Below are 71,184 nucleotides of genomic sequence, written 5' to 3'. Positions count from 1 at the left end.
GATCATACCGGAAATGCTTACTTACTGAGAGGGGGATCCGTCATTTGGTCCACCGGCACTGCTGATAAAGGGGTGTCCTCCATGCATTTACTAGATTCTGGGAATCTGATCTTCATTGGGAATGATGGGGCTGTTGTTTGGCAAAGTTTTACCCACCCCACTGATACCCTTCTCTCCAATCAAGAGTTCTCTGCAGGAATGAAACTTGTCAGTGATCCTGGCTCCAATAACTTGACCTATTATCTTGAGATTGAGTCTGGGGATATGATTCTTTCCGCAGGTTTTAGTCCTCCGCAGCCTTACTGGACCATGGGAAGCGACAGCCGAAGAACCATCAACCGAGATGGCAGTAATGTCACCTCTGCGATTCTCAGTGCTAATTCATGGAAATTTTATGATCCAGACAAGGTGTTGTTGTGGCAGTTCATTTTTTCTGCAGGTAACAATGCGAATGGAACTTGGGTGGCAGTGTTGGGGAATGACAGCTCCATCACTTTCTCCATGCTTCAAGGAAGTTCGACCAATCCCTCGTCTACAAGAATACCTCAAGATCAGTGTGACAGACCTGCAGCTTGTGACCCATATTATGTATGTTATCCTGGCAACGAATGCCAGTGTCCATCGTCCCTCCAGCCTTGCGAGTCGGCGATGTTTCCTTCGTGCGACACCTCAACCGAGCCAGTGGAGCTTGTAAGTGGCGGTGATGGCCTCAGTTATTTCGCTCTCGGATTTGTTCAACCGTTTTCAAAAACCACTTTGGATGGCTGCAAAGATTACTGCCTTGCAAATTGTACTTGTGGTGCTATGTTCTTCGAGGCCAGTTCAGGAAGTTGTTTTCTTTTCGATCAAATAGGAAGCATGGACGCAGCTACAAATGGGGCTGGCTTTACTTCCTACATCAAAATTTCAAGTAGTGGAGATAGAGGTGGAGATAACGGACACAGTGGTAACAAGCGCTTCCCTGTTGTCATTATCATCGTAATTGTCACTGTCATTATTATATTGGCTATGCTTTTTGCCGGTTACAAGTGCTTCCGTAAGAGCAAGAAAGTGCCCGAATCTCCAAAAGTGAGTTCGGAAGAGGATAATTTCTTGGAAGTCTTGTCGGGGATGCCAATCCGTTTCAGTTACAAGGATCTACAGACCGCGACAAATAACTTTGCTGTGAAACTTGGCCAAGGAGGGTTTGGCTCGGTTTACCGGGGAAATCTTCCCGATGGTATACAATTAGCTGTGAAGAAATTGGAAGGTATTGGCCAAGGAAAGAAAGAATTTCGAGCTGAGGTTAGCATCATAGGCAGCATACACCACCATCACCTGGTAAGGCTCAAAGGCTTCTGTGCTGAAGGAACTCACCGGCTACTGGTATACGAGTACATGGCAAATGGCTCTTTAGAAAAATGGCTTTTCAAGAAAGACAAAGGAGAATTCTTGTTGGACTGGGATACTAGATACAATATTGCATTGGGTACAGCTAAGGGGCTGGCTTATCTCCATGAAGACTGTGATCTAAAGATAGTTCACTGTGACATAAAACCTGAAAACGTGCTTCTTGACGATCACTTTATGGCTAAGGTTTCAGATTTTGGGCTTGCTAAGCTTATGACTAGAGAACAAAGTCATGTTTTTACCACATTAAGAGGCACTAGAGGGTATCTTGCACCAGAATGGATTACAAACTATGCTATATCAGAGAAGAGTGACGTGTATAGCTATGGTATGGTGTTGCTTGAGTTAATCGGAGGTAGAAAAAACTATGATCAGGCAGAAGGTTCAGAAAAATCCCACTTTCCTAGTTATGCTTTTAGGATGTTGGAAGAAGGGAAACATAAAGATATTGTTGATGCTAAACTGAAGATAGGGGAAGAGGATGAAAGGGTTGACATAGCAATAAAAGTTGCTTTGTGGTGCATTCAGGATGATATGTACCTTCGTCCGCCAATGACAAAAGTAGTGCAAATGCTCGAAGGGCTCAGCCCTGTCCCTTTGCCGCCTACAGCTTCTCAAATGGGCTCTCGTCTTTACTCGAGTTTCTTTAAGTCCATAAGCGAGGAGGGCACTTCATCGGGGCCATCGGATTGTAACAGCGACGCATATCTTTCTGCAGTTCGGCTTTCTGGTCCAAGGTAACAGCCATTAGAGATGAGGGATCGATTCTAGCCAAATTTTAGGCCTCCTCTGCAGATGAGTCAATCATACCCGTGATGGTGTGTTTTTTGTGATTTTTCTTGTTTGTAATTATTCGGAGCACAAATTTTGTGACATGATTGATTATGAAGCTATATATGATATTTGCCATTGTATTCACGATGGGTAAACGATTGTTGTAAACAATGAGAAATTAATTAAGTTGGATAACAAACATTCAATCAATGGCTTATTTCTCCACGGTGAATTCTTGTAGGTTCCACTCCAGAAATTTTAGTGCCCGATTTTGATGCGTTTTTGTGCTGCAATGTGAGGAATAAGTGATTTCTTGTAGTTTCAGTAGCCCAAGAGTAGGCAGTTAATCTGTATTATTAATTTCTACTACCAACCATATGGTTTCTTATAATAAATTTTTGATTGCACCAAAGAAATTTAAGTTACTTAGTCATATGGATTGATGGCAGAACATTCTCTCTTCTCTTGTGAAAAGGACTGAGTCAATTTTGTTGAAGCAGAATTTGGTGGTGAGTAAAAAGTAGTTGAAATTGATTTGGGTTTGGGAGTTGGGTTCGGGACACCAATCTTGACTAATTTGTTGGATGTAGCCTACCTTTTTCTTTCCTTTTCAAGTGAAATGCGAAATTTTCCTCTCGTGTCTTTTTCTCATATTTATTGTTTGAAACAAAAGGCTATTGCATTATTGTTGTTTTTATTTATTTATTTATTTTTTATGAACATGTTCTTCTATTATATCACATGCATTCTTTATATTATCTAGCACAGATATGACACTCTAGAAGACAAAGGGGCCACCAATCACCATCGTGCGCGCGTGGGTTTACACAAAATTCAAAGTTTTCCTGTACTAATTTCTTGATCTATCATTCATCCGTGAATCTATGTTATACCGGAAGTTGTGTTTGTGTATAAAACAAAAATCAGGAAATAGATTTCCTGGGTTTTGAATAATTTTCTTTAACGGGTTAAACACGACAGGGGTAATTTTGCAATGTCTATTTCTATATGGGTCCTATTTGGAAAAACTCGAAGGCATATTGATTTGTCTTCGCAAAAATGAAAAATAGGAAGTTTCATCTTGTTCCTTCTGTTCTGATTATATCTGTTTAGGATATCAATCTTAATATAATCACGTCTAATATTTATCACCAATTTTAAAATATTATTCAAACACCATGTTCAGTGTCCGTTACCCTGATTGCCTAAAATTGTTGCTAAATCTGTAAGGTACAGTAATTGTCCTAACTAAACGTTCTCTTATATCATATTGATTAAGATTTTATTAAAATGAAATCTGACGAAATTTGAAGAGGACACTTTTCTAGTTTGGGATTTAATTTGTTGTACACAATTAAACAAAGAAGATCAACCAAATCTCTGATTTTAATTTGTTAACTATACACGTGCAGGCGTACCTGTGAGACTACGAATTTGAAAGAAGTAAATATTTGTTTCAAGTGGGGAGAAATTTGTATAAACCCTGTGTGCTGCACAACAAAAGGGGGCATATCTGAATATCAAGCAAGAAAAACTTTGAACTCATCATAAATTATTACAATACTATTTTTTATTATTTTTTATTTATGTCCTAAATTACAATATATTTATTAATAAGTGTTTGTTTATATATTTTTTAAACATTTATTATTTTGATTGACTGATTATATATCACAATTGCATTGTCTTATACGTACATAATTTTTTATCATATGATTTAAGTTAAAGTCTACGACACACAATTATCTTAAACAGCAATCACCGTAATACCGTTGCACGTGCTACTTCCTAGTATTCACAAAAGTTTATAACTTCTTAATATACAAATACTTTTGAAACGATAATTTTAAACTTGTCACGCTGAATTATCTTGTAGTTCAGTGGGTGGTTTCCACAGCTTAATTTAGTTTTTTATCGATGGAAGAAACCTTCTTCCAATTTCAAAATCATCAGAACAAACAGTCATCTGAACTGATTCCATTTTTGCCTTGTCTGCCACCAAACCGTGTCTTATTATTAATAATCAAGTCACCAGCTTCACATGTTTTAAAGATTGTTAACTCCGGAATAAATGCACATTATATGGGCATCACGTAGGACCCACGCGTTTTACATATCCAGAGGTTTAAGCTATACATCTGGCCCGTGTTTCACACCATATATAGATGCCAAGACACCAACCAGTACGAGAATCTTTAGGATTTACAACATTAAAAGCAGGAAATATCAACGGGATAACAACCGAGGATTGGTGTGCGCATTCGAACAATGCCAGAAGCATGAAAAAAAGCTCCACACGCCTGCCTCTGATGGCTGACCGATATCTCTTTCACGCTTCTGCAAAACTCGCACAAACTCGTCTGAGCTCAAACTTCCATCACCATTTGCATCAAACACATGGAAAATTATCTCAATCACATTATCAGTAAGACAAATTCCACACACCTGTAAATCAGAATCACTAGTCAAACATGTGATGACCGTGTTGATCAGCCATTTTGCCAGTCAAAATTTACAAAAGGAACAGAAAACAAGTAGGCAGGAGGTTTTTAAAGAAACCTGATGAAACTCTTAATGTAGTAAGATGCTCATCAAGTGCAAAATAATCAGAAAAGGACGAACATAGACACCTACTTGCTCAGCAGCTCGATGTAAATCCTTCCTCGTCAACAAACCATTTATTTGTCCAAAACTAAAAAGTGCCACAGAAAATGGCTGCAACTTTCTTCGCAACTCCGAAAATTTCTTAAATTCCTCAGGTGTGATGCGGATATTACCAAGATGTGGTTCATTATCTAAATCATCGACGCGATCAAGCAATTTATTCAGGCTCTTCATATCGGCAGATGCAACCATGGACAATGCAAAATCTTTAGCAGAGATTGTTCCTCTTAACTTGAAGTCATAATGGGCAAACTCCAACTTCACCATCTGCAGAGTATAGACACAATTACCGTGGTATGAAATAATAACAACAACAACAACGATAATAATAATGTTCTCATCATGATATCAAGAGTGCACCAAAAGAAACTGAAAATGTTTATCTACATGATGAAATTACTTAAGATATCTAAAGTTCTACTAGTGCCAGTATTTTCCTCGGAGATGTAAGATTCCCATCTGATGCCTGCCGTGAAAGGGTATGAGAAAGTGTTGCAGGGAAGAATATGGGAGACCCACAAAAAGGCACATACAGGACAATCTCAGCAATTCACCAACTCCTTAATACCAAACTCAGTGCAGTTAAATGAAACATTTTAATTGGCGACAGTAGTCTCAAACAATAAATTATCTGGTTTTTGATTGTATCAGAATGATAAACTCTACAGCAGGATCATCCATGCTCACTAGGAGGGGACAAAGCCATGTAATTGCAAAAGCCTACACAGATATTCTACAAGATGCTGTTGCAATGATTAAGGTAGCAGGTGTATAGAGCACTTGAGCATTTTCTGAGAGAGAACAAAAGGCATATTCTTCCAAGAACACCCATGAAAACTCTGAGGGTAAACATTCACGGAAACTCTAGTCCAGATTTTGAAAATGTAGAAAAATACGGAGTCATGGACGCACTTCGTCGTGCAAATCTCTTAAGAATTGGACAAATTTATCATGTTTGAGACGTCCATTGCCATCTGGGCCGAAAAAATACTCCACCAAACCCCCATTTTCCACTGAACCGCCCAAGTTTTGCCCTGCTCGAATTCCATTGCTGTGGAGTGCTCCTTGCCTGTTATGAGCTCGCATCAAAATCATCACTCTCTTGAATTCTTCTCTGTCTATTTCCCTATTAGGATAAAAATAGTAATTCGTTTTGATCAGTTAATCAAGCAACTATCATTTCTCTGTGAGTAACAGTTTGCATGCATCAGCTGAGAAAACTTCTTCGAGCATAAATGTCGAAATTACACTCTCACCCCTCGCTCTATTTCTGTAGTTCTCATAAGCATTCATACAAACAAAAGGTATGAGTACAGGCATCAGCAGGATAAGCGCAAAATTCAAGTCAATATTAAACCATACGATTTTTCCACATTCATATAAAGTTTTCGGAAGTTGGGTTCTTGGAAAAACTCGTACACAAACATTGTTAGTGAACAGAGAGCTAAAATTGATAAAATCCACCGCTGATTGAAGAACAAAATAATCAACCCATTTGATTCAATTTAAGATACGTAACTTGAATATGTTCACAAACTATTCTCGGTACATATGATTAAAACATAAAGAGTACTCCATTTTCCACCCATCCAACTTCACCATCAAATTGGTACCTACCCACTGAAGTCAAGATCAAACATTTTGAATGCAACAGAGAAGCTTGATTCTGGGATACTGAGAAGCGTAACAAAGAATAAGTACCTATTGGAGATAATCGTGATAAAATTTTAGTCAATCTGGAGACATTTAGAGATAAATGCAAGGAAAAAGAGAGCAAGGGAAAATTAGAAAAGAAAAGTAAACAAGATGCAGGGGCAAAATTCAACTATGGGATGGAAAAATAATAAAACACAAGCTCTGAGTCACCGCTTACTCTTTAAATGATATTAGACCATCGTTATTAGTGTCAAAGAGCATAAAAAACTGAGATGGGGCACAGCGCAATTCACCAGGACTCTTCTCCCCTCTGAGATATCCATCTCTCACAAGGTGTGATTCAGATGGAGGGAAAACAGGAACAAGTGCTCGCATCAAATCTGCCGGGGTCATAAAAATTTCTCCATCACTGGCACGAACTGATGCAAAATATGCAAACACCTTTGAGAGGAACAGAATTATCTGGATGTTAATTCACAGGTTTTCTAAAATCAAGGGTTAACTTGAAAAATAAATTCAACAAGAATCTGAAGGTTCTGGATTTGATCAACAGCATTTTAGGTTAAAATACCTGTTACTCATATTATTTTGAACACAAAAACTGTAAAAATTAATAAATAAAGTTTTGGCCACCTTTAACCAACTGATATTTTCCCGTATCAAGGGCAGGGAAATGCTCACCTTGAAATGCCTACTGTAGGCATCACAGAATTGAGCAGTGGATATATAGAGGGTAATACAACTGGGCCCGAGGTTGGCATTAAACCTGTTGGCACTACTGTGCTTTTGGAAAGTGGTAACAAACCAGGTACTAATGCTAAGGAACCATCTCATGTTCAGTATTCTCGGAAGACTCCAAGGGTCCCCTTTGTCAATCTATTTAAAGATAATCGAATGGTGAATGAGTTTAGGAAACTTGAGTTCATTGCTCCTGGGACGAACAGACTGAAATTCACATATGACGATATTGACTCCGTCGAAAAGACGTACGGGTTCTGCTTGTTGGGTTATGTCATTAGTGGTAGACCCCCAACTAATGCCTTACTAGATTTGGTCAGAAGATGGGGGAAAGATGTTCACTTTCAAACTCATGAGAGCGGATGGATTGTTTTTACATTCCCTTCTGTGGAACTAAAGGACTCGATACTAAGTGAGGGACCATATATGGTTTATGGATACCATTTATTTATCAAAGAGATGCCACGATGCTTCCGATTCATGGAAGAAGATCTGAATGTTATACCGGCTTGGGTTCAAATCCATGGCTTACCCCGGACTGTTGGAACCACCTCATACTCAGTAATATAACCTCTGTATTGGGCTCACCGATACATATGGATCTACTGACCCATGGGCGCAAAAGAGTAAGGTATGCAAGAGTCTTAATAGAAATTAATGTTTCCAATCCTCGTGTGCATGAATTACAGGTGGAGCTACCCATAAGGATCGTGAATGTCAAGTTCGTGTTTGAGCAAGACATCAAATTCTAGTGAATGCCGTAAAGCTGGGCATGATAACACATGCTGCCCCAATTCGATTAGAGGTGAACATGCAGCGGGCACAAGTCGTAATCCACTCAATTCTACACGGTTTCGCTCACAAAGTGTGGCTTGGAGACGTGATAAATCACGAGGCCGATCGAGGATGGTTAGCAATCACAGACATGCTCCGCCTAGAATGGATAACCCGATTAATCCTAGCACAGAATTGAAAGGCCCATCTGAGCTACTTCCCACCGCTAAGGTAGGGAAAGTTGCGGAAATTGAGATAGTGGAATGTGTACAGCCAATAAATCATGACAGTGACTTACAGAAGCTAATTGATAAGGGAAAACAAGTTGTTGAAAGTGAATTCCCCATGTTAGGGGATACGCCTGCACAGCCTTATGACGAAGATGATGCATTTATAGAGGTAACAAGCAAGAAAAGTAAGAAGAAGAATAAGACTGAGAAGAAGAATAATAAGTATAAGAAGAAGAACAGTGGGTCGCAAGGGCAGAAGGACAAAAATTTGTCCAAATTCCTAGAGGATTTTGATGATACAAACTCATGTGATACAGAATACAGGGTAACGGGGAACGGAGACTTGGGAAAGAGATACTTTGGGAATAAAGAGACGGGGCGGCAACCCACAATTGTCTCTGGTTGTAGATGAAGATTGTTTGTTGGAATATTAGGGGACTCCACAAGCCCCTAAAACAACGGAGTGTTCGTGACAAGATGAACACTCATAAGATCGATGTTTTTGGTATTTTGGAGTCTAAGTTAGATGAGAAATCTTTGCATAGCAAGATGTGTATCCATCTCCCAGGTATGCAAGCATGTAATAATTTCTTGCTTTCTAATAAAGGTAGGATCGTTGTGTTGTGGAATCCAGACACAGTTGATATTAGTATTATTAGTGTGCATGCACAGGTTATCCATCTTCGGGTGACTTGTGTTAAGAGTAAACAATTGTTCTTTGTATCTTTTGTTTATGGTTTCAACACAATAATGCAACGTCGTGCCCTTTGCGAGGATTTGAAATACTTTGGGGATAATTGCCAAACTCCGTGGATGTTGCTTGGAGATTTTAACAGTGTGTTGACTCCTGATGAGAAAAAAAGCGGCTTACCGGTAAAAAAATTATGAGATTAATGATTTTGTGGACTGTGTTAACTCACTTGACTTGCAAGACCTTTGGTTCTTAGGTTGCTTTTACACATGGTTCAGTCCTAAATTGGATAGGGTGCTGGTTAACTCTGTTTGGATGCAGTCCAATCTTGATGGCATAGCAGATTTCTTGGCACCGGGTTGTATCTCGGATCACACATTGACAGTGGTAGCACTTCTGGATCAGCCTAGTATAACTAGGAAGCCATTCAAATTCTTCAACATGTGGACACTCAGTGCTGGTTTTGGGGATACTGTGGAGAGAAATTGGTACTTCAATGGTCATGGTACTTGGCAATACAGACTAAAACAATTATTTAAATTATTTAAAAGGTTGAAACACCCACTGCCGGCCCTGAACTCGATGAAATTCAGCAACATCTCATCACGTGCTAGGGCAGCAAAAGAGAGACTTGAAAGCTTACAGGTCTCGATGCTTGCGAGTGGTGTTATGGCTGATGAGTACAAAGAGATTAGAAGGGACACCGAAATGTTAAATGGAAGCGGAAAGATTGTTCATTGCTCAAAAGACAAAATATGATTATATCAAACAGGGGGATAGATGCACCAAATTCTTCCACAATCTTATCAAGAGAAACAACAAGAAACGATCAGTAATGGCAATACGAAAGCAGGATGGTACTACTACTACAAGTACAGCTGAAGTTGCTGAACAATTTCTTGACTTCTACAAAGGTTTGTTAGGTACTAAGGTGGAACAAACAAGTGTGCACCGAGACACCATAGAACAAGGGCCGTGTGTACAGAATATTCATTGGCCGCAACTTACTGCACCTGTCACCATGGATGAAGTCAGACGTGCATTGTTTGACATTGATAATGACAAAGCTCCTGGCCCGGATGGTTTTGGCTCGTTGTTTTTCAAGAAGGCATGGAATACGATTGGTAGAGACGTTTTCGAACCGGTAAAAGAGTTTTTTGTCAGTGGCACTTTTGAGACAGTGGAACCATTCAATTATAGCGATGGTCCCGAAATCTGCGGATGCTTCTTTTGTCCATTACTATCGACCGATTTCCTGCTGTACAGTGTTCTACAAGATCATTTCCAAAGTCCTAGTTGAGAGGTTGAGGAAGGTCATTGTTGGTATAGTTAATGAGGCGTGGTCAGCGTTTATAGAAGGTCGATCCATTGTTGATAATATTCACCTTGCTCAAGAACTGTTGAGGAAATACTCTCGTAAGCGAGGCTCTCCTCGGTGCATGTTGAAGGTTGACATTCGAATAACATATGATACAGTGGATTGGAACTTCTTACATGAGGTACTCACTTGCCTTAACTTTCCTAAAAAATTTGTTGATTGGATTTTAGAATTTGTCTCTACAGCGTCATACTCCATTACGCTGAATGGCCAATTCCATGGGCACTTTGATGGTAAAAGAGGACTTCGACAAGGTGACCCCCTTTCTCCATTCTTATTTACTCTTTGTGTGGAGGCACTTTCTAGGTCACTCAAGTGCATGTCAAGAGCAAGCTCGTTTGGTTTCCATCCGAAATGTAAGAACTTTCATGTAACACATTTAGCGTATGCGGATGATTTACTCTTGCTTTCTAGGGGTAATGTACAAAGTGTTTCCATGGTTATGAACTGCTTGAATGAGTTTGGGGATATGGCAGGGTTGCGAGTTAACCTATTGAAATCGAACATCTACATGGCCAGCATTGAACCGTATGTCCAACAGAGTATTTTGCAAATAACTGGTTTCTGCCAGGGTGAGCTCCCTTTCCGTTACCTTGGGATACCATTAGCTTCGAGGAAGCTGCGGTCCTCGGATTATAGCCTACTTGTAGATGCTGTCGGGAACAAGATAAAGGCATGGCCTAGTCATTCTTTGTCATATGCAGGGAAACTTGAACTCATTAGAATAGTGAGTCAGGGAGTGGACAGTTTTTGGCTATCTATTCTCCCTATCCCGACTAACATCTTAAATAATATTCATGCTATGTGCAGGAAGTTTGTGTGGCCGAGCAACCATCCTCCAATTGCTTGGGCACAACTTTGTCGTCCGATTGAGGATGGTGGATTGGGACTGAAAAATCTTAAAGCATGGAATGAAGCATTGATCTGCAAAACGTTATGGAAAATTCATATGAAGAAAGACAGCTTGTGGATTAGATGGGTGAATCACACGTACAGCACGTTTGGTGGCGTTTGGCAGTGGACATGGAGAGGGGAAGGGTTAAGCAGATTTTGTGTATCAGGGACAAGTTGGTGCATGCTTCGGGGTCGGTGCATGCGGCGGCGACGTGCTTAAATGGCTGGTTTAATGGCAAAACAGGGCTTCGTCATGCATATCGGTTCTTTGCTAATTCATTGGGAAGATGGCCTTGGAAGCCTCTCGTGGCGACATCTTTCATCCTCCCAAAACATCGAGTTGCCCTTTGGTTATTTGCTCATAACAAGTTCCTTACTCGGGATAGACTTGGACATATCACTGATACATCTTGTGCACTTTGTACTGTGAATGCTGAATCTTTTGATCATCTATTCTTCAGGTGCAGTGTCTCGACTCGTATCTGGGATGAAATTCGGAAGTGGCTTGGGATGAAGAAGTCCATGGGATCTTCAACAACTGTGCTTAAAGCATTTAGAGGAGTCTACCGAGGTAACTCGGTCCTTAATAAGATGAGGAGTGTTGCTCTTGCAGCTACAGTGTACACTGTTTGAAATGCAAGGAATCGTGTTGTGTTTGAGAGTGAGAAGCCAGATGTTGAAGCTATAGTTAAGAATATTAAAATTTTATGCTTTCGTTGTATTCCCGCTGCGATTTCAGTTATCGATGATTTGTAGTAGCATAGGCAGGGTTTCGAACCCATGGTAACTTTTTTCCTGGGGATGCCCAGGGTAGTTGTACATGTACTATCTTTTTACCTTATTTAATGTAAGTAATTTCATTACAAAAAAATTATCATAGTTCAGCTCCAAGAATCTAGTAGACGCGTAACATTCTGTAACAAAAAGTGGGCTGAAGCCTGAAGCCTCCTATATGTCAGACAAGGAGATGGTTCGAGAAAAGAAGTTATCCTGATCTCAGAAAATTTGACTGATCAACAGAGGAGTACATCAACATGAGTTCAAATTATAAGTTATTTAATCAATTAACTTATCTGTTTGGTGGAAATAAAAATTATATCACCTATAACTCTGCTATTTACTGTATAAACTCCACACGCGAGGAAATTGTTATGTTACCAATGGAAACAGGTAGTTCCTGTCCTTTATTGGCTTTTCCTTCAACCTCCAAATGAGAATTGAAGGTCCTTGTGCTTCCCTAAAAGGATAAGCAAATTAAAAGTAGCATTGCTACTCTCCTAGTTAGAGAGTCTACAAAATGAAAAACAATTCAGCCCAATCAAGTATTCTGCTGCAAGGTGGTATGGTTCATATAATTTATTGAGAAAAAAAATATAGTATTTTGTTTGGCCCCAAAACAAATTGTCTGGTGGTATTGATCGGACATGGAATTCACATTTTTTATGCTAAGAGACGTGTAATGCCAGTACAATCCCCAACTTTCTTCATTGAAGACTCCGGTTAAGACAGCATGACAAGACCAAAACAGTGGTCTTGAGAATGAGGGTGGCAATTTCTCCTAAAGAACTTCAACTGTAGAGGAAGTCCTAAAGTACCTGTTTAACATAAAAAGGAAATGTCTTTGTTGCTGCATTGATGTACTCTTTTTCTCTTACTTTGGTTGACAAATATACTATTTGAGTGAATGTTTAACCTACAATATATAAAGCTCCAAGTCGTATTAAGTGCATTGAGAATTTGAGATTTAGGTCATACTTGGATTGATACTTGTTTGGACTTGCAAAATTCGAATGAATTTCAAATCCACTTTATGTCAGTATAAGTCGTTGCAATGTAATTACTGTGGATTTTAATCATTTCATTTCTAATCAATCCATGTGTAACAACACCCTGGCCAAATGCGCAATTATTCAGTCCCATGTATTCTAAGCTAATCCAGGTATCAAAGCATACGGAGATCAGATTAGTAACTAATCAAAATATAAAATCTCTTGTGAAACATTCAAACTTCAGCTCTCACCAATAATCAATTCACACCCATTAGAGAGGGAGAATAAAGAGGGGACTGCGGAGGGGATTTATCCTTTAAAAACTGAAGACTGATATTTTGAAGTGTAACTCAACCAATGCCAGAAATAATACCTTCTCTGGAGGACTACGCATCCTGATACGCTTCTCGTAGTTAAAGAATACTTTTTTCCTATATGCATCTGCGTCACAAAACAAAATAAGAGCCGACGTAATAGCAAAATAACGAACAACATTTTATCAGTTTAAATGTAAAAAAAAAAACAGTAATAGGTGAAACTTTACCTGCAAAGAGAAATTTAGATTCCTCACTTGGTTTGGACGCGGATTGTGAAAGAGAAGCAGCAGGGGGTTGCGTTGACCAGTCGGAGAAGGATATCGATATGGGGGAATCAAGAGAAGAAGGTGAAAAAGAGTAAAACGAAACGGCCAGGGTAGAGCTGGTAATTATTCCGGCAGAAATCAATCTTAGTAGATTGCTTTTGACATTATCATCGCGATTACTTTGAAAATATGATGATTCCATGGGCGGCGTTTTGGCGGCGAATCGGCGGGAATGGAAGCGTTGGGCGGTTGGAAATCGGTGGATCGACGTCGATGATCGGCGAAGTACGGACCAACAGTACATATTACTCATTCGGACTATACGATGATTTGTGATGTAAAAATTGCCGTCAATCTGGAAAAACCCGCAACAACAACGTAAGTCTTATCCTGTGCTTTTATTACCCGTCAATTGAGTTGACATAATCATGATTGAATGATTAAATAAATTGATATTTTAATTTTAAATCAATGAATTAATTGATGTGCGAAAAATATTAATATTAAATGTACAAAATTGCAACTAAATATAACTAAATCTGGCAAAGCTCGTGTCCAGATATTTAGTTGAATTGTAGTCATATCCTATTTTGCTACCATTTTACATGATTAAAAAAAAGTAGAATAGTTTTAATTTTATTGAAATATCACAATGAAAATAGTAATGTGATAATAAAGCTCGAAATATTAGATATCTAATTATTATTCAATTTTAACATTAAATAATTATTTATGTCATATTGCAAAATCACCGGAGGACAGCATTCAAGTAATTCAAAATTACATCGGACATTAACACTTTCAAAACTTCTATCCGTAAGTGACCACACCGTATATACGTCCAGAACTTGTATTTGTGTGGCCCATTATGAATAGATTGTGTTCCCTTAATTTCTTATTTCACCCAATACATAATTTTGAGAAAATAAAATATAGTTATAATCTTATTTTAAAGTATGATAATAATAAAATAAAATAAAACAAGATAGATTCCAGCTGAACATTGAGATTGTGTAGACTAGATTGGAACTCGAAATTTTGTAGGAGGAGATAGGGCAGGAGTGGGAGGTGGAGAAGAATACATTACTTAGTTTAGGTGGTGTGGAAGCTAGCTAGGGGCCTCCGCCCATTTAGCTTTGGGAATATTTTTTAATTCATCATCAATTATAGAGTGCTAAACGTTTCGCGGTACAAGGAAGATTTTAAAACGTATGTTACTTTTACAAATCTTGTGTTCATCAAGCACTGCTAATTCACAGATCCTGCAGTCTATTAAAAAGCATCAACACAATATATAACCATGCACACCTCAGCTCGTGTGCTTAATATGATCACCTTCAAAATCATCCACCCCTCCTCTCATATGCTCTTTCGTATACACGCGGTGCCGCCTCTCTCTTCCATATATAACCCAAAATACTAGAGACAACATCACCGCAGATGCTACCATCACCAGACCAACATATATCCATTGGCTGTATTTTCTTAGTCCAGGACAGTACACCCCATCTATTTCAGAAAATGTTTGTCTCACAAAACTGCAATCTTCAAGATCAACCAGAAATGGACCGTACTGATACAAACCATAGCTCACATTAACACCAGCAGCCATCTGACCATAAATGGTTGGATTCAGACGTCCCGTCGTAACACAGATCCCATTTGGTGATGCTTCACATACGTATCCGCTCCATACCTGCATATCGTATTCACATATATATTTCAAAGCTGCATTTGACCATCTAAAACAATACATCCCCAAACTTACCTGTGTCGCATTGTTCAAATCAACTTCACCAGGTACACAAGTTCGAGGAGTCAGGTCAGGATTAAAAGGGTTACAAAGGTTTGGTACGAGTGGACCAGATTGATTGTAGTAGAGAGGAACAAAGCTGGGGGAAAAATTGATGTTCGAGACATTAGATATTACTGTGTTGATTAAAGTGACCAATTGGGATGTTACTTCCTTGCTTCTTGTCAAGGTTTCTTGTGCAGTGGCATTATCTACACATGGTAATATATCATCAAGTGCTGTATGAGCAGTCGGATTTTGGACCCACTCATTCATTGCGACGCATGTATCTCCAGTCACACTAAAATATATACCAAAGGAAGATGTCAATTACGATCACATAAATTATCCATCTTTGAATACTAAGAACAGTGACAGAATAAGTAAAAGCAATAGAATTTCTAACTTGTGGAGGAGAAGAAAAATTCCACACAGTATGAACGTCCCTGTCACAAGAATCCATCCAGTGATCACCAAGCTGCAACCAAAAGATTATGAACATTAATGCAACCACCTGTCAAGGCACAACTTGAATAATCAAATTACACGAGATACAGTCAAAGGTAAATAGCCAAATCACTCACATGTACACACAAAACTGCATGCCAAAAATTGAAAACACTGCAAAGAGGAAATTCCAAAGTTGAATAGACGCAAGTAAAAAACATCATGAACAGAAGTTCAAGTATCTTTCTTCCGACTTGAGGAATGGGATTAGTCATACCGAATCCAAGAAATGTTAAAAGAAGCATGACAGCAGAGAGTATGATAAGAGCCAATCTCCTGAAAGAACATTTTCATATCATTTTCAAACTAAATTCAAAAGACGAGAATTCTAACTGGGATTCAAACTCACACTGATCGAATTAAATCTTTTATGTCTTTTGAATTATCTTCTGTTTTGCTTGCAAGGGTATTAGCAGAAGAGTTTATCTTGGATTGAATCTGGTCAATGTCCGTTTGGACATTCGAAGGTAGAAAAACTTGCTCCACGTTAATTTGCTTGGCTGCAGAAAGATATTCTGACACATTTCTAAGACTCTCAGATGTGATATCTGCCTGATGAACGACATATTCCAAAGTATTCATCGTACTGCTATGAAATTTTCCCTGACCAGTGTATAATACAATACATCCAATGCTGAACAAGCATGACAGAAATTAGTTTCACTCCAAATGTGTGTGCATACATGTGTTTAAACAGAGAGAGAGAGAGAGAGTGTGTGTACATTGCAACAATGGTAAAGAAAACGAGGAAGATGAGAGAGAGTGCATAAGCGATTCGAGAATAGCCATAAGGTTCTCTCCGACAGCAACAGTAGCAGAGACAGATGAGAGACAAACAAAGCCCAAAAACCGCAAACCAGATTATTGCCACCACAAAAAATGGAATGGCAGTGTATGCCACTGACTGCAATTAAATATGAATTGATATCAATTAATGAAAACATGGCTAACAGTTCTCGTAGAGCAGCCTGTATGATCTGTTAAAAATTTATCACATATCAGATCAACCTGCGACGAGTTAAGAGGCTTTAATAAAAAGATAGAAATTTGGTTGTTTATCAAATGACTTGAAACTCTTCACCATGCCGTGATCAAAATTTTGGCATGTGTTTGGGGCATCACTGCATTGCAACAATATGCAGCGCTGATTCTAAACAAGCATTCCTCATCAACTCTTTCAGGTCAACATAAGATTGAAGTTCAAAGCAAAGAATAGATGTCTGATAATTTCTTTTTTTCAGAAATAGTTCAGCTGTCTCCTTTTGACCACTATGCACTCACAAGGAGCCTGAGCTTAAAACCAGCAGAATACATCCCAATATAAGGTCACAGAACCAAAAAAATGGAGACCTATAGTAATTTAGCATATAGTTCACATGCATTAGGCCATTTCGGCACAGGCACGCCTCTTTTCCTGAAAGATTATGCGCACTTTAGTGTCAACTACAAAAGTGAAACAACTTAAAATAAAATCTTGTTAACATTGAATCAGGCAATCATTGCGCACATTTAGTCATGCCTATATAGTTCTTAAAATCATACTTGGTTTCAATATCAGTACCTTCAAAATATTTTAGCATGGAAATTCATGTTCATCATCATCAACGAAAAAACCAAACTGCAGAAAGTGGGATCAAGGATATTATCGACTCATATAACTCTAACCGGTGGAGAAAAATCAAATATCCATAATATATGAGATGTGGTGGCCTGTACACATAGCTACATGGATACTCTTTTTTCCCTTTGCCCCAAGCGTAGCAACAAATCAGATAGTATCCTTGTTCATCCTACGATATATCAATGATCTCAATCCTGTAAGTCACGGTTTTCAAACCGCCATCTACTTCAAATTCAATAGAAACCAAACAATCAATTCTTCTGTTTGATACTGAAGTTATTTCAGTCTTTTTATGGCTAATTTCTATGGAATTATACTAAAATCTGTATTCACCCCATAACCACGGGAATAAATGGAAAACAATTTCTTCACACAGCCTAATGGATGAGCAATGCGTCTTCTCCACGGACCCATATGAGAGTAGTGATCTCTCTTAAACAAATAATTCTAGAAATACAGAAAATAAAGACTACTTTCAGAGAAAAAATTCGAAGAACATAAAAAAAATGTTTTCATGGTGGAGGAAGTAAAAAAGTGACTGATGTGAAGCCCAAAACGTGCATCAACTAACGAGCGTAAGAAAACAAGTTAAAATATTTAAAGACCTACAGCCCAGTAATGGCGATTGCTGATGTTCCAGCCTCCCGTGTATTTTTGAAAATCATTAAGAGGGTCTTTTCTGTAGGTTCTGTGCGCAGCAAGCGCAAGAGGCTCGCTTATATTATCAGCAAGCAATCTCTCCGGTCTAGCCCAAGACACAAGCACCCCGCCGTGACCCTTAACCTCATTGTGTTTCCCTGCATGAGTTTCAGGAAATCGGGAAGTAGCACTACATTAAATAAAGGAAAACAAATAGTGATTGAGGTGAGTTGCTGACCTGAAGCTGGGAATGTATGAAAAGAATCTGAAGAAGATGCAAATGGTAAACCTGATGAAAGAAGCAGAAAGATGGCAACAAGGTAAAGTAACAGAGACCCGGAACATAGCATGGTTTGGTATGACAAGATCGGGTTGGATTGATTCATGTATCTCTGGGAAACAAATTTGGCATGTAGATCTGTCTTGTGTCCTTTTTGAAATTTGCAGGTTGGTAAAAAAGGTGTATACGTTTCTTAAATCGGCGGTCGTTGGGTTATGGAAAAATGAATGAGTGGGATTAGTTGAAAAATAATGATAATACATATATAGAGTTTGACAGAGACAGACAAAAAGACAGACAGAGCATGGTGTTTAAAATAATGGTGTCGAATGCCAAATGGGCATCGGATTCGATACAATCCCACCAATATTTTTCCCACAATTGCGCGCTTTTTGACTTGTGTTGAGCCACGTCCCACACTCTACACCTTTTTCAAATTAAAAAAAGATATATATACATATATATATCACCATCTTTTGTTCTTTTTTGGCGTCGTGTGTATGTAGACTTTTCCTGAATCAGAAGAGGGTCAGGGATATGGTGAGTCAATATCAATAATTAATATCAATAATTAAGTAAGAAGTTGCTGAATATTATCGGTATTTAGTCAGAGTCGGATTGATCACCGAAAAGCACACATCTGCTCTAATCAACACCGCATTTTATTCCGCCTAAAGCTACGGCGAATATGTGCTGTGTATTTATGTAGATATATATAGCCTAAAGGTAAAAACTTGTGTGAGACGGTCTCATGGGTCGTATTTGTGAGACGGATCTCTTATTTGTGTGACTAAGATTTCCGGGTAAAAAATTATAACTTGTAATTTACCAACGGTGAACAGTTACAAATGACTAACCTACTTTTATTGCAATCAACAAAAACAACGATAACATTTATTATAAATTATCTATGAATCAACACATTTTATATAATATATAAAAATTCACTTGGCACCATCTATTTTACTTATATGCTTAATTACCTAATGATTAACATACTTGTTATGTTATACTTTCTCAATAACCATCTTTTGCTAACTACATATTCAATGTATAAATCAAATTCAATGGAAAACAATCTTACTGTATGTGTATCGACTGTGAACAATGTCAATACAACTATCTATTTCAGAAAAAAATTGAAGAACTAATAAGAAGACTTTACTCCTTCCCAGTATGGGACATCACCTTATGAAGAGTGCTTAACATGGAATCAAAGCACTTGCTCTTGCTAGACTATGTAACAAGCATTGAGACAACCCCAAATACTAACGAGTTCCAACCAAACAACCATGTACATTAAATTAATAATAAAATCTTTATCTTATGGTACCAAAAATGCTTAGTCGTTGTACATGTGTGTAAACGTATTATAAACTTTAGATTATGCTTGATCAAACCAACGTATATAAAAAACGATCTACACTTCGTTACTCTGTGTATTTACTTTTTATTTTCCTCATAGTACATCAACCACTTCCTTGTTAATTTATTTTGCTTACATGTTACCGACCTGTACTTTCTTCTTAATACGAGCTCCAAACAATTTTTATTCATATACTTTAATTTCTTTATTAGTCTATCGTTATAGTCATCTATTCAGCTGTCTTGTCAATTAAATTAATTCTCATGTTTAAATATAATAAAAACTCGAGGTTACAAAATTCATAAATATGTCAACTAAATTTTCAAAATTTTTTTTATGTATATTGAAATCATGTCTGCATTAACAAGTTTTCAAATTTTTTTAAGTACACTAAGATTTTTTTAAGGTAAAAACTCGTAACTTTATTGATTAAAATCATCCATTATAAGATTAACCAACCAAAAAGAAAATTTACCATTCATCCAAACAAAAGGTGAAGGCGAAGAAAAATCAAAACGAGCAATATTATGAGCAACATTATTCGACGATCGACAGAACTGAATGCATTCAGAAATCGCAGATCTCTTCAAATGCTCCCTAATATCTTTGCACAAAGTCCAATATATCCAAGACCCAAGATCATCTTGTTCGGTAGTGACTGCTTGCACTGTCAATAGAGAATCAGATGCTACTTGTACACTAAGATTTTATGTGCTCTTATCGATTGTTTAATGGCTCATGTTATACCTAATATTTAAGTTAAAGTTGCCACGTTCATAAATCCATTAACCTCGACAATATCATTAAATGTAACACCCTTACAACCACTACCATGATTTAAATACGGATAATTTATTTGCGAATTTATAATAACTTATTTATGGAGTAGATCCCTCATTATATTTTAAGATGAGTAAATACTTTATATTCAATTTGAGACATGTTATTAAACTTCTCTCATTTGAACACTAACTCAACATTTTTCCTAATAATTTTCACTTTTATAAATTCTTGTTTTCCATATTTTTTACTTTGTTAAGCAGAGTGCCAACTTGAAATACTAATCATATGAATACGGATATAAACGAAAATAAAAAAATACTATACTCATAATAATTATAGTTTTTAAAATTACATTATTAAATAAGATCTACATAAATATAAACACATGGTTAGTTAATCTGGAAAAAAATATAAATACTTATATGTTAAACTACAAATCTGGGTAAGACACCTCAAGAATTGAGGTTTTCTTGCCTAGTATATATCTAAATGACTAGTTTGAGAAAGGATGATGGAATCACGATGGTGAAAGGGTAGTTTACATTTTGATTTTATGAAGAACAATTTTTTTTTTAAACATTTTGATGGGAGTGGGCTTAATCCTGTTGGACTTTAGCATATGGGGTGTAGATGGGTTGCTCTTTGGCATAATTTGAATTCGGGCTCAACGAGTTCCTCCAAATCGAAAATTTCAATATCACTATCACCGAGATACTATCATTATCAACATCTTTAATTAAATATTCATTTGTTGTATGTCTTTTTGTTAATCCCACGAACATAGATTTTGTCGGTCTAATTGATTAACATAAACGAAAAGCCTATTACGATAGTTGGTTTTACAACCCTTTAATGTTTTAATATATGGAGAGATATAATATGAAGTATCAAAATTTTATTTTTTTTATGTTCAACTGTTCTGTCGTGTATAGTATGACAACTGTTTGTTCCATTTCACTCTTATCTGAGAACAAAAAAAAACTCATAACCTTATTTTTATTACATTCAATTACATTTTACCAAACAAAAATTAAGATTTTATAAAGGGTCAATCATCTCACTTGTGGAAAAAGCACATAGAGCTTGGAATCCAAACACTAGATTTTCTAAATTTGGGTTCATGTTGAATGAGAATCGGGTGTCATCTAGTAGGACTTGCATTAATGATACACTCTTTCTAAATTCGGGTTCATATTGAATGGCAATAGGTGTCATGTGTTTCAAACCAAATACTGTTATCTTTAACCCTAGCCAATTGGGTCTTGGTAGGACTTACATCAATGATGGACTCCATTGTTACATCATGTTCATAACTCCATTTAGAAAAAGAAACGAGGAAAATATGTAGAAAGGCATAATTATAAACATTATTGAATGTCAAATAGAAAATTAAAGAAATTTATATAATAAACTTATGGGATGTGACTAGTTTGCGAGAGTGGATTATTTGCATCCATCGGTTATGATACTACGATCAACAACTCAATTCACAAAGATGATTCAAGAAGTTGCAGAGATTCTAATGTATTCGGGTCTATTGAAGTTCAGATAAATTTGGTAATAGTAACTTGACTGTTACTATATTGTATACTGATATTGGGTATTATGTGATGATAAAAACTCATCGGTTGGTACATATGTCTAGAATGTTTTAGGGCAATCATGATTGTGTTCAGTTATCGACAATAAAAATGAGAAAAATCAACAGATTTGAAAAGAAAGAAATGATTCAAAGCAATAAAAAGAGCTCAAACCAAAATTGTTAAACTCTTCTGTATTTTTACTTAGGCATGTTTAAGGTAAAAAGACAAGTAATTCTTAGTTCACATTCTTCCATTTAAAATCATCCTTGGCTAGAGCAGAGTTTTACCAGAAAAACTATTAAATCCTGCTTCAACAAAAACATTTTACTTTTTTATTATTTGATTTAGTATTATTGTTAATGTAAAACCCAATTGAGAAATAATTAATGGGCATTGCCCCGACCATTTCACACTACTAGAACCAAGTCTGTCTCTTTCAAAGAAACGGGTCCAAACCTTAAATCCCATTTTCTCTTTCTCATTGTCTGTTCGCCAGTTGCTGCCGCACAGGGAATTCAGTCACATACACGCAGGTGTATCAGGTAAAGTGGGAACTTCCGCTTTTCACGGCATGCATAACCATTCTGCTCTATTTTTCAAAACGTTTTTTGCCTCACTTTCATCTGACTCGACCATTTACCGGAATTACGTTTTCAATTGGTGAATTTAATGATGTCCGTGTTTTTCTTCTCGATGTTTGCGTAGAAAATGGCAAGTTTGGTGGAGAGGCTTCGGATTCGATCGGAACGCCGGCCCATTTACAACATAGATGATTCCGACGACGAGAATGATTTCGTTAAGAGAAATTCTGGGTCGGGCTCTTCTAATGACAAAATCGAAAGAATTGAACGTCTTGATGCGGTAGTTTTTGATTTCCTACCCCTCCCATACGTTTTTTCGCTTTCTCCTTTTTCAGATTTGTGTCACTTAGTACGTAATCTGTCCGCTTTCCAGTTATCATTGTGCGTGTTATATCTGTGTGCTTATCCACGGATCTAAATATGTTGATACGTACTTATGTTATCTTCTTTATTTGTTTTTGGGCATACACATGAATCTGTGCACGTATAATTTTGCTTCTTATTGATTCTGACTCTGTAACGGGGCATTTTCTGGAGATCGAAGAGGAAAAATCCTGGTTGATTTTCCGGAGTTTTTGGAGACCTAATTTCGGAAATTTCTTAGATTACATACTTCCTACAATGTCACATTAAGTACGGCCGTACTTGTCTCCAAAGTAAGCTATAATGAAGGGGACCAAGGAGCACACAGTTATGATGCCTACGTTCGGCATTAGGTTTGAATCAGCAAATCTGATTCGGAGAGTATAGCAATTGGGGATATAAACAATTAATGCCCATCATACTTGTGAACTTTCATTGTTGTGGCTTTTCCGGTGTCTGCTTTTAACTACCACCTCCACCCTCCCTCTGTCCAAGCCGAATAATCTTTTAGGAATCGGAATTGATGGTTGTGGAAATTAAATTGTTCGAGTGAATTTTTTTTCATGTGTGGCTTTTTTCCTTGATTGATTTGATTTTCTACACGTGCATTTAAGAGAATTATCCTTTGACTTATCTCCTATTTATAATTGGTTCCACATTGTTTATCGAACAATTTTAATCTCAATAAATCTCGATGCATAAATAATGGGGCTTCAAATTCATGCCGCAGGACTCGCATCTTTTAAAACTGTTGTTAGGTAAGGCCTAAGGGAACGTCCCTGGGAAAACCTTCATGGATTCAGGATTGGACGAACGTTTAGTAAACAACTTGTAATCTTTTCCTACTCACGAAATTAGAAAAAATGGAATCTAAATTCAATCGTGCGTCCGCATCCTTGGACTTATGTTATTATATTTCAATTAATAGAGCAGCGACGGCTTTTATGACTGGGAAATACTAAATACCATTTAAACACATAACAACGAGATCAAGGAGCATTATATAAATGCATGAATATGAGGGATACTTATTTATGACATGCAAGCTGTCCTCTGTTTTTTCTGGGTTATAAGTTAAAATCGTACGTTTTTCAAAAAAATTGGATGTATCGCAATAAATTGTGGATTTCTGTGCCTTGCATTCTTGCAATTGCAAATACATGTTCTGCTGCCTTTTTCGAGTTGCAAATTTCTAGAAATAATTTGTTTCAATGTGTGCCTGTTATTAGAAAGAAGGCCTTTGTCAATCTTGTGGCAAAGATGACAATCTTTTGAGCTGTGAAACATGTACTTATGCCTTCCATCCAAAGTGTTTGCTACCACCACTGAAGGCTCATATTCCTAGTCCCTGGAAGTGTCCTGAATGCGTATGTATCTTTATGCTCCCAATGTCAGTATGCTTAGGGATGTGTGCAATCTTAGTTTGCTTATTTAACCATGATTTTTGTCAGATCGGCCCTCTCATTGAAATTGAGAAAATACTTGACTGTGAGGTGGGTCCCACTGCTATTGACGATAGTGATGCATCTAAGCTTGGGTCGGATCAAGCTCTCATGAACCAGTATTTAGTCAAGTGGAAAGGCCTATCGTACCTCCACTGCTCATGGTATAATTTTCAACGATCTCTATTTGCCATGTAGTTAGTCAAGTTATTATGTTAAGGCATGTTCCTAGGAGAAGTATATCCTCTGTTATTTGCCTAGCTTAAAATCACCAAATCATGACCAAGCTATTACAATATGATTTCACATGTAACGTGATATATGATAATCATTAGTTGAGTATTCTTCTAGAATAATACTACCATCTAATTGAAATTCACTTAAATACTGTGCCAAAAGAAGGAGCTGAGTGAATTCCACTGTGATATTCTCATTTATTAAGCATGTCTTGTCTTATTCTTACTTATATCGTGCATCATCTGTATGTTGTTCCAGGGTGCCCGAGATAGAATTTGTTAAGGCGCAAAGGTCAAATCCTCGCTTAAAAACCAAAATAAATAACTTCCATAAACAGGCGTCTTCACCAACTAACCCTGAGGATGACTTCGGTCCTATCAAACCAGATTGGACGACCGTTGATCGGATTATTGCCAGCAGGTTTTACATACACTTTTTTGCCGCGTTGAATGAATACTTGTGATATTTTGACAAGGCCTTGTGTCAAATTTTAGTCTTGGACCTTTCATTTTTTTTTCTTTTTGAAAGAAGTCTTGGACTTTCAGAAGAACTATATATTGTCACTTTGATTGACTAGACAGGTCAATCATATTGTCGAAACGCTTTGATTGACACGTCTAGTCACCTGAAAAGGACAAAAAACCTCGTACTCTAGGAATATTTTAATTAATTATCTGGTTAGCTCGGAATCATTGGGCGACGTCTGGGAGAAGATTAAATTCAGAGTTGTGACTTGGACAACTAAGATGCCACAATTTAATCACCTGCTTGTATAAGATCTAGTTAGGGATTGGAAATTTATTTGATCCTAACGATAATGTAGTTCCCTAAATTGTGAGGTGACTTGTGGATTGCTCATCTGCAATCTTTGTAAACTTCTCTATTATTATAATAAATTCATATTTTTCTATCAAAAAAAAAAGCTTGGAGAAATTATTTGTTTCAGGCTTTGCATTCTGAATCTAGAAGTGAATATTTTGAATCAAACTGGCACATGTTTGTTCAAAGATGTTCGATTATCCTCTGCCTTTGTGTACAAAATGTGCTCAGTTGCGTTGGCGCTTTTAGAAGTTTGAGTTTTGAATGAATGTTTACCTTTATTCAGTGCTATCAATGCTTTGAGGGAATATTTAGCTTCCTCTAAAAGGATTTAATTTATTAAAGGCTGATTTCAATTAAGGTATATGACTTTATGTAGTGTCATGCCTTGTCGATCTGTATGGTTAGATCTTGAAAAAATATTCAAAATCATGGACGAAAAGCAATCGTTGTTGGGAAATCAAAATCATTCTGGCTCTCACCTTTGTGTTGCTTGCTCATCTTTTTAGTACTGCCATTCACATATTATGGCTATTGGCTACTATCATTTAACAGACTATATGAGTTGGTCGAAGGCTTTACTTCTAACTGCGGAACACTTGTTATGCTAAGAGATTTTTCTTGTCTTGTATAGAAATAAAATGAATTTCTGAACTGATGAGTCACAACACAAAATATGATTGATTTTTGAGCTTGAGTTTAATGTCGCTGGTTTTCCATGGTATAAATGATACATTGGCATTTAATTTATCGCATTAATTCCAATTGTTGTCAAATTATGGTAAAAACCAGGATTGCAGGTGAAGGGAAAGAATACTTTGTGAAATGGAAGGAGCTTCCCTATGATGAATGCAGTTGGGAGTTGGAATCAGACATTGCATCTTTTCAAAAAGAAATTGAAAGATTTAATAGCTTGCAGTCTCGATCTGACAAGATATCGGTGTCAAAACAGAAGAGCAGCCTTCTTGATGCCATTGAATCAAAGAAAAAACAGAAAGAGTTTCAACACTTTGAGAGTAGTCCTGATTTTCTTTCTGGAGGTATGCGATGCTCTGTATTTTAGTATATATATTTCATTTTGAGCATGTATAATATTCTATTTGACTCTGTTACCATCAATTAAAAAATCAAGGTTCATTGCATCCATATCAGCTTGAAGGGTTGAATTTCTTGCGTTTTGCTTGGTCCAAACAAACACATGTGATACTTGCAGATGAGATGGGGCTTGGTATGCTGTTTTGCACCTTAAATTGTCCTTCTCCGCGTTTTTTCTCTTACTTTCTCTATGTTGCAAAATTCTGTACACTAAATGTTTGTGAGCTCAGGTAAAACAATACAGAGTATTGCATTTTTAGCATCTCTTTTTGGGGAGATTCATTACCCACATCTTGTGATTGCTCCTCTTTCGACATTGAGAAACTGGGAACGTGAATTTGCCACCTGGGCTCCTCATTTGAATGTTGTAAGTATTCATAAAGTCTGGGATTATGGTAAATTAGTGTTTATGTTGATGAATAATCAATTGCTGCAGGTGATGTATCTCGGAGGTGCTCATGCTCGCTCTGTGATAAGAGAATATGAATTCTATTATCCCAAAAATCAGAAGAAGAACAAAAAGAAGAAATCTGGTCAAATAGTCAGCGAAAGCAAACAAGATAGAATAAAGTTTGACGTTCTTTTGACATCATTTGAAATGATCAACATGGATTTATCATCTTTGAAACCCATAAAATGGGAGTGCATGGTGAACAGACATTTCGTAGCAGTGCAATGTTTTTTATATCCATTTGATGCTTGCTTTTAATGTCTGATGGCATCTATTTGTAGATAGTTGATGAAGGTCATCGTCTTAAAAATAAGGATTCAAAGCTGTTTTCTTCTTTGAAACAGTTCTCTAGCAGACATCGTATCCTCCTGACCGGAACTCCACTTCAGGTATATTGTTACTCATTTACATTATGATACATTATACATTATGATCTGTGTTCGCACTCTGCTATTATTGTGCTGTTTATGCTTATCACATATTTTTATATAGAGCAACTGCTACTGTTTGTGCAAAGGCATATCAAATTTTCTGTGTTGTTACCTTAGTGCGTACTTTGTTGGATATTGTTATTAACAACTTGCAGTGAGAACTGATAATTCTACTGTGCTGGATTATTTTGCAAAATCATTGGATAATCTTGAATGAGCGGACGGAATGTGGTTTTTCGAATTATTACTGGATTGATGTATATAAATGTCAATTTATGTAGACTTGTGTGGAGTGAGGTTATTTTCAAGTGAGTCAACAATCCTTGATGAAACCAAGTTCAGATTGATGGATGATTGAAATTACTTTCTGCTGTAATTTGTTTTGGGTCCCCCCCTATTCCATTCAGGTTGCAAGGACTGATGGCCTAAATGCCAGTCTGTAGTTACAGACGAAATGCAAAATAACTCTCTGGGATGTCATATTTACACATACTCAGGAATTTTGCTTTTTATGCTATGATAAGCATGTAAATTGGTGAGACATTTCACTTTCCATTACCATCACACATGCTTTTTATGCTATGATAAGCATGTAAATTGGTGAGACACCTCACCTTCCATTACCATCCCCGTGTGAATGCTGTACACCAGTCCCTTGAGACTACGCCCTCTATTTTACGAGGTCTTTCTTGTGAAGTCAACGAGTCTCTGAAACTCTTCCCTTCATTCTATATTTGAACAGTTGTGGCATAGCTTCTTATGAAGTTCACAGTTGAAAAAATACTTGCTTCTGCCATTTAATTTGTAATGTGATTATATGACCATTGTCTTAATGAATTACAGAACAATTTAGATGAGCTTTTCATGCTTATGCATTTCCTTGATGCAGGGAAGGTCAGTGTCTTCTGACTTGATTTTTATTGTTTTACCATTAGTGAATAAATCAACTATTATTATATAAAAAATTTCCATGATTCTTTTGTTTTGTCATAATATATTTCCAGTTTGGAAGTTTAGAGGAATTCCAGGAGGAGTTCAAGGATATAAATCAAGAGGAGCAAATCTCTAGGCTTCATAAGATGTTGGCACCACATCTACTGCGAAGTATTAATTGAAACTTATCTTGTAAATTGGAACTTGTAGTTATTTTCTCGCCTTTATGACCATGAACCATCTTAAAAAAATTATATACTATTGCCAAGCATGGTAATAGCACTGCAAGACTAAATCCAAATTTTCACTGGCTTAAAAATTGACTGATTATTTACGAAGATGCATGCGTGGAATACAAGAGCCATTTGCTTGAACCTTTATGGAAACAAGTACGCATGGCTGACATGCTGTACTCCAGCATTTGGCTCACAAATGCTCGTACGCTCAATTTTATTCCTTATTTTGACTCAGTTAAACCAGCAACCTTGTTCATCTAATCTTTCTGCCCACAGCATCTATGATTCTCCTATCCTATTCAGCCTGCAAAATCAATCTGCTAGCTTCATTGTATGTTTCTTATGTCCAGTTCATCCATAATGCTTATTTTTCTCCCATTGACTTAACTGCATGTGGTTGCCATCCTTTTTTGCTGTTGCTATATTAAGCTATTTTTTTTGTTTTTCCTTTTCTTCCTAAGAAACTGGACCAATGTACTTGAGGAGTTTGCAATGCTGAAGGATCTGCAATTTTGTATTTCTACAAACAAGACTTCCTTGACAACAACTTTGATTTACAGGATTGAAGAAAGATGTCATGAAAGAGCTGCCTCCTAAAAGAGAACTCATTCTTCGTGTTGAATTGAGCAGCATGCAGAAAGAATATTACAAAGCAATTTTGACTCGTAATTATCAAATATTAACTCGCAAGGGTGGCGCGCAGGTGTGTTGTTGATTATTGTTTGTGTTCTTGTCGCCTTACTGGAAGGACTTTGGATCAAGCTTAATCTTTTTGTTGATTGCTAGATTTCCCTCATAAATGTGGTGATGGAACTGCGTAAGCTCTGTTGTCATCCCTTTATGCTGGAAGGCGTTGAACCAGAGGATGCTAATGAGTTTAANCCCCCCCCCCCCCCCCCCCCCCCACCACAACACACACACACACACACACAAAAACAATGATTTTCTCCTGAATTTTCTTGATGGAGTTATTCCTGCATTTGATACCCGCACATAATTGTGGTTTTACTAGATGTTTACTGTGTCATTCATATATTTTTGTATGAATGCTTTGACTTATCCAGATGGGATTTTTTCTGCTCACAAGATTCTCTTTACGATTATAAACAGGCAATTTCTGGAATCCTCGGGAAAATTACAGCTGTTAGACAAGATGATGGTCAAGCTTAAAGAGCAAGGCCACAGAGTTCTGATATATACTCAATTCCAGCATATGTTGGACTTGTTAGAGGATTATTGCAATTATAGGGTATTCAGATTTAGTTGAACTCGTTAATTGATATGCCAAAAATGTATTTCAAAACATGAACTGACAGTCCCATGTACTCATTAGAAATGGCATTACGAGAGGATTGATGGAAGAGTTGGTGGAGCAGAAAGACAAATTCGTATAGATAGGTTTAATGCAAAGAATTCATCCAGATTTTGCTTTCTGCTATCAACTAGAGCTGGAGGTTTGGGAATAAATCTTGCAACTGCTGATACAGTAATTATATATGACAGGTAATATAATGTTCTTGGGTTCAGTAGCAGTTATTCGCGTATTTGTATCCGAGTTTTGTATTTGGCTGATGTATCGGTTCTTTATGTCTGTTCATTGTGCTTATTTGAGCTATGTTACTTGTTGTGGTGAAGGAAAAATGGGCTGCGATTGTGATGACCCGTGCACGGGCCCTCACAGTGATTTTATCTTCCCCCTATTGCCCATTTCGTAACTTAAAAGTTTAAATTTGAGCTATGTGCAAGATTCAATATCTACTGCCTTTGAAATGTGCGAAGCTATATTTATCATAGAAACCCCAATACTTAGAATTGGGGCATCTATCATTGTTAAATCTCTCTGCTTGTGTTTTAGTACTCGTTCTTGCCATGAGTTTTTGGTAGTCTTGATAATTTAATATTGTAGGATGATCAATCCACAGAGAAAAAGCAAACTGTTGAAAAGATGTTAGTTCAAGCTGATTTATAATGCGCTTGTGTGTGTCATATTATGAGGTCACAAAAGCTCTTGACCTTATAAGTTATGATTGCGATTATGAGATTTATTGATAATATTAGTTGCATTGATTCTTTGGGATGGAGGTATCTAGTCAGTTGTGATTGGTATCATGGATATAGTTAGGTATCATAAGCAGTACTTTATTTTTTATTTGAATGTCATGAATCTGCTTTAATGTTGTGAAACACTGTTGAATTGTCCATTGTGACTGGTGAAATAATGACTTTTGTTATGCCATACACATAGCGTTATCTTAAAATATACTTATATTAATTTTGAGTTCCTGAAATTTGCAGCGATTGGAATCCTCATGCTGATCTGCAGGCAATGGCAAGAGCTCATCGACTTGGTCAAACAAATAAGGTTGTACACCTTGTTGATCATTTTTTGGCAGACTCTTGAATCTTCAATTTGTCACTAGGCTTATCAGTGGTGTGACTTTTTTTTTGCGCAGGTGATGATTTACAGACTCATAACTAGAGGAACCATCGAGGAAAGAATGATGCAGATGACAAAAAAGAAAATGGTTTTGGAGCATCTTGTTGTCGGGAAGCTCAAGACACAGAATATAAATCAGGTAAAGATGTCATGTGATAGTATGCATAGTTTTTCCTTTTCACCATGACATTGAAAAGTATAATCTCAATTTGAAGGTACGTACTGTATAACAAAACTGCAATTTCTATTACAAGTGCAATGTTATTCTAGAGTATATATGAAATAAACATGTGAAAATAGTCTAGTTAGTGTAATGTACCACTCACTATAAGTTTCTATTCACAAAAATTTCAGAATATAATTAATTCCTATGGAGTATTTAATCTCAAATGTAAATTAGATTTGTCAGTGTAAGCGTTATCTTTGTGTAAGTTTAAAAAATAATACATTGGTGGTCATCTTTGTCCTTATCACGTAGGCACAGATCTAAATTGAAATTTCCAAAATTTAAATTACCCTCTCACTTAAATTGACATGTTCCAAAATGGTAATCTTATAGAGGCTAAACGAATATGTTGGATTAATTTTAGTTGGACGAGGATAAATACCCTAATGTTTCTTCCTTGTTAGTTGCTGATATGTGGAAATGATATGCCATTTGTCATAGGGGCCGAACCACCCAAAATTTCCCCTTAGTTTAGTATGTCAGTGAAACTGAACCTGTACTTGTATAATACTAGAGAGCCAAACAGCATTTGGATGTTTCCAGGAAGCTGCTTTTGCTAGAGGACATGGTGAGAGTGTTCTGGAATGATGAGAGTGTTCTGGAAAGAGATTTGTTTCAGTTTCAATTTAATCTCTTTGAGCGAATTATTTTCTTTTCTTCAAGGACATGGCATTCATTACCGTCCCACTTCCACTTCCACTTCCTTCCTGAATGTTAATATGGTGTATTCTTCCAGTAATATACTGCTTTTGAAGACCTAGCCAACTCTTTGGGAAGCATCACACCCCCTCGTGTGATTTTGATACTCTGAATTACGGTCATGAGAACTCCTTGGTTTCCTAAGGATAGAATCAGCGAAGAAAGATTTTGTAACTGGCCATTTTGGTATCCTGGATAAAAGGAGGACTGCTTATTCTTCCAATATTATCCAATTTCTGTGTGCAAATTTCCTAGCCGTTATTCCTTAGCCAGATTCTGTACACTGTTTTAGTCTGAATCATTCCGTAGGCATGGAGGTTTACTTATCTCATGAGGTAAAAACCTAGAGATTAAAAGTGATTAAATGCCCAATGCACTGCAGCCTATTTGGCTTGTCCATCCTTTCACCTGTTTCTTGCCCATTAACACCAAGCGGTAATGGTGGTGATGAAGGCAGTGGGGAAACGGGGAAATAGAAATTAATGAGGCAAAAGATCAAGTTTGGGATTCCTAAGGTGAAAATACATCTCTTTTAGAGACATTTTTATGGATAAAGGATAAACAGGAATCATAGAGGAGATAAAAAAAGGATAGAGATGAGGAAGAAGGTGAAGAAAAGAGGAGGAAATGATGGGTATGGTGGGAAGTTGTGCCGGCGGTGGACAATAAAGAGATGAAGAGGAAATATGATAGGGTGTTTTATGGAGTATGGGTTTAAACGAATCAAGTCGGCTCATAATGTGTTTGATTGATATTCAAATTATAGAATTTGAGCCGAACGCGAACATGTTTTTTCGAGCCAAACTTGAGCTCAATTTTTTTGTTCTATAGGTCGTGAGCCGTCCGTGAGCTTTAATATTTTATTAATATAATATAATTATTAAATAAATATAATTTCAGTATTTATTTTAAAGTAGCTTGCGAATATGTTTGAATATTTTGAGTTTTGAATCGAATTCAAGCCAAAATTAGTAAAATTTCGAGTTTCGAATTGAATTTGAGCTCAAATATATCTAATTCTAGCATCAAAATTTTTTTTGTATTCGGCTTGATTTGGTTCGTTTACACCCCTGTTATGAAGTAGAAAAATTGGGTAGGAGAGAAATCATGATTAGTTGTGACAAAAATAATTAAAAATTATTTTCTGATGTATATTCATCAAATTACATAAAAAGTACGAACGATCCTTTTATTAATCTACGCAGCCAAACTAAGCAACAATGTATCCCTTTATTACTTTTAAAACACAAGGTTCGGATATTTTTAATTGTTTGTTGTACATGAAGTAATCAGATTGTACCACATTCTCATTTATATTCTTGTGCTGAGACACTTTGACTTTGCTACAGGAGGAACTGGATGATATCATAAGATATGGCTCAAAAGAATTATTTGCCGATGACAATGACGAATTGGTAAAATCTCGGCAAATTCATTATGATGATACTGCAATTGATAGGTAAATCATCTACCATTCCCGAAGATTCCTTTGATGCGATAAAGTTCATGTTTTTCATAATAAATCTGAACCCGTAATTGAATCTAGGTTACTTAATCGCGAACAAATCGAAGATGAAGAGTCTTCATTGTATGATGAAGAGGAGGATGGATTTTTGAAAGCCTTTAAGGTGTGTAACTTTCTTAAGTATTAGTATATTTTGTTGTTACAATCTAAACCTTATCATTGAATCACTGAGGTTACAATTGGTTCGAAGGATGATATTATTGAATTATTAGTAAATAAGTGATAAAAAATTGAAAGACAAGGACATGTAATATGTGGTGATAAAATAATGTTATATTTGGTTTGATTTTTACGAATAAGATTAAGGAGGGATTGGCTGTATAAAATGATTTTATTAAAAAATGAACCTAACATGGTTTAAGCTTAAAACCATCACTTAATCCCACCTTATCCCTCATACAAAATGCAGCCTGAATGTAAGATTTATGGGGTTCTTCTGCCCGTTTTTGGTGTTCCGATGGTTCATGAGCGTCTTGCCATCAAGATTCTAATGTGTGTAGATGGATCTATGCTCGTCCATGTCCTTGAGTTAATTATAACAACAATTGGAAACTCTATATCATACCCCACACGATATGATATTATGGAGCATCTCAATCTGAAAATTTTGATGCTTATAGGTGGTTTATGTATTTATGATTTTGCTATGTTTTCTAATGGTAAGATACCTGTGATATTTCAAAGAAGCCAATGCTAGCTTTTATATCCATTGTTGTTAGCAATATGGGAAAATATCAGGTTTGATTTTCCTTAATCAGAACTGTTTCATTCATGGATTTTGGAGCTACTTTTGATAATTTAAGGATTTGCATGTCTGTTTGAAGCTTTTGTAATCATCAAGCGCATGCCTCAGGTAGCAAATTTTGAGTACATTGATGAAGTAGAATTGGCAGCAGAGGAGGAAGCACCTGCAATACCAGCAGAATCTAAAGCACCTTTAAACAATCCTGAACGAGCAAGCTACTGGGAAGACCTTTTGCGAGACAAATACGAAGTGCAAAAAATAGAAGAGTTTAATGCTATGGGAAAAGGAAAGAGGAGCCGCAAACAGGTTTTATATTTGAAATGTCAATTCACTTGAGTTACTTGCTGACAAATGCTAACAATATGATAGAATTTGGAATAATTAATAGGAAGAGAATAAATCAAACACAGAAGTTTAGTGCTTTGAGTAAAGTAATGAAAACCTTTTTCATTTACCGTTACGTAGTTATGAAAACCTTTTTCATTTACTATTACGTAGTCATGTACTTTTGCCATAGTTTTGTGCTAGGTGTGCATGATATCTCAATGCTTATATTTTTTTGTTTATTTAAGTAAGAGATGAACTTTTTGTTATGCCTGTTATAAATTCAATGTTTCGTTTTGTCATTTTTATGGTATTTTACTTTTAGTCCTTGTTTACAACTGAATCATGTCTCTAATGGAGGGAATTATTGTCGTAGAAAATCTGCCAAATGGTTGGCGAGGAGCATATGCCCTGAGAATTTAAGATTGAAGAATCTTAGGAGGATGTAGATTTTAATGACCTAACAAACCTGTAGTGCTCAAGTAGTATTTGTACAAAATTAAGAATATCAAGGTCTTGCAATTTTTTTCTTATGGTTCAGACTTCAGATTTCTCACTTAGGGTTCATTTAATAGCAAGAGGGGTGGGGGAGGGATAGGGACAAGGAAAGGGAAGAGGTCCCATTTCTTCCCTTGGGAGAGGGTATGTATTCATACCACCTTTTGAAACGATGGATGGGAAGGGTAAGAAACGAGGCAAGTCAAATCTGTCATAGAAAGTCCATGTCAGTTTCCAAAAAAAAAAAACAGTTTCAAAAAAAGAAAGTCCTGTAAGTCCAAGTATGTCTCATTTCTTTCTTTTTTTGTGATATCTGTCATCTGTTACGCATGCAATCGGCAATCCTCATTGCAAATATCAGATTTATCCTTTTTGGAAGTGTCAAATTAATCCTATCACGATTCAGTTTAAACTGTGAACCGAACTTGGGACATACAGAACTAGAGGTGGTGTTATTTTTTACTTGAAAATAAGATGGAAACCTAAAACTTACTGTTTGATATTGTTTCTCAGAAATTAAAATTGAAATGAAATCAGAACCGAAAACCTAAGTCCTCAGTCCTTGGGTCATTAAGGTTCCGAGGATAAGTAGATGGGTTAGCCTATATGATTTTAGTTACTTGATTTATACAATAAATAGAACTTTGTTTTTTTAGCAGTTAGTAAAGAATGATTCATCGTATAGTATAATTTTTAAATAACTAAGCTTAATAAGTTTGATATAGTTTGGTGGATTTACGAGCTGGATTCTTGTGTTTTTATTGGCCATTTAGTTAAGGGAGTAAATTTTGGCTAAAATCCAATCAAATGATTCATCGTATAGTATAATTTTTAAATAACTAAGCTTAATAAGTTTGATATAGTTTGGTGGATTTAAGAGCTGGATTCTTGTGTTTTTATTGGCCATTTAGTTAAGGGAGTAAATTTTGGCTAAAATCCAATCAAACCATAGCCAGATGGTTTTGGTTCTGGCTTCACTCTCCATCATAAGGAAAATTGATTGTTGAGGAACCATGGTCAGTTCTATAATATCGAGTGAAAAGCGGTCATTTGTGTGTTTCTTTTCCGTTCTCTATTCCCAAGAAATGCTAAAGTGTTCCCTAGCGATGTGGCTTTCTATTGTCAAATCTAAAACGTACTTGTGTAAATTGCCTTTGCTTTTGGCTGATTTGCTTAATTGAGTCCTGGTCAGGTTATGGTTTCACTTTCTTGAATGCTGAATATTCCAATTTTCTCAAGCTGATTCTCTTTTCCATCTTCCTTTGGGCCATGAGTTTCCTGAGTTCTGATTGATAAAATAATACTTTGAGATTTTGGGTAACATCATAATATCTTGTATACCATTGCCCTTTATTACTTATTTTGTATGCTGAATTACAGATGGTATCTGTTGAAGAAGATGATCTCGCTGGTTTGGAAGATGTAAGTTCGGATGGAGAAGACGATAATTATGAAGCTGAGTTAACTGATAATGAAACAGCTTCAACTGGAGCTGCAACTGTTAGGAGACCTTACAGAAAAAGAGCTCGTGGTATAGGATTAAATACAGATTATGCATCAGTTGGTAGTATAAATGCAGCAATACTATCTAACTTTTGTCCCGTTTGTTATAATTTATTGGCAGACACTTCAGAACCACTTCCTTTGATGGAAGGTGAAGGGAGATCTTTTCGAGTTCTTGGATTTAACCAAAATCAGAGGGCTTTATTTGTCCAAATTTTGATGAGGTTCCATATAGAGTATTCCTTACATATTGTGTCATTAAATGCCATTTTTCACTCTCCTTCATTTCTTGCTTGCTCCAATATTCTCTGTATGAGATTTTTGTTAGATTCATGCAATATGAAAGGATAATGCAAGCAATTCCTAATATTCCTCACAGATTTGGCGTAGGGGACTTCGACTGGGCAGAGTTTACACCACGTCTAAAGCAGAAGACTTATGAAGAGATTAGAGAGTATGTGATTATTACTCCAGCCTACTTCAAGTCCTGTGTTTATCTTTTTTTTTTATACGAAACTAAACTTTATTAAAATATTAGGTCAGATTACAAAGGAGAGTAATCCACATTACATGTTTACAGAATTTAAAAAACAGTTCTAAACTAAGATATGCGGCATACAGACTTCCAATCCCTAACCAAATCAGAAATAAATAAGTGATTAAACTCCGGCAGTATTGTGGTCCAAGTCGCAACCCTGAATTTGATCTTTGCCCATACGTCGTCCAAAGACTCCGTCGAATCTGTGAATATTCTATTGTTCCTCTACAACCATAGTGACCAAAAAATGCCGTGGACTACCAAAAACCAAAAGCTCTTATTCTTTCTTCCGGTGGGGAAAACAGTCTCCATAATAAACAAGTCCCGGGCTTTTCTTGGAAAAGTCCATTCAAATCCCAACTCTTGTATCGCTTTTGTCCAAATTTCACTCGAGAAAGAACAATGCAACAAGATGGTCCTGATTCTCCTCATGTTTCCGGCATAAACTACACCATTGCGGGCATAATGCACAACTAGACCACCGTTTTTGCAACGAATCGCAAGTTGGGAGTTTCCCCAACGCCACTATCCATGAGAAGACTTGAACCTTGTACGGGACCGGTATCTTCCAAATATTATAGTAATACGGAAATAAAGAGAAAGCTGTAACCGGGAAAAAAGAATCGTAGAAAGACCGAATAGAAAAAGACCCGGACGAGTCCCCCATCCAAACTCTAAAATCATCAGTGCCCCGCTCGAACCTAACCGTGCCCAATACCCCTAAAAGATCACTGAATTCATCTAATGCTACCTCATTTAAGGCTTTCTTGAAACGCACATCCCAATGAAAATTAGTATTGACTCCAAGATCGTTTACATCTAAAAAAGAACTAATTGGTTTATTAATCGATGTGGAAATGTAAAACAGAGAAGGAAAACGCTCTTTGAACGATAAGATCCCTCCCCCACAATTGTCTTCTCAAAAACGAATGATTCCTCTTTTTTTAACACTGCCCTAATCAAATGATGGATAGATGAGTAAGACCGAGAGATAAATTTCCAGGGGCTTTTAAATGTTGTGTTCCTAGCCAACCTCACTATTTCATTCGCGATCAGGCAGCAATCCAAAATTTGTCTTCCTTTAATAAATGCGCATGGACTCTCTGCAATTGTATTTTCCAAAACATTCTTCAATCTGTTAGCCAAAACTTTAGCCAAAATCTTTTACAAACTCATTGTCAAACTGATTGGTCTAAATTCTTTAACCTTGATTTCTTGTTTCTTTGGGATTAAGCAAATGTAGGTTTCATTTGTAATAACATTAACAATGCCACCATCAAAAAATTCAGCAAACACCTTCATTAAATCTGCTTTGATCGTATCCCAGCACTTTTAATAGAAAGCCATTGTAAACCCATCCGGCCCTGGTGCTTTGTTTTCATCGCAATCGAACACAACTTTTTTAATCTCATCCTCAGAAAATGGATTCTCCAAATCCTCTGCTTGAGTCGTAGCTAAGGGATTCCACTCCAACCCGTCGAAACCCCCACCCTTCCCATCAGATTTCCTGTAAAGATGTCTGTAGAAACTGATAATGTTCTCCTCAACCTGTTTCTCTTCCGTAACCACAGACCCATCTTCCAACTCCACTTTATCTATCATTGATTTATTCCTACGATTCTTGAGTAATGCATGGAAAAATTTTGAGTTCTGATCTCCTTCCCTCAGCCATTTCACTTTTGCTTTTTGACTTGCCATCTGAAATCTTCTAAACGACAATACTTTCAGTTCAGACCTTACTTTGTTTCTTTCCTCTTGAAGATTTTCAGACCAAGATCCCCTAGCCTCTAACTCATCTAAGTGTTTAATCCTATTAACCACCTCCGTGTATCTAACAGACTAACACCCACGTCTCCGAAAACCTCTCTGTTCCATTTAGAAGCTTCAACTTTGATTCCTTTGAGTTTCGTCGTAAACTTATACCCTTCCCACCCCCGTGTTACCCCATTATTCCACCATGACCTAACCAAATCTTTGAATTTTTGATGGGACAGCCAAGTATTCTCAAATCTGAATGGAGCAGGACCCCACTTAAACTTAACGGTATCAAACAAGACTGGACAGTGATCAGATCTGGGTAGTACCGTTTGTCTGAATGTTGGGAAAATGTCCATCCAACCCCTCGAAATGAGATATCTATCTAGTCGGCAACAGATCGGTTCAGCCCTGAAGTTTGACCACGTGTACTTCGCGTTCAGGAATGGGGGGTCATGTAATCCCAAATCCCCAATCAAATCATGTGGTACTGGAAAGGCTGTTCATCTTTTCTCTCGTATTTCTAACCACATTAAAGTCACATCCCAAGCACCATTTGTCTCCGCAAATAGAATGCAACCCAGCTAATTCATCCTAAAATAATTCTCCTGCACTTTGCTAAAATGAATTGATCTTTTTAAAAATTATCTACAATACTTTTCTTATTTATCCCTTTAAAAAGTTACACAATAGTTTAAGCTAGCTGTCAACTACTTTTGGTCATTAAATCTTCACATATCATCACTTCCTCCAAATGTATGTATAGGAGCTTTCTCAGATTGGTTGCCTAATAGGATAGGCGAATGCGAATGCGAATGCGGATGCGGGTAACCCTAAAGGCATAATAAAATGATAGTGCTGCACAATTTACATTTTGATTTTATCAAAGTTGGTGGGCTAATATTTTTTGTTTGGTGTCAAACATACTTTGGGCTCTTTCTATGTTTCACAGTACATGTACTGAATTCAATTACTTTCTATACAGTTATGGGAGGCTTTTCTTATCACACATAGCCGAAGAGATAACGGACTCGCTTACATTTTCAGGTAATTAATTGTACTAATATTTTCTGCAACTTCAACGATTATCTTTAAAACTCTCTTGGTGCAGAACCTGTTTAATTATTCCATTCTCTTGATTGCAGATGGTGTACCCAAAGAGGGACTGAGGATACAAGACGTGCTTGTTAGGATTGGAACATTACTTCTTATTAGGGACAAAGTAAGTTCCACGATGCTATAAAATAATTATCACTGCCTCGTACATGTCTCTTGTGATTGCAACCGAAGAATTGAATACTTTAGTTAGTTGGTTTCCTATGTCTTTGTTATCTCTAGTATCAATAGGTATGAGAATCCATGTTGCTGTAACCTACTGCATGGATGCACCGTACTGGTTGCATTGTCAAGTTGCATTCATGTGACACCTAAAATTAATTCTCCGATGGATTCTAATTAGCTACTGCCTGGTGTTTTAAATGTATAGACATTCTTCTTCTTCTCCTTTTTTGTTCTGCTGACCTCAATAAATTTTTCCTTGCATGATTCTCTTTAAGGAATTAACCCTATTTAAAAATACAACATTCGCTATGGTGTATGTAACTGTGCTTAAGGTACAAAATCACCTAAGTTTCTTAAGCTTGGCTGTTTTAGTTGTGATGTTAGTGAACTGTCCTTTAACATATACCCCAAAATGAAGTGTATTATTAGAGGTGGCTTTCACCGTTCATGTTTATACTAAAGTTCTGTTAGTCCCCATACCAAAGTAGGTATGCAATACATGGATTGACAAGGTTTCCAAGACCTTTTAGTAGTTCATTGCTTGCTTATGATTTTCTCTTACATTTGAAAGCTTGTCTTTGACTTGGCAGGTGAGAGCTTTATCAAAGGAGGGCGCTATTCTTTTCACAGATGATATTATATTTCGCTACCCGGGATTAAAAGTAGGAAAACTTTGGAAGGAGCACCATGATCGGTTGCTATTGCGAGCATTATTGAAGTACAACCTCTTTCCTATTTCTTCCATGCATGCTAACATCAAGTCTCATTAGCTGGAAAAGCAAAGATAATGCTGACAATATAGTATCCTAATAATGTGGAAGGTGTTGATGGATATTGTGTCAAAGGTTTGAGTATGAGGAATAAAATTGTTTGGAAGAAGAAATAATTGTGAATTTGTGGCCCTTGATGCAATAAGTTTTGGCAAATTCATTAAGATGGCTAATTAAATATGGCAGGATAGTGTTTTCTTTTCCTTACCAATTAGGTCTCTTCATATTATATTTACTCGCTGACTTAAATTTTGGGATTAAGCAGGTTATGGCATTTTTATTTGATTAAACACACGATTTTCTTTTTAACTTTCCTCAAATTCTATGTGCATTATCATGATTTTCTTTTGTTTGTATGGACGTGTAGACATGGTTATGGAAGATGGCAAGCAATTGTCGATGACAAGGACTTGAGATTCCAGGAACTTATCTGTCAAGAGCTGAACCTTACTATGATCAATTTACCAGTCTCAGGAGCTCCCCAAGTACAAAATACTGATTTAGGAACCTCTCAAACACAACTTCATCCATCAGGGACTCTGCAGGCTCAAGCGTCTTCTGGAATTCCTCAAGCATATGGGCCTACTCCAAGTCTGTCTCCTGCACATAACGGTGCAAACTCAGAACATGTTGATGTGACTGGTAATCAGGCAAAGGGAACTAATGGTGCCAATGATTTTGGAGCTGATGTTCCACGTGGAACTCCTGACACTCCATCCCGAATGCAACTTTTTCAAGACCAATCTGTGCTATATCATTTTAGAGAAATGCAGAGGAGACAAGTTGAGTTTATTAAGAAAAGGGTGCTGCTTTTAGAGAAAGGACTCAATGCAGAGCAACAAAAACAATATTTGGTAAGTTCTTTTAAGTTCCCTATTAGTTTATGGTTGGGATCTTATTAGATTATAGCTGGATTTCCATGTCTAATGAGTAACAGAAACAGTAGAAAAGTGTTTCCATTGTAATTGTATGAAAGGGTATTAGAGTAGTATACAAATCTTTACTTATCTTGGTGCTGTTGGGTCTTCACTGGCCATGAGATGTTTAGGGTTGTCTTCTGTTTGTTTGAAGTTTAATTAATTGATAAAATTCTCATTACTCCATTTAAACTGCAATTTGATTTTTTGAACATGAATTATACTGTTTGAACAAGATTATAATCTCAGGGTGACGAGAAAACAAACATGCCAAGTAATGTGACAGGGCAGAAAGTCGCAGATGTGAAAATTCCAAGCTCCAATGGATTGGATTCCCAGATGACCAACCAGTTGCTTCAAGTTGAAATTATTTGTATGTGTCTTTCCTTTTTCATTTCTTTTCTTTAAGTTTCTGCGGACCAATGAGAAAATTGAATTTTAACTTTTCCAAAATTCATGTGTTTGGGGATTGGACTAATCTGGTAAAACTGGTGGTTAGAGTTCTCACTTATTGCATGGACGTATCTCAGGCTTTGTTTGTATGTTCTCTCGTGCATGGTTATACCCAGGGAGATTAGCCATTTGACTATGCATTGTTTTATATTATAAGACTTGTCTTTTTTTTTTTTTTGCCGATCGGCTGATTCTTGACATCTGCTGCAATCGTGAATTGAGGTGAGATTTGTTGAAACTTATGTTTGGGTACTCTGAAACTTTTTCTTTCAATACAAGTTTTGATGAATGTTTTCTTTCTTGTGATATGCCTAGAAATTGCAATTATTGTTAACCCTTACATTAGGTTTGCATGTTCTCTCTGATAAGACTATACGACCTTTACTAATTCAGCTCCCGAGGAAATTCTGAGTGCTGCTTGTGATAAAAGATCAGATCGCTTGGATATGGCCAGGCTCTACAATGAAGTAAGTTTGTTATATATGTATTTAAATTAAGTTAACGGAAGTAGTGTCACAATATTTGTAAATGCTGAGACGAGCTAGTTGGATATATTATATGACGGAAGTGGCATCACAATATTTGTAAATGCTGAGATGAGCTAGTTGGATATATTATAAAGGGGCTGTTTGCAGATGTGCAGGGTTGTTTTAGACAATGACCAAGATTCAGTTGAAGCATATTTACCTAATAGACCGGCAAGTTTGAAAGTGAGAAGAAATTTGGGTGGTTTAAAAGAATTTAATGAAGAGATAAATCACATACTTTCAGCAAAGCAACAATGTTCTCCAGGCCTTGAAACTACTACCGCCTCTGCTACACCCACAACTGCAATGGATAATATTATGTTCGGAGTTGTGAATATAGGTACAGAAGCAGAAGTAAAAATCAGCATTGAAAATATTAATGCTTCGTCAAATGGGAGTGAAGGAGCTACAAAAATGGTTGTGGATGACGTTACTTCTTTCGAAAGGAAATCAGACATGTTTTTGGACTAGCCGGCCAGCCGTATCTTCTCAACTCTATTATAAGTATTCTATTTCGAAAAACGGTTTGATTATGAATGACTGACTACGAGGGAAGTATCATTCTTCTTTCTTTTAGGGTAAAAAACTTCATCAAATCAATGGGCTGTCTTGTGTAATCTTTTCAAGACTTGATTACTAATATCTTTATATTATTGACCTGGACTCCAATATGGTGCATCTGTTTTCCGGTTGGTGGTTATGATATGCTTTAAACGATTATATATATGCCCACGACAAAAAAAAAAAGTAGCAAGTGCAGATAAGCACGGGTGATTTAACTGAACACCAAATGTGCGTGAACAAGCGCGCACGCTCAACTAATTAATTGCGAGTGGTTGGATTTGAATTGAGTTGAATCCATTGTATAGATGCGCTATGTGGTCATTATTTCCCTGCGTAGTCTGTGCTGACCGTGTATATCTTGGTGTTGTCCATGATGTCAATCGAGAGAAGAAATTTGAAAAACACTTCCAAAAGAGCTACCTTTTTTACCCAAAACAAAATTTTTATGTTTTTTTAAAAATATTTGTAGATTTCGAGTATTTATGTTATGGTTTTTAAATAATATTGTTAGACGGTATTGTATTTACCTGCCTACAAAATTCAACTATAAAAGGGATATTTTTTATTATATTTTATTAAATTAGGTTGATGAATAGGTGAAACGATATATAAATAAATACATAAATTCTGGACTCAAGTTCTAGGGTAATTTGCAAGCTACTCAGTCGTTGGCTTGTCCACAAGCTACTCTGTTACCGATTAAGTGGTGTCTCGTTCACAATTTTGGGATACGAAGGGAAAGAACGGATTTGAGCCTTTGGGTTTTATTTTTCCAGTGAAAGCTGAAGATTCTAGGTTTTTTTAGCCAATTTTTTTTTAAATATACTTCTAAACCTTTATTAGTTAAAATTTTACAGGATGAGAACATCGATTAAGAAAACCCGGCCTTTAAACTCAAATTTTAATTTTACACGTCTTATATTTTTATGATCTGTAATTTTTAAATTTCAATTTTAATCTTTATACATTTAGTGTATTTTTTGTTAAAATTACTTTTTAGCTAAAAAAAATGTAATTTTAATTTTTTTAAAAAATTATTAAAAATAAAAAAATATTCAACTTCAAATTTGATTTTTTATTTTTAAAATTCAAGTTTATTTTTTATCATATATAAAAAAATTATTTATAAAAAATGGACTATACACTGTAATATATATATATATATATATTTAAAATTCGTTTAAAATTTTATGTTTATTTTACTTTAATGAAAACCAAATGCAAGATAAGTTATATTAATTTATATTAAATAAATAAGAGGAAAAATCAGAACGGTTTCCAATTTCTTTGTTAATAACTAAGTAACACCACCTGCAAATCTAGTTTCCATCGCTCGTTTGGCTTCCCTTCCACATCTCGTTCGCACTTCACTAACCTCGCATTCTTCTTCGGAATTCACTAAATTAACAGCGTGTGACTCCATTATTGGTTTTCACGCGTTTACAGTGATTATGTTGTATGTATTATGACCATATAATTGTTTTTTTTTTCTTTTTTTTTTTGTTTAGTGTGTGTGGATGGCTTCATCACTACTTAGCTCTCTTGCCTCTTCTGCTCCCCTCTACCTGCAAGATCATGTTAAGGTATAAATTGTATTCTGATGAAATTGGATTGCTAGAATACTGTTCAAATCTGTCTCTATAATCCCATCCCGTCGATATTATTTAGCAGGCAAATGTGAGTCTTAGAACTTCCAAACGGATCAGTATCTTATCTGGGAAAGATTTTACCAACGCAAAGGTGTGTTGACCTTTACACACCATGTCATTCTTGATTATATTTACTCTTTTCTTAATTCCATCGAAGATTTTATCTGTGATTTGATTTATAGTATTTGATTGATTTACTCTTGGGTGGCGTATCTGCTCTATATATGCGTGGGAATCGAGTGGGTAACGTAATTTTTATAGGCTAGGTGCACCGAAAGGATACTTTCTTTAAAGACATTAATTCCTCCTACCTAGGTGTAAATGGTTCACGAGTAATTAACCTTCCAAGGTACAAACCTATAATCTCATAAATCCGAAAGTTACACTCTTTCAAATTTCAATGGAGCATGAAATCAACGATTTTGAGCAAAATATGAATATAAGGATGAAGGCTTTTGTTTCAGATTGTATTTTCGGTTGTTTCGTGCTTTTCTCAGTTGCTGATAGTTTAAAGATGCGGCACCTATTCATTCGAAATTAACACCTAATCATTCAAAATTTGAATGATTTCAATTTGTTGTGCCTAACCGTTGGAAACGGTTATTAACCTTTTCGGCACTCTTTTTCTCTTTTATTTTTTATTTATTTCATATTATGTGTGTGTATATGAATATATATGCACACAAAAATTATATGTACATACAAAAAATATATGTAACAGTAACAGCAGAAATTTCATGCATCGAAGCATACCCCTTTCTATCCACGTCTCACTCTCTTATGTTATATTTATAACAGTGTTTCAGCCGGACAAGCATGACTATTGCTTTTTATGCTTCCCGATTCAACAACATAACAATGGCTCCTCCTGATCCCATTCTTGGAGTTTCTGAAGCATTCAGAGCAGACTCAAATGAAATGAAGCTTAACCTTGGAGTGGGAGCCTATCGCACTGAAGAACTTCAACCATATGTGCTTAATGTTGTCAAGAAAGTAAGCTCTTTTGATATTTTGCTACATAAAGTTGTTGCAATCAATGTTTTAACATACGTTTGATCACAAAAAATACTTTTTTGACTACAAATTTTTTAATACATTTCTGTAGGCTGAAACCCTCATGCTTGAAAGGGGTGAAAACAAGGAGGTATTTGATATGTTAAACAGAGATTCTTAAGCAGCATTATCTTCAGCATTCTAGATCACTCACAATCATAAAAATCACCATGCAGTACTTACCAATTGAAGGTTTGGCTGCATTCAACAAGGTTACAGCAGAATTGTTGTTTGGATCAGATAATACTGTGATTCAGCAACAAAGAGTATGTGAGATGCAGTTTTGTTCTCTATCTGAAGAATTATTATCTCTCTAAAATTATTTGAGTTGGTTTAAGAACTTGATTTATATGTGGATCTCTTTGCTCGGCACAGGTTGCAACTGTTCAGGGTCTTTCAGGAACTGGATCACTGCGGCTTGCTGCAGCTTTCATAGAGCGATATTTTCCTGGTTCCAAAGTTTTGATATCGTCTCCAACTTGGGGTATTTGTTACCACGCTCTTGAACTTGTCTGAAAAATATACAGGCATTTGCAGCCTAACTAATGTTTCTTTGAAGGGAACCACAAGAATATTTTCAACGATGCTCGAGTTTCCTGGTCCGAGTATCGCTATTACAACCCTAAAACTGTTGGATTGGATTTTGATGGGATGTTATCTGACATAAAGGTTATATTGCCGCATCTCTGCTCCTATTGCAATCGTGTGTTCTCTATAACTTTGTTGATCTCTAGTGTCTTCGTGTAACATAGTTCTCTGTAGATTTACCATGTGAATCCATCCCTTTTTGGTCTTTGTAACTTATTTTTTGTGAAACTTGTCCTAGAAATTTGTTGAATTCCATCTAGTGTTTTAACATAAACCAGTGAAGTGCTTAGTCCCAGGTGTGTTTCAGCCACATCAGCCACATATTGTCTTTTCCTTCGCAAAATTGGATCTTTTAGACATTATTGCTTCCCTTATTTATCAGTGACTGCCTTGACTGCTGGAAAATTTATAAATTACAGCACGGTGAACTAAATTCTTACCTCAATGGTACATAAAATACTATTTCATGATTGCTGATTTCATAAAGCTCTGCTCTGTTGTAATATCGACTACATGCTATTGTTTACTTCATTTTCTGATGAGCCAAATAAAAGTTTATGAAGTCGATGCTTTTTTGCTGTTGGGAATGCATGTGACAGCTGCAGAAAATATAACATGTCAGACAGAGTTCTAGGCCAAAACAATTTGATCATCGGGCCAAAACAAATTGGGCCTATAAAGTCAGCATTATCAAGGGTATTCTTCAAGGATGAGGAAGAGCTATATGGAAAGGGAAATAAAACATAAAGGGAGAGTGATAAATATTATTCATTTTGTGAGAGTGAGGTCACTAGTTGGGGAAAATAGAGCATCACTTTGTACAGAGGATCACCTGTGGGATAGATGTTTTCATTTTTACGCAATTACATTTTAGTTTCCTTCTTTCTATCTTTCCTTCTCCAATAATTCGGTAGTAATTTATGGTTGCAACATACATATTCTCATCCAATTATGTTTAATGAAACCGCATATTTTTAGGCAGCTTCAGAAGGATCTTTTGTGCTACTTCATGGCTGTGCGCACAACCCAACTGGCATTGATCCCACCCCAGAACAGTGGGAAAGAATTGCTGATGTCATTCAAGAAAAGAACCACATTCCATTCTTTGATGTTGCCTACCAGGTAATCTACTTTCGCGAGGTTCGCATGAATTTTTTTTTCAGTGATGAGAAATTAGAGTCATATTAATTCTGTGCTCATCTCTTTCATTTGATGGGGACTCCAAATCAGGGATAATGAATATATAAAAGGAATTTTAAAATGACGTATATACATCAGATGAAATCCTGGTTAAAGTCAAAATTGGTGCATTTATTTGTTATGATATGAATATAGGGTTTTGCAAGTGGAAGCCTTGACAAAGACGCGTCATCAGTGAGAATGTTTTCTGCACGTGGCATGGAGCTTCTGGTCGCTCAATCTTACAGTAAAAATTTGGGACTTTATGCTGAAAGAGTTGGAGCAATCAATATTACATGTTCATCATCAGATGTAGCGACAAGGTACAATTAAGGGGATTGTTTTTCTTCTTTATGGTTATCTCAGATTCATGTTTTGGTTCTATAAACAGAGTTGGTGTTTGTGTTGGTATTGATGTGAAAACCGCAGATCTATTATAGAAAAGAACTTAGCAGAGATTTAATTCTTAGCCAGTAGAATTCTAACAAATCAAAGAATGAAACTAATATTTGTATTATTTGAATAAAACTTTGGAACTAGTTGCATTTGAATATAACTTCGGAAATAGTTGCATGTCTGTCTCGTAACTTTGAAAATAATTGTTGTCACGTAAACAAAAGAAACTAATAGAAATGGAGTAAATTCAAGATACTTAATACTACTGAAACAAAGATCTGTATTTTTTTCAAAAAACATGTGCACTCAAAGTATATATTATTAGTTTTCTGAATCACCGCATTGTGCTCAAGATATGTTGCAAGGAAAGTAGCAAATTATTAATCCATGTTTAATACTTGGAGTGAAACCTGTTAGCATTGTCTCACTAAATACGTTTTAGTATCGAAATAAGCATTTAACTTAAGTTTCAGTAATCATGTAAAAACATTAATTGCGTTGATGTGGGATAGAGTGATGATATATACAATATCACCATTGAAGAAGATTCCACACCTTAAAGTTGAAAAATATTACTCTCGGTATTACAAGTTGAAGGGCTAATACAAAAAATGTTGAGTGCCTGGTTTTGGATGTTGGTGCAGAGTAAAGAGCCAATTGAAACGACTTGCAAGGCCAATGTACTCAAATCCTCCCATACACGGAGCCAAGATTGTGGCTAATATTGTGGGAAATCCCGAGCTCTTTGGCGAATGGAAACAAGAAATGGAAATGATGGCCGGAAGGATAAAGAGTGTGAGACAGAAATTGTTTGACAGTATGTGTGCGAAGGATGACAGCGGGAAGGACTGGTCTTTTATCCTGAAACAGATTGGCATGTTCTCATTTACAGGATTGAACACAGCTCAGGTACCGTATTGATGGATCTTAATGTTTTTTATGGTTGACCTGGTACTGATTGTATTCACTTTTTCGGACAGAGTGAGAACATGATCAACAAGTGGCATGTTTACATGACCAAGGACGGAAGAATTTCCTTAGCTGGTTTATCATCAGCCAAGTGTGAATACCTTGCAGATGCCATAATCGATTCGTGCCACAATGTTAGCTAATTTGATCATCAATCTTAAATAAATACTTGGGCCAAGGAGTTTTGGTGATATGGTGGGTATTTTCGGAAAATAAGCATATCTTGTTCTATGGTTGCAGTTATTAGCAGAGGAGTCCTTTAAGAGATCAAATCCAGCGGAAGGTCTTAGGAGACTTTTTTGCATGATTTGAAGAATTCCAGTTTATTACACATACTTGCAAGAAATAGTTTGGACTAGAAAAGACAATGACTTGTTATAATCCATACAAATATAATGAACTCATTTGAAATGACGTATATAATACAAAAATACATATTTTATAACATAACAAAATTATAAATGTTAGGTTTGAATATATAACATTACACAAATATAATCATAAATGTGAAAAACGGGGTGAGAGGATAAATTTTTAAAGTGTGAATATAATTCCGCTGGTTATTATCAATTTTTTGAATCAATGTTCTCGCTTGGCCATTAACCGAGTCTTACGTAATGCACCATGCATCGATTGTACCAAATAACGAGAATATTATATTCTGCAAAATATCTATTTTTCTTTTTGGAATTAAAAAACCAAATATTCCAAGAGTCGTTTGCCACATGATTGATATATTCCTTAACTATGGTCTGAGAATAAATCACAAGACACGACGACAACCATCCAACGCAGAACCAACTAAAAATGGCACGTGTTACTACTTAAATTATAATTCACATAAGTGTAAGTTGTCTACAAGTAATATATTTCGTAAGTACGAGATCGATCAACATATAGATTATTTTAAGTTTAAATTTATTATTTTATAAATTACCAAATGCAAGAATAAAGTTTACAAATTATAAATTTTGTCAAGACTCAATGATTTATTCTTGGTTTATGTAATATTGTTTAACTAAAAGTAAAACAAAGGAAACCACCATAATTAATAGTTCCAAGAAAAGGAAAATTAAATATTTAAACATATACATAATATAATATAGTTCCCAATATAAGAAATACCAAATTAACCGATATTTTATATATGGTACCTATGATTATATATATAATTGTATAAATATAAAATTACATAAAATAAATGTTAAATTAAATCATTATATTTCATTTAGAACAACCGGCGGAGCCACGCTATTGCCTAAATGAAATATATGATTTAATAAATTAGTTGCGGTAAAGTAAAAGTTATTTAGGAAAAGTAAAAGTTAGATGCGAGAAATTAAAAGTTAGTTGCAATAAAGTAAATGTTAGATTGTTAGATGTTAGTATCATAATATTTCATTTAGAACAACCGGCAGAGCCACGCTATCGTCTAAATGAAATATATGATATAATCATATGTATTTATATATATATAATAACAATAATAATAATTGATGAAATATTTATTGTATCAAAATTAAAAAAAAAAATCAAGATAACCACTTCAATGGTATCTATTATCAGAATTTCTTCATGCACATAAGCATTAACTCGATTATAAAAAACAGTTTCAGACAGATTTTCAGGTAAAGCGTTCACATCAGGAACATTCTGCACATTTCCAGAATCATGACTTGGACCAAGTAAATGCTCCACTTTGTTTGGAGCAGTGGAAGGTTCATGAATAGGCAAAGTAACAGATAAACATGGAAATTCAAACTAATTGAAAACAACATCCCTACTGATTAACATTTTAAAACCAAGTTGGCACCTTAACCACAATCTATAATCCTTAACCCCATCAGGATAGCCAAGAAAAACACATTTCACATACCTAGGTTCAAGTTTGTCATTTTTCTGATGCACAAAAGCAGAACAACCAAAAACTTTCAAGTTTGCAAAATTAATTTGCGTACTAGACCACTGATTCTGGACATTTACATTTCAAAGGCACATAAGGAGACTTATTTATCAAATAAGCAGCAGTTCAAAAAGCTTCACCCCAGAAATTTTTTGACAGACCAGATTCAAGACCATTATCGGTTCTTAGAATTTTAATTTTCTTATCTGTTTGATTTTCAATCAAGGTTTTCAAGTTTTTAAAATTTTCAAACACATCAGATTTGTTTTTCATTAAAAACACCCAAACATTTTTCTTGAAAAATCATCAATAGTAGGAAAAAAATATCGATTCCCTTCATGTGTGGGCACACTAGCAGGACCCCAAACATCAGCATGCAAATCCTCATGTATTTCAAAAGTGACAAATTGTTTGAGAATAGGGGAATTGGAAAACTCCACTTTAGATTGTTTACCAAGAACACATGAATCACAAAATGACATGCAAGACAATGTCACTACCAAAATAACCATCTTTGTGCAAAATTTGAAGACCTTTAGAACTCATGTGATTTAATATTTTATGCCACAAATCAGTTTTGTCACTTAAGACAGCGTTCACAAAATTTTGCATACAAGATTCAGATTCAGCATAGCAAACATACAAGTTTTTCTTTTTAGACGCTTTGAAAATCACCAAAGATCCTTTCATAATTTTCGTAACCTCATTTCCCCATCTACCACGTAAACCGTCATCTTCTAATGCAACACAAAAAATCAAATTATGACATAAATCGGGAACATGCCTCACATTTTTCAAAGTTAATACATAACCAGAATCAAATTTCAGTGATACATTACTAAGACCAGCAACTTGACACAATTTTTCATTTGCAATAACTGGTTGTGTGTCAATTTCGATCAATTAAAATTGTTAGTAGTGCGGAAACAAACTGAAGGATAGATTGAATATTTTTGAATAAAGTATCGATAACACAATTAATAAAATGATGAATACAATGATTTTTATGACTATTCGGTGACTTCAACTGCTCCTACGTCACCCCTTCTATCGAAAGGATATGAATTCAGTAAAAGACGTTGATTGATTACAAAGAATTGTAATAGACCACTTCAGTTGGACTTATACAACAACAAGATGAAACTCTTAGTTTTCTTCTAATCACTTACCAGTTGTTAAATGAATAGCTCTAATGAATAGCCTGAATGTTACGAATAAATCAATGAGATAAGAGCTAAATGTTGCGATTTTGTAAGTTGAATAAATTCGAGAGTGAATCGCAACTGACTGATTTGCTCTTGATGTAGATGTACGTAAATGTTCGTTAACTGTGAATCATTCTTCTTCAACTGAATTCATCAGCTATATATAGTCTTTGATTCCAACGGTCACATTGAATGCATTAAATGATTAATATCTGTTGAATCGTCTTTTAGTCCATGTAGATGAATTTTTGTAAGGACCGTGTATCGTATTATCGTAAATCATATCTTGATTATCGATAATTCATGAGATTGTTATGTTATTAGAGAAGATGTGGTTTGATAATGAACAATTATAGTAGTAATTGAATTGTGTTTGAAGAATATGCTAAACCGCAATAGAAAAGTGACACATGTTTCGGTTTTTAGCATAATGATATGAGTATTAGTCTAAATAAAATGAAACCAATTTCATTAAAAAGCTAATACATAGTATTAGAACTTTCATGTTTTGAGTTTTGTCCAAATCCATTTGGAAATAGGGACAAAATCATCCTGAAATGTATCGTTAGCTTTGAAGTTTTCGCACTGACACATTTTGGGAGAATGAGTATAACTTTCACGTTCGCGTTCGATATCCAAGTTGAGTGAGGTCAATGGCAAATGAAAGCCAAGACATAGATCTACAACTTTCATGTTGACCACTTTTATTAATTCAAAACTTAAAATTTCGGACAGAACATGGCGCGCTAGGGCGCCATTGTTTAACTGCCCCAGCACATCATTATCAAGGTTTGTGGACAGAACCTGGCACGCTAGGGCGCAAGCACTTGACCGCCCTAGCATGCACATCAATACATAATGACGATAAGAATGAAATCAGCGATAAGTTTTCTTCATTTCCTCTGAATTTCGAAAGAAAAACGAAGACATTGAGTTCTAATATCCGAATCGTCGGTAAAACGTTGTCAGAACGTGAAACAAAATATATATTTGGAATCCTCGCGTCGAGAGCGTTCTTTTGAGGTAATTTTCTTCTCGATTCAAAACTTTTATTTCTTGAATTGCTGGAATAGCATGTATTTGAATTTGATTTCGATATATGCGCTAGAATAACCGACAATAAACTAATTTTCAAAGTCGGAATTGAATTATGTTATGATTTCAATTTGATACGAAATTTCAAAATTTCAAAGGATTTTTGGAACTTGAATTGTTGATTTTAAATAAATTAATTGATTGAAATGAATATGTTGATGATGTAGATAGATTTTCTGTACTGAAATATTAAAGCTACATTGACCGGAGAAGAAGAATTGAGGTATGTTGCGACCAAGTAACATATGGCAGATATTTGTGTCATATGATATATGTTTGATTGATTTGACTAAGATTATGTGTCTATATGCCTTACTTGTTGAGTTGATGTGGCATACATGACATTCATGATTTGATATCGATGTATAACATAAATATTTTGTTAACACACATCATTTTATTCATACATCGATACATGACATGCACGTTGAGCTATGATCCTTGGATACCTTTATATCGTTGGATTTGATTCTGGGGTTTATGAACATGATGCTATGTTTGACATTTTGTGGCCCTTAAAACATAGTCATTCGTGGCCTCGATGATTGATAGATTGACATTTGAGATTTGATGGCGCTTTGTCGACACTATCATACGATTATCCTTTATACTTGATTGAGGCCGGTGTGCCAGCTTGAGCTTTGATTTGATAGCGATTTGATTGGTTCTGATATATTCTCAGTGGATGTGCATTTGACCTGATATCTTCACGACATACATGCATTGCATATTATATATCATTTTGTAGATACGTGTTGTATATATTATGGTTGTTCCATACGAAGCTTTTGCTCACCCTCAATGGAGGGCTGTTGTTGTCTTTGTGTGTGGACAATGACAGGTATTTCAGGCTATCAGGAGACTGGAGATGGTACTTCTGGAGGGAGTCATATCTGAGTTGAGTTTTTGTGGTTTATCCCAGTGTATATTTGTATATATATACCAGGACATGTCCCGAGGATATGAGCGTTGTATATAGTTGATTTTGATTATGTGTGGGCATATTAGATGACGTGATATGTTTAGACGAGACTTAATTATATACTATTTTGAGTATTATAATTAAAGTTGACACGCTTTGGGCTCATTGTAAAGAAAAATTTTACTCGTTTTCCGTTGTAATTAATTAAACCTAATCAAATTGCATTGTAATAACAACTAGGAATTAAGGGCCCCACAATTTTTTTGACAGAGGTACGATGTATCAGACTGTTCTGATTTAGTACGGACTGTCAGTTTGTCAGCTGAGATTCAAATTGCAATTGATGAGGTGTCTAACTGATCAAGAGTCAATTAGTCGACTGATAAATTTAGCTGAACTACATCAGTTATAACTGATGTTTTTTTAGTTTGAACATTCCCGTTCAGTTAGGTTATTTCATTTCAGTTTTGAGAAATCTTCAGTTCTGATATTCAATATGTTTAACGATCTTCGAATCATCTTTTTTTTCGACTTATTTATACTTATAAGAACTTTAGTCTATTTAATTCAGTTCTTAATCCATTTCAGTATGATAATTCTTCTTTAGTTTATAGATCAGTTACAAACTCTCAGTTGCGTCAGTTCAGTTTGGTTCTTCTGTTCAGTTAACCATCAGTTTGTCAAACTCTGAAACTTATAATTTCTAATAAGGGCCAAGGGGATTATGATCGACTAAGGGTGGGGGATTCCAGATCTGGGATTGACTTGTACAGAACAGGTCGGACTTGGCTCGAATCGAAGGAAACATTGCTGGCGTCATGAGGAAAGGGATGGGTGGGGAGGAAATTGGTGATGGGACATGAATGGGAGCAATACAGGAGCTGGATGGGGTAAGAAATGTTAAGGAGTGAAGGGGCGAGGTTGATGGAGTGCTAACGACGCTAGAAACTGGAGGAAATTCTGACGACGTTTTTTTTTTGCCAAAAATGGCGAATTTTCGATCAGGGATATGGAGGAGGGGGAGGGGGGAAAACAACCTCGAAATGACTTGATTTTTGGATATGTTGTTTGTCTTGAGAAGGCGGTTCCGGTGGTATATCGGGCCGGCTGAGAACCGGCGGCAACGGGTGTAGCAACTATAGGCGATTTTTTTTTACTATTTTGGGTAAATGTTTTGTCTCATATTTTCTTGATGTTTGGATTTTGGGGTTTAGGGTTGAAGATTTAAAAAAAAATAAATAAAGACATAAAAATCATATTAATAAATCAATCTAGGGTAGCAAATATACGAAGAAGTACTAAACCTTATGAAAAAGTAAAACTCGCAGAAAATCTATATAGAGAGTAGCGGCCCAAAATACGTCAAAAAGATCAAGTCAAAATATAGAAGCTTTGAAATAGGCACAAATATCAAGTAGAAGCACACAACCCGAGCCATCTATCCTGTATAACCCAATATGTCAAATAAGGCCTGAATATGTGATCTATAAAAAGTTGTACGAAATCCGAAAAATCCCAACCCCAAACGTGTATGTAGCTCCATGGAAGAGTGTCATTGGTAAATAGCAAAAGGAGCTGCCAAAACACTCGGCAATAGTAGCTAAGAGACGGCGGGCAAGGATAAGCCTGCAGTAAACGCCCGCATGAAACTAGATGAGAACCAAAACTTGATACCAACTGAGAAGGTATCGGAATCCATCCCACGTGAGAACGAAGAATCTGAATGGAAATATGGGAATCGTTATCAAACCAAGAAGGAAAAAGTCTAAGGTCGGAACAAATAATGAGACCCCTTTAAACCGCCCAAAGTTCTGCACGGACAATCGACCGGATTCTGATGAACTCACTAAAAGAAAGCACAATATGGCCAGAAGAATCATGAACAACGTCTCCCATAGTCAAATCACCAGGGTTGCCTCTCGAGCTCCCATCTACGTTAAGCTTAAAGCACACAGACGACGGTCTTAACCAAAGAACGATCTCCGTCTTATGAACCCTACGAAAACCAACAGAGATACCCAATGAACTCGTTGCCTGAAAGACACCCAACCAGTGCTTAGGCTCGACAATGGATGCAACATGAGCGAGACCCGAGTTGGACAAAGTTGAGACTTCACAGTCTTCCCTAGAATATGTCAAAATGGGTCGACCTGTTCTGTTTTAAAATAGGTTAATTGCATGTACTACTCTTACGAAATCACGAAATTACTAAAAACACTCCATCAAAAACAAATGATCTATAGCTTCCCACATTTTCAAATTTTGAGCATACACGTTCTTGTCCGTATATATTTGTTTTCAGGGTACATGTGTTTAACATTTGAAAATTCAAATATAAATATTATAAAAAAACATAAAACACCAAACGAAAATTAAATACATTTTAAAACCAATGAGGCACGTTTCACGCTTTTGCAAGAAGTCTTAAGTTTGACTTTTCCAAAAAAGGCTTTTCTCGGAAATCATAAATTTTACATAAAAGGTTATATGTATTTTTTGGGTATTCACAAAGTTGACAATTTCCAAATTGGTTTTGCAAACATGTGGCCTACATACCAAAAATAATTCCCATTTGTTGGTTAATACATATGAAAGAGTAAGATTTCAATTTTCAATGCACCGATACTTTCAATTAATTGTAATGTTAAGACTAGAGAAATTCAGTCATTTAAATTCGAGATAAACTGAGTTAAATTTACTTGATTGATGTATCATATAATGATTGTCTATCATAAAAATAAAAAATATATTAAAAACTGAATGTATCGTTTTGACAAGTTAAATTTTTTTTTTGACAAGTTAATTAATAATTTATAATATCATGTTTAATTTATTACTCTATTGACATATTCAAGTAAATAAAAAATCGAGCTTATTTTATTTATTTTTGAAATAAATAATGCTTGAGAAAAATTTAACATTTTTTCTTGGTGGGTTTGCTTCCAACGGGTTGAGTTGTTTCTGTTGCTACTGCGATTCACCTGCTTCTCATAATAATGATAATAACATCCGATGGAAAAAGAGTCCATATCAGAGTATCAGACCCGCTACAGTTACAGGGAATATTAGTAATACTAATGATATCATTGGCAGGAATCGTATCAATTTAAATAATAATAATAGCAAATCTGTGAGGGGAACGAGGATGATCAGTTGGATCTCCATGTCCCCTCCATATTTATATCGAAGTTTCACACGCACCACCTACCACCGTCTCTCTTTCAATCGGCCATGGATTCGATGCAGGTGCGCCACGTTGAGTCTATGACCGCTCTCCCCTCTAAAGCTATCAAGATCTCACAATTGAATGCTCTCATCCTCGGCGAGGCGCTTGCTTTTGAAGAGGATCATCTAATCATCCCCAGCCACGATTTCTCTGCGCAGACTCATGTCTCTTCCCCCGGCCAGGTATTCTTCAAGTCATTTTGATCTTTGCTTCATGCCTCCCTCCTTTTTTTTAATCGTGCTGAGGTGGTGCTGCAGTAACTGGAGATTTATAGAAAGTCTATTGAGGACCCTGCTGGATTGTGGTCCGACTTTGCATTCCATTTTTATTGGAAACAAAAATGGGAACAATTTGTCTACTCGGAGAATGTCGACATTCAAAAGGGTTCTATCAACATTGGAGTCATTTAGATATTCACTTCCCTCCTTTCTTTTCGCTTTTCGTTGCACTTCTCCTAAACTTATAAAATGTTTAACTTTTATTTTTGGGATAAGTGGTTCCAGAGTGGGATTACCAACATCTGCTACAATTGTTTAGATGCAAACATCGCAACAGGAGATGGTGAAAAAATTGCAATCTTTTGGGAACGAAACGAACCTTGAGTTGACGCCACTTTGACTTACAAACAACTCCTGTAGAGAGTTTATAAGGTCACTTTATCGTTACTTTGCTCGTCGACTCTCATAGTTTATGCTATAAATCGCTATAAAAGTGTTGTTCATATAATAATTGTGTTTTTATCCCTTGCTTTGCATCATAACAGCTTGCAAATTACTTGAAAGATATTGGCATCCAAAAGGGTGATGCTGTTTTGATTTATCTGCCTATATCATGGAATTGCCTATCGCCATGCTTGTTTGTGCGCGAATAGGGGCTGTTCACTCGGTACTGTACTACAATATGTTGGTTATATCTTCATTTTTTGGGCGAGTCATCCATTCCTGAAAAATTTTAAGTTGATGTGCTGGCTTGTTCAGGTTGTGTTTGCTTGATTTTTCTCGGAGTCTCTTTCCCAGAGGATCAATGATTGCAAACCAAAGATTGTAATAACCTACCATGCTGTTCGGAGAAGATCCAAGACCATTTATCTAAAAAGACATAGTCGATGCTGCGGTAGAAGAATCTACCAGCAATGGTACTGTTATTATTTATCTAATGGATGATGCCTTTCCAAGTTCTGGAATTTTTGGTTTGATAAATAAAATGCAATGTTTTTTTTTATCATAGTTCCACATCAGTGGGTTTTCACTTTTTTTTAACACTTTTTTGGAGGTGATCTGCAACTCTAAGTTCTTGGATTGCTGGTGAAAAAATTCCAGCATATGCAATTTACCAGATTTTTCTTAAATGTAGAGCTCATTTCATGACATTCATTTAACTTTGGAAATGACTTGAGTTTTAAAATTGTGGTGGGGAGCTGGGAAGATGGTGGGTTCCTTGACCTTTTGTGCCAAGTGGAATGTAACGAAATTAGTTTAATATGATGAGAGTACGAGACATGTTGGTGACTGATCCTGATTGCGTTTTTCTACTCTCTTTTGTGAAATGTGAGCGCATTTTTTATTTCCCCTCCTCATCTCCCAGGTTGTGTGAAGGTGGAGAACTACTGGACAGGATATATTATCAAAGTAAGTGATTTAACATATATTGTGTACCCTATAATCTTCCTGCGTAAAATTCCAACTAACTTATCCGGATTTGAAATATACATGTTAGCATGTGTTATTTATTTGGGTTTAATATCTTGTTATATTAAACGAATAATATTTATTTAGTTTATATCATTCGATTAATATTATGAAAAAATGCTAACATATATTACTTTTATAAATTTTAATCAGTGTTCACTATTAGAACTTTTTAACAATATCAATGTACACAATAATGCTTTCGTATTTACCACTAGATCGTGAGTTTATATGCTAGAAAAACAATATAGTATAATAATATGTTATTATATTCTGATATTAAAATTCTCAATTTGGAGGAACGTGTTGGTATTGGTGTATTTAATATGTAAAAGACCACCCTAAATATTTTTTTTTTCTTTTAGAAAAAAAAATGAATCTTAATTTCGTTGTAGGTTTAGGTAGGCTTGGTTCGGTACAGTATACCATTTTTTCAAATAATATCGTATATCGTACCGAAAAATGAATATCGGTATACCGAAATTTCGATTTGACATAAATTTCATAACGTTCTCACCAAAAAACTTCGGTATATCGAAATTTCGGTACGGTATCGGTATAAACTTCGGTATATTGAAATTCTTTTAAAAAAAATTGTGTTATTATCATCACGAAAGAGCTAAAAAGCCCAACATAAAAAATAAGAATTGAAAGAGTAAGTGAGTCTAACAATATTATATTATAATTTTAAAATATATTTAAAAAATTCGACGAAATACCAAAATTTTTTAAATTCTATATCGATACCAAAAAGTTTGGTACGAGATCTGTACCAAAATATTCAGTATACCTTTAAATTTGATACATTCGTTATTTTACGATACGATTAGTGCGATATATCGGAACGATCAGTATTTTTTCTCATCGTACGTTTAGGAAGTATATTAATAGTGTGGTGATGATTATAGCAGAGATCGTGCTTTTCGGTGATCAATCTGACTTATTATCACTGCCTGGGATTGTGTCGAATCCGATGGCCATTTGGCATCCACACCATTATTAATTTATTTTATACATAGAACCCTCCCATCATTTCATCAACACCTGACGAACCCTATACTTATTTATCATTTCCAACTAGGCCCAATCATTCATTTCCATAATGCAACCACCGTCGATTTAAGCACGTATACTACTAATACAACATTACCATCTCTATGCCAATTTATTTGCAAACCAAACACAATTTAAAAATACATGAATCAATCCAGTCTAGTCTTGTCATTTCAAACCATGCTATGTTCCAGGTCCCTGTTACTTTACCTTGTTGACATCTTTATGTTGGATATCGGTTTCTTGTGCTCAAACGCGGCGAAAGTTTTAAAATTTTTATTTGATTTTGACAATCAAAATATTTGTTTGAGCACTCGTATGGTTTTAATAAATATAAACATCCATAGGGTGTTAAAATTTATACTTTTAGTGAATTAATTCACTCGACTCTAACTATTCTGGTATAGGCGGATGTAGCGTTTGATGAATTTTCTACGAACTTTCTTTGAGAATTCTTTTCTTTTATCTTCAAATCAGGTCCACGACTAGAAGATTAGTTCTCTTCCAAATAGCACTTTTATATTTGGAAGAAGTTTCAACGTTGAATATCAATAATTCGAGAGACGGCTCAATATTTTTTTTCAAAAAGAGTGGCCAAAATTTTGGAGAGGAGAAGGGAGGTTTATTCGAAATTGTGGTGTCATGTGGAGGCTAGGGTTTAAGTCTCCTACTTAAATAAAACCTTCATGACCTAATTACTATAATACAACATTTGGGCATCTTAATTAATATTAATGAGCTTGATTAATTAATTAGACTAGTCCAACTAGTTTAATCAATTAATCAAAGTCCATTAAGAATTTTAATTTTTTAGTATGTTGAACTTGTACTCCTACAAACCCATTAAACATACTTCTCACTATATTTAAATTAATATTTAATAAACTCAACTTTTGAGTTTAGTAATTTAAATCTCCAAATCTTATAAATTCAACTCTTTGAATTTATTCTCTTCAAATTTTATAAATTCAACTTCTTGAATTTACTATATCATAAATTCCACTACTTGAATTTATTTTCTCAAAATTTAATTATCATAAATTCAACTCCTTGAATTTACTATATCATAATTTTATATAAATTCAACTGCTTGAATTTTTTCTCTCAACGGGAATAAAATGATCAAGTGCTTGTGTGACCCTCAATGGTTCAGGGATACAACTAGCCGTGGGTTCACAACTCTTTGTGATTCATGATATAATCTTTTATTTGGGCTTAGGGTTTAGGGTTTAGGGTTTTTTTTTTCCGGAAAACACCGCCGGATGCGGGGGTGGGGGTTAGGCAGACCCCTATCTGTATATATTCACAAAATAAACAGTCACAAAATACAGAATAAAAACCTAAAAGAGGAGGTGGAAAAAACCAAAACCTCCTCAAAAAGGCTAGAGCAGTATAAACGAAAAAGCAAAGCAGACTAGGGAAGTAAATACAACAGCAAAACTAACCCTAGACTACGACTAAAGAGCGCCAAAAACTAAACAAAGACAAGCAGCGCTAAGGACCACATGCTGAATAAGACTAAATGATAGCTGCAAGATGAAAACAGACGCCATGCAGAAACTCTCATCCCATAGCTATCACCCTGATAAATCCAATCAGTCAAAACGAAACGAATCTGAGATGAGATCTGACTAAAGTAGCCATCACCCTGATAACTCCAATCTGTCAAAAACAGGGGTCTGCCAACTGTACAATAACCCATGAACAAAATCCTGTCCGGCTGGAAAGTCACTTTGCAAATGCAGTCAAAACACAAAATGGAGACCTCGAGCCAGCCCAAGTCAAAAACCCGAATGTGAATAGAACCCTGAAGCAACAAGCAGCGAGGAGATTGCTTCCAGGGGTACAAACACACACCACAAAAGTATAGATCCTGTAAAACTCGCCGTGAATGGAGCGATGTAAAAGCCTGACGAAAACCCCCTCCAGGGAATATGAGAGGACCAAAGAAAAGCACCAAGAGTGTGAGTGCAAGAGCCCACCCAATCCCGACAAGACCAAACATGTAGTGTGCGAGTGTCTGAGCCCACTCACACCGGACTGGCAAAACAGGGGAAAGGAGAAACCCCCTAAATAACAGTACCTGCAAAGAAAAAATATACATATACATATAGAAAGATAGAAGAAATAGATCCAAGTGAATGGAGGGGCTGCAAACAGCTAAGAACATCTAGATCTCAGGTAGGGGAGTCCGGAGGTATCCGAACGAACAAGTATGGAAATGTGTATAGGGAGGGAAGGACCTAACTCTATGGTAAAGTGCCCAAGGGTATGGGCCCTCGCCGCCAACGCATCCGCCACCGAATTACCCTCCCGGAATATATGCAAAATATGAACAGACCGCCCCCTCAAAAGGACCAGAATCCTGGATATAATATGATCAAGACCCCAGTAACATCGACGGGAACGAATGAGCTGAATAGAAGTCAGAGAATCAAGCTCGATCCAAAGAGGGAAAAAAGAATGATCAGAACAAAGGAGAAGACCCCTCCAAACCGCCCAAAGCTCAGCTCGGAGAGAAGACCCAGCTCCAATGAACTCGCTGAATGAGAGCACAACCCTCCCTGAATCATCCCGAACAACGCCACCAGCAGCAGAATCCCCGGATACACCACGCGAGCTCCCATCCACATTAAGCTTGAAGCACCCAGACGGCGGCCGCAGCCAGCGAACAATCGCCGTCCTATGAAATCTGTGGACAACAACCAAAATACCCATCGATCTCGCCACATGAAACACACCCAGCCAATGTCTGGGCTTGACAGTACGAGCAGAGTGGGCGAGCCGAAGGTAAGACAAAATCTGGTATTTCACCGTCTCCCCAGAGACATGGAGATGACGGTGCTTAGCATCATTCCGCGCAGTCCAGAGGAACCACAGAACGATGCAGGGGAGAAACTCCCGCACATGGCCCCCTGGAAACAGACCAATTCCCTCTTCCATGCACTGAAGAACAAACTGAAATCCTCAGTGTCGAGAATACGGACCCGAAAAACGGCGCCAAAAAAACGCCACACAGACCGAGCAACCGGGCTGCGAAGGAATATGTGTGTGAATGTCTCATACATATCACAACACTGACATCTCGAAGCTAACGCAAAACCCCGGTGCTGGAGCACCTCATCAACTGGGAGCCACTGATGCCAGAATCACCAGAGGAAGAACGACATGGTAGGCCTCAACCAGCTCCCCCAACACGGGCGGAAGATATCAGAATACGGAGCACGCTGACGAATCAACTCCCAAGCAGATCTCGTTGAAAAAGCACCATCAGAGCTATGGATCCAGCGTGCACGATTAGGCTCTCCCAAAAGAACAGGAATCAAAACAATCTCCTCGGCAACTGAAGGAGCAACTACCGTACAAAGGCGATCAAAATCCCAGGACCCCTCAGACAAAAAATGAGATACCCGGACAGCACGGCCCCCACGAACCACACACTGGGAGGACAAAGGAACTTCCCCAAACCAAGTGTCATCCCAAAAGGATACATCTCCAAGACCAACGCGCCAGCGAATGCCAGGCTCCGCACGAGGGCGAATCCTAAGGAGACGACGCCAAATGGGGGATATAGAACCACGGGCGGGAACACACGCAGGAGCATCCAGCCGACAATATTTCCGAAAAAGGAAGCTCGCCCAAAGAGAGGAGCCCTGGCGAAATCGGAACCATAATTTGATAGAAAAACATTCCACAAGATCTTTCAATCTGCGGAATCCAAGCCCCCCCTCAAGCACAGGGAGGCAAGCCCGGGACCACCGGGCCCAATGCCACTTCCTTTCCAAAGGTATCGACCCCCAGAGGAAGGCATTGAAGGCCAGCTCAAGCTTCGCGATGACAGCCAGAGGTGGCTGAACCACCTGAAACAGATAAATCGGCATGGAGAGGAGCACGCTACGTATCAGGGTCATACGGCTACCCGGGGATAGATTCCGAGTCTCCCAACCCTCTAATTTCCTACGAACAAACTGCAGGAGGGGCGCAAAAAGGGAGCATTTCAGATTACCCCGATAAAGGGGAACTCCGAGGTACTTGATGGGCAAATGACCCTCAGCGAACCCGGTGATACGCAAAAGCCGGGAGCGGAGACGCCCAGAGCACCTCGGGGCCAAAATCAAAGAACTCTTGGCAGCATTCACACGCTGCCCAGAACAGTTCTCGTAGTGATGCAGAAAATCGACAAGAAGCTGTATACCACGAGACCCACCACTGGCAAAAATAATGACATCATCAGCGTAAGCCAGATGGGAAATCAAAATATCACAATCAGAACGGTACCTAATCGCAGGATGCTGCAGATATAGGCGGTCAAGGCCACGAGAAAGATACTCCGCCCCCAATATGAAGAGAAGGGGAGACAACAGATCACCCTGCCGGAGGCCTCTGGTGGAACCAAAAAACCCCGACAGAGAACCATTGATGTTCACGGAGAAATGACAATGGGAAATACAGGCCGAGACCAAAGCCACAACACGCTCTGAAAAACCAAAATGTCTCAAAACGTCAAAAAGGAAATGCCACTGGACCCTATCATAGGCCTTTGCCATATCCAATTTCAAGATAACATTACCACCACGAGTGGGGAGAGTAATGCTGTGAGTGAGTTCCTGGGCAAGGAGAATATTATCAGATATCATCCGCCCCGGAACGAAGCCACTCTGATTCGGAGAAACCAGTCTCTCCACCAGATCCCTCAACCGAGAGTACAACAGCTTCGAGATGATCTTGTTCATGACATTGCACAGACTGATCGGACGGAAGTCCGACCAAGCGCGTGCACTCTCGACTTTGGGAATTAAAGTGATCGTGGTGGCAGTAAAACCTTGAGGCATAGGAGAACCCCGGAAAAAATCAAGAACAGCACCAAAAACATCTTGATGGACAATCTCCCAGCAATGCTGAAAGAACGCCGAAGAGAAGCCATCAGGGCCAGCAACGCTATCGGGGTGAATGGAGAAGACGGTCGCGCGGACCTCCTCCAAAGAGGGAATCGCAGCAATACCATCATTCTCCACAGCAGAGATAACCGAGGGAAAACCCGAAAAATCCGGACAATCGAGCGCAGAGGGCTCCCCGGTAAGAAGATCCTGGAAAAACAAGGCTCCCGACTGCTGAATCAAATCCTGAGACGTCAGGCAGACCCCATTCTCCCATATGCTGAAAATCTTATTCAACACACGCTTTTTCCTCACCATATTATGGAAGAGTCTGGTGTTCCGCTCACCATCCTCAAGCCAATGGCAAGCCGCTTTCTGTTTCCAAAAATCCGACTCCATGGCGGTGATACGGGCCAGATCCTCATTGCGATCGGACAGGGAAGTCCAATTCGCGTCAGAAGGGTCGACCTCACAAACAGCTTCGGCTGAACGAACAGCCCTCTCAGCCTCAGTGAGTCTATCGAAGATGTTACCAAAAACATCCCGATTCCACCACCGGAGGTGATGCTTGAGCCGCTTCATCTTGGCAAAAAGCCTTGGCATGCCACTCAGACTGCAAGGCAGATTCCAATTAAGCCTCATAGTCTGCAAAAAACCATGGTGCCTAACCCACATACGCTGGAAGCGAAACGAGCTCGGCCCACGAGCAAAAACAGGAGCGGTAATCAAAAGCGGACAGTGATCCGAGACAGTTCAAGCGAGATGTTCAACCCGAATCGAGCTGAAATGATCGCCCCAATCTACAGAAACCAAGACCCTGTCCAACCGCTTCCAAATGGTCTTATTCGTCCAAGTGAACGAAGACCCCTCAAAACCAGCATCGATCATGCCAGAAGCTATAATGAAAGTGTTGAACTCCTCCATAGGTAGCAACCTACCACCACGGGAGCCCAAACACTCAGACGCATCCCTGACGACATTAAAGTCGCCACAAAAGAAACAGTAACATAATACAGAATGAAAACCTCAAAGAGGAGGTGGAAAAACCAAGACCTCCTCAAAAAGGCTAAAACAGTAGAAATGAAAATACAAAGCAACCTAGGGAAGGAAATACAAAAGCAAAACGAACCCTAGAATGCTATCAAATATGCCATAACAACTAATCAAATACGATGAGCGCTATGAACAACCTGCTGAAGAAGACAAAATGATAACGGCGAGATGATCGCAGAATCCATGCAAAAGCTCTCATCCCAGAGCTATCATCCTTGAGAGTCCAATAATGTGGATCACAGAGCAAAATATAGATCGCAATCCCGCAAGAACAAAAGATAACCCGCATCTGAATCAAAAGAACAAAGAGCTCGATCCCATGAAGTAGGAGTCTATGTAAACAGTAATGATCCAGCTGAGAAGTAGGTGCAAAAGACCACCGATGGTACCCATCTCTGAGCTGTCTGTCAATGTAAGGCCAACCAAGAGAGAAAATCTCGATCCACCAATGCATGCAGCAGAATATATCACAGAGTAGTGTCGACATGAGTAAAGCCCCGGGCCAGAGAAACCAAAGATAGATATCATCCAGAGCCACCACAACACTCGGCAAGTCAAGAAGATTCTCGAGTCCACTNAACAAGAAATGGATCCAAAAAAGAAGGAAGGGCTGCAAATGGCTAAGAGGATCTGTTTCTGAGGTATGGCATCCCAGAACGATCAGATCTAGCAAGGATGGAGATGTCTGGAGGTAGGGAAGGACCTAACTCTAAGGTATACTGCCTAAAAGTATGAGCCCTCGCCGCCAAGGCATCCGCTACTGAATTCCCTTCCCGGTAAATATGTGATAAATGAACAGATCGCCCCATCATCAACAAAAGAATCCGAGTAACAAAATGTTCAAGATCCCAGCAGCACCGACGAGAACGAAGTAAAAGAATGGAAATCCAAGAGTCAGTCTCAATCCAAAGAGGGAAGAGATGAAGATCGGAAGAAATGAGAAGACCCTTCCAAAGAGCCCATAACTCTGCCCGGACATTGGTCCCAACTCCAATGAACTCGCTGAAAGAAACCACCAAATGCCCAGAGGAGTCACGCACAACACCACCAACAGTAGAGGCCCCAGGACTACCTCTCGAACTCCCATCTACATTCAATTTAAAACACCCGAACGACGGCCGCAACCAACGAACAATCGCCATTCGATGAACCCTACGCAACTCAACAAAAATCCCCATCGTTCTCGCAGCTTGCAAAACACCCCGCCAGTGCATGGGCTTAACAGTAGATGCAGCGTGAGCGAGACGTAAATAAGACAAAATCTGAAACTTAACAGTCTCCCCAGAAATGTGCAAATGACGGTGTTTCGCATCATTCCTAGCTGTCCAGAGAAACCATAACACGATGAAAGGCAAAAACTCCTTCACGTGGCCCCTAGGAGTCCACCCCGGATGCCTCTTCCAAGCACTGAGGAAGAGTCTAAAATCACTGGTAAGGGGAATACGGACATGAAAAACAGCCCCAAAGTAATGCCATACAGACCTGGCAAGAGGGCTATCAATGAAAATGTGCGTGAATGTCTCAGGCATCTCACAGCATTGACATTTAGATGCCAGCTCGAAACCACGACTCTGGAGCACATCGTCAACTGGGAGCCATTGATGCCAAAACCTCCAGAGGAAGAAAGACATAGTAGGCCTCAGCCAACTGCCCCAGCAAGGAGTGAAGATATCAGAAACTTGATCTCTCAAGCGGACAAGCTCCCAGGCAGATTTCAAGGAAAAAACACCGTCAGAACTATGCACCCAAATAGCCGAATCACGCTCCCCCGCTGCAATAGGGATCAGAGTAATAGTCTCAGCAACCGAGGGAGGGACAACTGAGCAGAGAAGATCAAAATCCCTAGCCCCTTCTGAAAGAAAGTGAGCAACACATACACTCCGATCCCCCCTAACCAGAACCTTGCTAGACAAGGGAACATCCCCACACCAGATATCATCCCAAAAATTAACATCTCCCATCCCAACTCTCCATCGAATGCCAGATTCAGCACGAGCCCTAATCTTAAGCAAACGACGCCAAGTGGGAGAAATGAACCCAGCAGATGAAACATAAGATGGATGCACCAACTGGCAGTATTTTCTCTTCATGAATTTGGCCCAGAGGGAGGAACCTTGACGAAAACGAAACCATAATTTAATGGAGAAGCTTTCCACAATATCTTTGAGCCTGCGAAATCCAAGACCCCCTTCAGAGACAGGAAGACATGCACGAGACCACCTCGCCCAATGCCATTTCTTATCTAAGGATCTTGATCCCCACAGGAAACCATTGAAAACATTCTCAAGCGTCTCCATAACTGCCAGAGGTGGCTGGACTGCCTGGAACATGTAAATGAGAACCGAAAGAAGGACACTCCGAAGAAGTGTCATACGACTCCCCGGGGAAAGAGTTTTAAGCTCCCAACCCTCCAACTTCTTACTCACCATCTGCACAAGGGGTTCAAAAAGAGAGCAAACTCTATTCCCACGAAACAAAGGAACTCCGAGGTATTTGATAGGAAAATTACCCTCCCCAAAACCAGTAATACGAAGGAGACGGGAACGTGAACGACCAGAACACCTCGGAGGCAAAATAATGACGCTCTTAACTGCATTCACCAACTGACCCGAGCAGTTTTCATAGTGATGCAAAAAATCCATGAGACTGTGCATCTCACGGGTCCCACCATTGGCAAAAATAATGATATCATCAGCATAGGCCAGGTGGGAAAGAAGGAGATCACAACCAGATCGGTACCTAATCGCAGGATACTGACGATAAAGACGATCAAGACCACGCGAAAGGTACTCAGCCCCCAGAATGAAAAGAAGTGGGGACAACGGGTCGCCCTGCCGGAGACCCCTAGTGGATCCAAAGAATCCAGTGAGTGAACCATTGATATTAACTGAAAAATGACAATGGGAAATGCAGGCAGATATCATCGGCACTACCTGCTCTGAAAAACCATAATGCGTCAAAACATCCAACAGAAAAGACCATTGGACCCTATCATAGGCTTTAGCCATATCCAATTTCAAAATAACATTGCCACCACGGGTGGGGAGAGAAAGACTATGAGTGAGCTCTTGAGCAAGGAGGATATTATCCGAAATCACCCCCCCTGGAACAAAGCCACTCTGATTCCACGAAACAAGCCTCTCCGCCACCTCCTTCAGTCGAGAATATAAAAGTTTGGAAATGATCTTATTAGTCACATTACACAAGCTGATAGGACGAAAGTCCGACCAAGTCTGAGCACCCGTGACTTTGGGAATCAATGTGATCGTGGTGGCAGTAAACCCCTGTGGCATGGGACTACCCCGAAAGAAATCCAGGACCGCATCCAAAACATCCGGATGGACAATCTCCCAGCAATGCTGAAAGAAGGCCGAAGAGAAACCATCAGGACCCGCCACACTATCACGATGGATAGAGAAAACAGTCGCCCGCACCTCCTCCAAAGAAGGAGGGGCAGCAATATTGGCGTTCTCCAAATCAGAGATCACCAAGGGGAAATCAGAAAAATCTGGGCAAGAAAGCACAAAAGGATCCCCAGTAAGCAGGTTTTGAAAAAAGGCGGCCCCAGACTGCTGTATAAGCTCAGGGGAAGTAAAGCAAGAGCCATTATCCAAAATACGGAAAATTTTATTAGCCACCCTTTTTTTCTTGACCATATTGTGGAAGAGTTTGGTGTTCCTCTCACCATCCTCTAACCACCTACAAGCGGCTTTTTGCCGCCAAAAATCGGCCTCCATGGCGGTAACCCGAGCAAGATCTTCATTGCAATTGGACAAACTAGTCCAATGCAAATCCGAAGGATCAGCCTCGCAAACTGCCTCAGCAATCCGAACAGCCTGCTCCGCCTCAGCAAGTTTGGCAAAAAGATCACCAAAAACACTCTTATTCCACCACTTCAAATGGCTCTTGAGGCGCTTCAATTTCACAAAAAGACGGGGCATGCCGTTCAAATGACACGGCCAATTCCAATTAAGCCTCACCGTCTGCAAAAAACCATGGTGCCTGAGCCACATGCTCTGAAAGCGAAAAGAACTCGGCCCACTAGCAAAAACCGGGACTGACACAAAAAGAGGACAATGGTCAGAGACAGTACGAATGAGGTGCTCCACACGAATAGAATGAAAATGTTCACCCCAATCAACAGACACAAAAACCCGATCAAGACGCTTCCAAATGGTCTTGTTCGTCCATGTGAATGAAGACCCCTCAAAACCAGCATCCACTAACCCAGAGTCCAAAATAAAGTGATTAAATTCTTCCATGGGAAGCAACCGCCCACCAGAAGAACCCAAACACTCCGACGAATTTCTAACTACATTAAAGTCGCCACCAACAAGCCAAGTACCCTGATCAGGCTTAACCTGAAGCAAAGAAGTCCAAAGCTGTCTGCGCTCAATGTAGTCACACTTAGCATAAGCAAAAGAACAAAAGATAATGGTCGGCAAAAAATTAGCAGAAACCCGGAAGTGAAGGAATTGAGTGTGATCAAGGAGACACTCAACAATCACATCCTCAGCAAAGAATACCCAGATATGACCCGATGATTTCGATATAACTCGAGAAAAACCAAAACGACGAGTCATAAAATTAACATCGAGATCAATCATGGGTTCCAAAATAGCCAAGATCTTAACTCTCTTTTCTTTAACATGGGCATGTAGCCTTTGTTGAGACTCCGAGCTCCGGAGTCCACTGACATTCCATATAAGAAAATTCATGGAGAATGGGCAGAAGAACCGCCCTGTCGCTTTTTACGCGACTTATGAAAATCATTCTCCTTCCTTTTCTTAATATCCCCCATATCAGCATCCAGAATACGACTTTCAGACCTACAGCCATCACCCGAATCAGAATACCGATCAAATTC

The 71,184-nt window shown here is 37.5% G+C and overlaps 5 protein-coding genes and 1 long non-coding RNA gene across 12 annotated transcripts in view; 4 read left to right on the top strand and 2 right to left on the bottom strand.

The window, feature by feature from the left end:
- LOC140967059 (G-type lectin S-receptor-like serine/threonine-protein kinase SD2-5) overlaps positions 1–2,597 on the top strand; it is a 3,251-nt gene extending 654 nt beyond the window's left edge. The window contains exon 1 of the mRNA XM_073427416.1: positions 1–2,597. This exon is cut by the window's left edge and continues 654 nt beyond it. Within this exon, the coding sequence (XP_073283517.1) occupies positions 1–2,130 (2,130 nt within the window). The 3' untranslated portion in view covers positions 2,131–2,597.
- Positions 2,598–4,151: 1,554 nt separating this feature from the next.
- LOC140967044 (calcium uptake protein, mitochondrial) lies at positions 4,152–13,942 on the bottom strand. Of its 2 annotated transcripts, XM_073427390.1 has the most exons (7): positions 13,502–13,942; positions 13,331–13,398; positions 6,701–6,924; positions 6,445–6,528; positions 5,740–5,953; positions 4,798–5,094; positions 4,152–4,608 (listed from the first exon to the last, which is right to left on the bottom strand). In XM_073427390.1, exons 1-7 carry the CDS (start codon positions 13,851–13,853, stop codon positions 4,390–4,392), a joined length of 1,458 nt encoding a protein of 485 aa, XP_073283491.1. In that variant the 5' UTR covers positions 13,854–13,942; the 3' UTR covers positions 4,152–4,389. The 2 variants fall into 2 exon arrangements, with proteins under 2 accessions (XP_073283491.1, XP_073283492.1); XM_073427391.1 differs by lacking the exon at positions 6,445–6,528.
- A 771-nt stretch (positions 13,943–14,713) lies between these two features.
- Positions 14,714–18,679, bottom strand: LOC140967064 (uncharacterized). Its single transcript, XM_073427422.1, has 9 exons — positions 18,338–18,679; positions 18,070–18,257; positions 16,562–16,743; positions 16,189–16,473; positions 16,057–16,115; positions 15,917–15,953; positions 15,739–15,810; positions 15,309–15,633; positions 14,714–15,236 (listed from the first exon to the last, which is right to left on the bottom strand). Exons 1-9 carry the CDS (start codon positions 18,483–18,485, stop codon positions 14,850–14,852), a joined length of 1,683 nt encoding a protein of 560 aa, XP_073283523.1. The 5' UTR covers positions 18,486–18,679; the 3' UTR covers positions 14,714–14,849.
- A 3,811-nt stretch (positions 18,680–22,490) lies between these two features.
- On the top strand, positions 22,491–43,566 carry LOC140967049 (CHD3-type chromatin-remodeling factor PICKLE-like). The gene is made up of 31 exons (XM_073427400.1): positions 22,491–22,653; positions 22,817–22,972; positions 24,285–24,422; positions 24,507–24,661; positions 24,993–25,154; positions 26,346–26,593; positions 26,686–26,781; positions 26,879–27,015; positions 27,085–27,297; positions 27,381–27,488; positions 28,374–28,424; positions 28,535–28,634; positions 29,260–29,402; positions 29,486–29,578; positions 29,805–29,948; positions 30,033–30,202; positions 30,995–31,061; positions 31,153–31,275; positions 33,411–33,520; positions 33,608–33,689; positions 34,440–34,637; positions 36,534–36,684; positions 36,778–36,880; positions 37,036–37,110; positions 39,935–39,996; positions 40,095–40,171; positions 40,821–40,948; positions 41,368–41,854; positions 42,167–42,290; positions 42,764–42,837; positions 43,006–43,566. Exons 2-31 carry the CDS (start codon positions 22,820–22,822, stop codon positions 43,366–43,368), a joined length of 4,335 nt encoding a protein of 1,444 aa, XP_073283501.1. The 5' UTR covers positions 22,491–22,653; positions 22,817–22,819; the 3' UTR covers positions 43,369–43,566.
- A 1,177-nt stretch (positions 43,567–44,743) lies between these two features.
- On the top strand, positions 44,744–49,706 carry LOC140967048 (aspartate aminotransferase, chloroplastic). 3 transcript variants are annotated; one of them, XM_073427398.1, is made up of 12 exons: positions 44,744–44,872; positions 44,970–45,044; positions 45,133–45,201; positions 45,909–46,103; positions 46,216–46,254; positions 46,340–46,429; positions 46,539–46,647; positions 46,723–46,832; positions 47,730–47,873; positions 48,087–48,253; positions 48,971–49,235; positions 49,307–49,706. In XM_073427398.1, exons 2-12 carry the CDS (start codon positions 44,979–44,981, stop codon positions 49,436–49,438), a joined length of 1,386 nt encoding a protein of 461 aa, XP_073283499.1. In that variant the 5' UTR covers positions 44,744–44,872; positions 44,970–44,978; the 3' UTR covers positions 49,439–49,706. The 3 variants fall into 3 exon arrangements, with proteins under 3 accessions (XP_073283499.1, XP_073283498.1, XP_073283500.1); XM_073427397.1 differs by having other exon boundaries at positions 45,130–45,201; XM_073427399.1 differs by lacking the exon at positions 45,133–45,201.
- Positions 49,707–57,487: 7,781 nt separating this feature from the next.
- On the top strand, positions 57,488–59,356 carry LOC140967067 (uncharacterized). 4 transcript variants are annotated; one of them, XR_012173493.1, is made up of 6 exons: positions 57,488–57,828; positions 57,904–58,047; positions 58,141–58,296; positions 58,410–58,531; positions 58,624–58,781; positions 58,874–59,356. It is a non-coding gene; the product is annotated as an uncharacterized lncRNA (long non-coding RNA). The 4 variants fall into 4 exon arrangements; XR_012173491.1 differs by having other exon boundaries at positions 57,904–58,296; positions 59,231–59,356; XR_012173490.1 differs by having other exon boundaries at positions 57,904–58,296.
- The last annotated feature ends 11,828 nt before the right edge of the window (positions 59,357–71,184 follow it).

The sequence above is a fragment of the Primulina huaijiensis genome, unplaced genomic scaffold (genome assembly GCF_012295235.1).
Source record: "Primulina huaijiensis isolate GDHJ02 unplaced genomic scaffold, ASM1229523v2 scaffold23545_ERROPOS1600000+, whole genome shotgun sequence".
NCBI lineage: Eukaryota > Viridiplantae > Streptophyta > Magnoliopsida > Lamiales > Gesneriaceae > Primulina > Primulina huaijiensis.
Note: the sequence above shows the minus strand (reverse complement) of the source record. Positions and strands in the feature narration are given on the sequence as shown.

Bases quoted from the DNA above. Each gene is read 5' to 3' on its own strand.
- LOC140967044 (XM_073427390.1), bottom strand. From the start codon at position 13,853: ATGAGTAATATGTACTGTTGGTCCGTACTTCGCCGATCATCGACGTCG. The intron at 6,529-6,700 runs GTAAGCGGTGAC...TATCTCCAATAG, and splicing joins GGTCTAATATCATTTAAAGA to GTACTTATTCTTTGTTACGC. The intron at 5,095-5,739 runs GTGCGTCCATGA...TATACTCTGCAG, and splicing joins TAAGAGATTTGCACGACGAA to ATGGTGAAGTTGGAGTTTGC.
- LOC140967049 (XM_073427400.1), top strand. From the start codon at position 22,820: ATGGCAAGTTTGGTGGAGAGGCTTCGGATTCGATCGGAACGCCGGCCC. The intron at 26,782-26,878 runs GTATGCTGTTTT...TTGTGAGCTCAG, and splicing joins TGCAGATGAGATGGGGCTTG to GTAAAACAATACAGAGTATT. The intron at 33,521-33,607 runs GTAAATCATCTA...AATTGAATCTAG, and splicing joins GATGATACTGCAATTGATAG to GTTACTTAATCGCGAACAAA.
- LOC140967048 (XM_073427397.1), top strand. From the start codon at position 44,979: ATGGCTTCATCACTACTTAGCTCTCTTGCCTCTTCTGCTCCCCTCTAC. The intron at 46,104-46,215 runs GTAAGCTCTTTT...ACATTTCTGTAG, and splicing joins TGCTTAATGTTGTCAAGAAA to GCTGAAACCCTCATGCTTGA. The intron at 46,255-46,339 runs GTATTTGATATG...ATCACCATGCAG, and splicing joins AAAGGGGTGAAAACAAGGAG to TACTTACCAATTGAAGGTTT.
- LOC140967064 (XM_073427422.1), bottom strand. From the start codon at position 18,485: ATGAATCAATCCAACCCGATCTTGTCATACCAAACCATGCTATGTTCC. The intron at 18,258-18,337 runs GTCAGCAACTCA...AAACTCATGCAG, and splicing joins TCATACATTCCCAGCTTCAG to GGAAACACAATGAGGTTAAG. The intron at 15,237-15,308 runs GTAAGTTTGGGG...TACGATATGCAG, and splicing joins ATTTGAACAATGCGACACAG to GTATGGAGCGGATACGTATG.